General features: G+C 36.4%; 1 protein-coding gene and 1 non-coding gene across 3 annotated transcripts; both read left to right on the forward strand.

Moving 5' to 3' along the window:
- Window positions 1–9,121: 9,121 nt before the first annotated feature.
- On the forward strand, window positions 9,122–36,277 carry LOC129889067 (probable phosphoinositide phosphatase SAC9). 2 transcript variants are annotated; one of them, XM_055964183.1, is made up of 15 exons: window positions 9,122–9,301; window positions 9,687–9,771; window positions 9,887–9,958; window positions 14,153–14,751; window positions 16,996–17,128; window positions 17,829–19,045; window positions 19,803–19,910; window positions 20,068–20,238; window positions 20,656–20,898; window positions 21,380–21,793; window positions 28,868–29,671; window positions 31,913–32,110; window positions 33,197–33,643; window positions 33,744–33,974; window positions 35,801–36,277. In XM_055964183.1, exons 3-15 carry the CDS (start codon window positions 9,946–9,948, stop codon window positions 36,080–36,082), a joined length of 4,860 nt encoding a protein of 1,619 aa, XP_055820158.1. In that variant the 5' UTR covers window positions 9,122–9,301; window positions 9,687–9,771; window positions 9,887–9,945; the 3' UTR covers window positions 36,083–36,277. The 2 variants fall into 2 exon arrangements, with proteins under 2 accessions (XP_055820158.1, XP_055820159.1); XM_055964184.1 differs by lacking the exons at window positions 9,122–9,301; window positions 9,687–9,771; window positions 9,887–9,958 and having other exon boundaries at window positions 14,558–14,751; window positions 17,006–17,128.
- Window positions 36,278–44,899: 8,622 nt separating this feature from the next.
- Window positions 44,900–45,006, forward strand: LOC129890898 (small nucleolar RNA R71). Its single transcript, XR_008767085.1, has one exon. It is a non-coding gene; the product is annotated as a small nucleolar RNA R71 (small nucleolar RNA).
- Window positions 45,007–72,089: the final 27,083 nt, after the last annotated feature.

Below are 72,089 nucleotides of genomic sequence, written 5' to 3' on the forward strand. Positions count from 1 at the left end.
AAGTTCCTTGTGAAAACCCCCCATAAATGAGCTTAAGAAATCACTAAAAACGGAACACAAATGATCAAGATATAATCTTCCAAAATTCCACACAATTTCAATCTAAAAATGGCTATATGCAGCAGCTAAATTGATAATTTACCTCACATAAAGCTTCCCCTCAAGATTCCAAGCTCACCAACGGATTCCCCACATAATTCTCTTGAACTTAGACCTTTAAATCACCAATTTAAGCTTGTATTGAAGGAGAAAATGAGGTTTGAAATTAGGAGTGATGCTGAATTTCATCCTTGGTCTTTTATTAAAAGACCAGGACCTTGGCCTTAGCAAATGCGGCCTGGTCTCGATACATCTTCGCGGTGCCTGGATGATTAGAGTACCTGGAATCGTGGGCCTCGCGAAGGATCAACTGAATAAAGTCTCCTCTAGGAACACAAAGGCAACCATCAAACCGTAGTATTCTATCTGAATTTATAGAAGCTTGGCCACCCTCACCTCGCAATACCAACTCCCGAAGCTCTACCAATGCTCCATCTTTAAACTGTCGACCACAAATCTGATCCAACAGAGATGACTAAGCTCCCACAAAATCCATAATTGGTCCCAAATCTGAGATGTCCAACCTGACCATCCTATTAGCCAAAGATTGGATCTCGAAGGCTAGGGGTCTCTCCATGGTAGGTAATTAAGCTAGCCTACTTATATTTCCCTCCTTTTGGCTCAAGGTGCCCGCTTCTACATTCGCCTTGCCCGGGTGGTAGAGGATAGAGATGTCATAATATGCTAATAGCTCAATCCAGCACCGCTGTCTAGAATTAAGGTTCCTCTAACTCATAATGTACTGTAGGCTGCGGTGATCTGCATATATCTCACTGGCCTACCTTGATATCCCTAGGTGCCCGGACCCAAATAATCTCTACTTCTAGATGAATGACCATTGAATTAACCTAGGCAACAAAACCTCTTGGTGCCACCCTGTTTAGCATGTATGATACTCTCGATTATCCTGGCATAATCAATAATACTTTAAAAGAAACCACCCAATAACACAAGAGAGGTTGTAGACTCTTGAAGATAACCGACGAATCCCTTTACCGACTTATGGATCCATTCAAACTCAGTAGGTATACTCGATATAGAATAACGAGGAACCTCATAGAAGCGAGCCTCGTACTCTGATACTAATAGGAAGCCCTGCTTTAATCTGTCAAACTCATCTCTACACTGGTTATGAAGACTATATGGCACAAACCTCTCGAGGACACATCAGTAAGAGGTGAAACACACTCTATGTACGTCCAAAATATCCAAATTGCACAACCTGTCCTAGTACTCGATCAAGAAGTCAAAAGCCTCCTCATCAGTTATACCATCAAACTTGGGAGGTAAATATCTGATGAATCTCTCAAAACTCTTCTACTCTGATGCATACATAGCAACATTAGCACAAAAATAGGTGAATCCACAGATCTTGGAGGAATGAAAAGCGTTGCTGAATAGATACCCAAAAATCTGAAATCCAAACACTCAAGGTCTAACCAATCACTTCTCCACTTCTTCAACCCCGATGCTCCACATTCTTATACTCATAAATGGGCTCAGGTGGGGCCTCACTAGATCATATTTGAGCAGGAGTTGCCCTCTCAAGACCGGCCATTACCTTTAATGTGGAAAGAATAGAATAAAGGTTTACAACACTTGATATGAACAACTCACACAATAAGAATCAATGAAAGGCATTTATTCTATTAAGTATCTTGTAGCCTCTCAAAGATAAGTATGGACGTCTACATATCGATTTGTAAGACTACTATACACCGTGCTCTTATTAACTTATGAGATCGATAAACCTAGCGCTCTGATGTTAATTTGTCATGACTCAAAAACCGAGGTCATGAAAGGTATAACGGGGCTAAGATAAGTCCCTAGCTCACCCTAAATTATAACAAAAAGAAATATCATAGTAAGTGTCTAAAGGTCTCAAAATATCATAAGCTAGAAAGATAAAAGAGTATTATTCTCGAAATATGGAAACTCACTAAAAGTAGCCTTCAACGAAGTCTCAACTAGCCACGTGGAGGAGAACGAAGAGGAGCACTGATACCTACATGGTGATATCATGTAGGCAAAAGAGTATGCCTAAGTACTTTGAATGTACTAAGTATGTAGGCATGCAATACAATGTAAAATATTTACCATATTTATAAGGTAAAGTACATAAATGAGTATATGCATAAGTAATCAAGTAGATATCATTTAAATCATACATATGTGGATATATACATGCATGAGTAATCATGTAAATAGCATTTAAAACGTGTATTTATGGGAATTTGACTATAACTGACATTAAGACCATGTGAGCTATTACATGAAATCCAACATAACCCCCTTCGTTGGCCGAAGAGTCTACTTGCCTAGGGTGGAACTCTGTCAACTTTATATTGTAACTTTAACTTTAACTTTAAGGACTTTAGTGGATCCATTAGCCTAAGCCTACAAGGGCTCCTATGTTGGCACATAGTTAATGAGACAAGGGGTTGCTACTAGGATTCCCTTACCGAATCCCATCTCAATGACCCATTCGGTGCTACGTCAATCATACGAAATAGTTTAATACTTCAAAATAGTCATACCATATCACAGCACCAACAGCTACATGGCTGAGATGCAACAGGCTGCAGTCACTACTAGTAACAACATTATTGGAGATCCTTGCTTGGTTGATTACTTGTGCAGGGTCACAAAGCTTCAAACAAAAGGAGGCAACAGCCATGAATGTAGGGGACTCACACCTGCAGCAGCCCCCTTGCTTCCAAGCTTCTTGGAGTACCTCTTTCATCAAAAATACCAAGGCTGTTGAATGCTCCAGTTCCATATACTTCTCCTCCTTTCACCCTCCTTAGCTGATTATCAGGTTCTTGATGGGTTACATAGTTCCTTTGGATTTACTTGTTACGACAAGAATAAAAAGGGCAAAGATGAAAAGAATTTTCCCATCCCATGCGAGATAGAAGTTTCGTATACTTGTTCTTCTTCAATGTAGCTATGTCTGATTCGTAGCATATTTGAATAGGACTAGTGTAGGTTACTTTCTTGTTTTCTCATGGAAGGGGAGAGTCTCCCTCATTTATGCTTTTTTAGTCGATTTGTACCGGGAGGAGTCCTCTCATAGGTTAATGCTTTCTAATTATAGTTAGCCCTTTTTGTATCGGGGATGAGTTAGCCGACCTTAGTAGGTTAGCCGACTTATCAACCAACATAGGATCGGAGGTAAGGTTTTATGTTCCCCTCCTTGTACTTTTACTTTTGTTATCTATTTTAAGGCTTGGGGGTGCTGCTCAACCCCTGACTGTGCACGAGAGGTGGGAGCCTCGTGTAGGGTCTGTTCCCTTAAAAAAAAACATCATATTCACTAGAATAGCTCATTAAAACTTTTGATAATTCAAATATTCAAGAATTGTCCTTATTGCATAAAGAATCCATTATTCATATCATTTCATTATTCTTTTATTTCATAAGACTCCCTTTTGATCATAGACATTGCTTTCATAAACATTCATTTGGAGCCAAAGCTTTCAAGTCAAACTTCATGAAAAACATAGTAAAACTAGATGGGTTCAAATCACTTCAAATTTCAAACATGAATATAAATAAAATTATACATAAATACTTTGAAATCCATCAATTAAAAATCATGCTTTAAACAACCCACCATGAATTTCAAGAACCTTTAAAGAGCTAAATAGAGAAAATACTTGCAAACCATTAATTCATATAGATGAAATCATTTTGTATCAAAATAGACTAATAATCATTAGTTTAATCATGATTCGTGCTATTAAGTAGAAATAAGAATTACCCATAAGAAAATCTTATTTGAAATCAAGGGATTTAGTTGAAAGAATTTTGGACTCCATTGGTGAAAAAACCCATAGATAAACACCCATATACCTTAAAGTAAAGCTTAAAGAAAATAAACATAATTTATCATATAATAAAAATACTTTAGGCATGAGAGTGAAAGAAATACTCTCATTGAAGTCTTACATACCTAGAATCCGAAGCTTTACTCAGAATCGAAGGACTTAATGAACACTCGTGAATGCTAGCCTTTTCTCCTCGTTGGAGTGTTTTGTGTACTGCCCAAAGTATATGAATCATCGGAATAGTATTTCTACACTACTAAGAATTAAAACAATATTTTGAGAATGATAAAGAAGTGTATAGAGAGAAGAGTTGCTTGAGAAAGTTTGATGAACAAAATGATGAAATAAGGTAGGTATTTATAGGTGTGAAGGAGAGACCTAACAATAATTAAAATAATTATAAAAAAAATCTAAAAAATTAATGGAGGATTGTGATGTCATGGGTGATGTCAAATGGAGGACTATTGATGTCATAGGTGATGTCAAGTGGATCTAAATCTTCCATGGTTGGTGAGATAAATCTTCTTTTTACGGAATTCGAAGCTACTTTTGAACAAGATAACTTTCTAATTAGGATTTGGTGTCTTCATACGAATTGTAGATCTAGATGTCTTATTTTATTCATTAAAGAATCAACTGAATTGGATCATCCTACAGTGAGATATGATTTTTCTTCTAAAAACACTCTATTTTGTCACAACACCAGGTCTTACAAAGATTAATTTATTTGACCTACTTAGCTTTCGAATCTTAAGCTATGGTCCTTCACTCTGCAATAGCCCGATGACTCTTCTATTCACAAGTAGGCTTGGCGCATTCACAAAAGTTGTAGATAATGATGTTAAGGTTATTTCGTCACACACTAGGTCTTACAAAGATTAATTTATTTGACCTACTTAGCTTTCGAATCTTAAGCTATGGTCCTTCACTCTACAATGGCCCGGCGACTCTTCTATTCACAAGTAGGCTTGGTACATTCACAATAATTTAGTACATCCTATGAAAATTTATGCCAAAAATACAGAAGCAACATCATTTTCATCGAGAATTGGAACACCATATACAATATTTTTAGGGGGTGTTACAGTCTCGCAGACCATATACCTCATCACAATATCAATGTATCAAATACCTCACCACCCAGCTTATGGCCAAGGTCTTATGATACTAATGTCTCATTTGCTTTCCACCTAACTCGTGGTCAAGAATATAAAAAGGTGTCACATTTTCTTTCTAGAAAAGATTTTTCACAGTTCTCAACTTCCAGTGATCAATGATATAATAAATGCGGATGAATTTATTCATAACACATAAAGCAAGGAGGCAATATTCAACTCGACATGTAATACAAGGTTCAAAGTTCTCAAAACTTAACTTAAACACGATATTCACCCTCAATAGACAGTAATGGGAAGGAAATACCTCAAATTAAATGTTCACCCTTTTTCAAAATGTCTTAGTACTCAGGTATGCTCAAAACCCCCACCTCAACCCCTCAGGCGGGCATTACAAGTCAAATAGTCTCCTCACATCTCTCTCACAGGAAAATTATGAATCACACTCTCAAAGCAGATAAGATAGCAAATAAGGCCCCTACACAGGTTACACAACACAAATAAGCCCCCACATGGGCATCTCAAAGTAATTAACAGCCCCAAATTATACTACAACCCTCATCCCAAAGTCTAAAACATAGAATCGACTAATTACCCCAACTCAGCCCCAAGAACGATAGCCAAACCTACCTCAATTGCCGAAATCGCACTCGAACACTTCTGCCATATGAACGTCCCTCAAATTCAATGTCCAAATTGACAATCCACTATCAAGAATGAAACATACATGTCACAAGGATTCTAATGACACCCATATTGATAGATTTCGGAATCGGAGGTAAAATAATCCAAAAAATTGATTAACTTCGAAAGGGTCAAATTTGAAATTTTATTACAAAATCATGTTCTACTAGTAATAACGAACTCATGGTTGAAAAACCCATAAAAATAGAGTAAAAATCAAATTAGAAATCACCATTTTCCTTAAAATTCGGCTTAGGAAAGAAACCAAGAAATGAGGTTTAAAACTAAAGATTAGGAGTAGAAATCACCATATAATTAATGAAAATGGAAGGTTTTAGGTCAAAATTCACTTACCCAATACTTTTCCTCAAAAATCTCTTCTCAAATCGCCTCCCCAAGCTCCAGAAACTCAAAAGTGAAGGAAATGAGGTTTTTTCGAATTAACACTGTTCAGGCACGAATTGTGCATCACGATCGCGAGCCACTAACTATCGCGATTGCGAAGAACTAAAGGATTACCCATCGCGATCGAGGACCCTCCCTCGCGATCATGAGGCACAAAGAACCAACACTTCGCGATCGCAAGACCTTAGGTCGCGATCGCGAAGACCAATTCAGGTTGCACCAGAAAACTGAATCTGCAGATTTGCCAAGTTCAAAAATGCTCTCGGTTGGACCTTTGAATATTATTTGAGATCCGATAAAAATAAACCGGATATGCTACTATACTGAATTCGACATTCCAGACTCAATGAAATCGTCGGATTTTTGAAAAAAATTATTGTGACCTAAAATCTCAAAATGATGATTAAGGACCCATGCTCTAAGTCAATGTTCAACTAGACCAAACTCAACGTTCCGGACTCAATGAAACTGACAAAATTTTCATCTAATGCTCAGATCTCAAAATGTTGACCAAGGTCAAACCAACTCAGTTAAAACCACCCGTTTCAACTTAAAACCTCAAATTCATGTATCAACCCCAAATATGATTCTGACGACTCCTCTAGATCAATTTCCACCTTTCGAGACTGATGGAATAGATGGAAATTCATTCCGATACTCGAAACTCTAATTGGTATCAAAACTCACTTTTAGAACAGCTTAAGCCTTAAACTCAAAAACTTGCACAATTCACACTTTATTAAGACTTAACCAACTCCAACTACACAAATTGGTCAAATAACACTTGGAGACACTAACAAGAGGGGTAAAATGATAATTTCTCAAGAATTTCCAAAAATAACCCTTAAGGTGATTACAGTTATGTTATGAGTTGAAGAGATTTTCGATTTGAATCTGATATATTTACTAAGATAATGATTCTGAACCTAATCTTAGTGATTATATTTTTAAAAAAAATCAATCATGTATGTCGATTTGTTCTTGGATATGAAGATATACTGATAGGCTGTTGAGTTTTTGAATTTCTACATCTATTTTTTTTTCTAGGAAATCAAAGAATTAATCGACCGTGTTTGTCGATTTTATGGAAAAAAATCATATGCAAAAAATTATAATTTCTAAATTACACTTGCCAATTTAAAACACAATTCAATATGTAGCTACAATCCAACATTAAATGTTGCCAAATAAATTACAAAATAATTATAGCATAATAAACATATTAAATATCATCAAAACAACAATTTTAATTTAAAAGATCCATCAAGAAGATCTATTGGTCTATTAATTGAGAAATTTTATGGCTCGAATCTTTAGTATTCTCTTATTTATTAACTATGTCTACTATTTAGGCAGAATATCATCACCCATTCTTACTAAGAAACCACAAAATATACAACTTAAAGTTTTAAATTGTTTTCAATGTGAATTTTCAACAACAATCCTAACAATTAAGGGATCTGTTCAACACACTTTTCATCATCAGAGCTCTCTTCATCATCTGAGGTGGGAGGAGAACGTGACACACCATGCACACCACTTGCAATCAGGTTATTCACCTGTGCCTTGAGTGAGTTTAGGATATTGTACATGCTTTTATTTTCAGCAAATCATCTTGCTTCGTCATTTGCTAACATGTGTAAGATTATTTATTCTGCTACGACATAACAACGATCTAAACACCATCAACTGCCTTGGCGCGTGAAGACCCAACACCTTCCAAGCTTGACTGAATGCAATGACCATTGTTCGTTGGGCGTAGACCATAGATTCTCCCCTTTTACACTCTGTTTGGATGGTGGTTTTCCATGGTTTTATAATGTATGGTACTGTATGATATGATATGATTTGTATTGTATAGTATAATACTATGTTTAGATAGATTGTATGATTTGTTGTTGTTTAATGATAATTTTGTTGTTTGGTTGACTGTATGATACTATATCGTAACTGATAAATTTATGAAAATACCCTTAATTATTATAAATATTAATAATCATTGAAGAGAGAATTTCAATTTGAAATCCCTAGAAGTTTCAAAAATTGTAGGAGAATGAGTAATATGACGATGAAAGAAGTAGATATATTAGGATAACGTTTAACAAAGAATAAAGGGTAAATTAGAATTATTTAAAATTAAATAAGGATATAATTGGAAAAAAAAAGTAAACAATGAAATACCACCAAATTGGTGATTTCAATAAGTGAGGGTTTTCATGGTTACAAAACCATGAAACCAAACCATACCATATCATGTAATTAAAGAAACAATCAAAACAAATGTGATTCTTTTACTAACCATACTATACCATACCACGGAAAACCACCATCCAAACAAGCTGTTATCTTCTTCCACGACATGTTCAATCCAAATCCGAATAGCAACATTCGATTGAAGGCTGGATTTGCTCACACTTCACTAGCTAAGCTAAGCCGATTTTATTCAGTCAAGTACTATTTATAATTAATTTACATAATTAACAATAAAAGTTAGTATATGCATTAGATTCATATTATTATTATTTTTTTTTTCAAATTTTATATAAGCTTGTTCAACCCTTTACTCAATCCGTTGATCTGAATCCAACTCATTCTTTTTATTTTTATGTGAATTGAGATCTCATCTTGAATCAGCTCACGCCTCAATATTGTGACATGCAATCAAATCTAATCATTTTTTTTACATTATATTTAGTAAAAGGGCAGTCCGGTGCACTAAAGCTCCCGCTATGCGCAGGGTCTGGGGAAGGCCCCGACCACAAGGGTCTATTGTACGCAGCCTTATCTTGCATTTCTGCCAGAGGCTGTTTCCAGACTTGAACCCGTGACCTCCTGGTCACATGACAGCAACTTTATAGAACAAAATTATTTTATAAATTTAATGAAATCATTTTATGACGATGCAAAGCACGGAAATAAACTACTACAAATAAAAATGGCGTGACGTTTATACCCTTGATTTTGATATCAAGTAAAACTACTTTTCTTTGCAATGGGAAACGACCAAAAGGCAACATATATACACGGGTTGGGTTCTCTTCCAAACGCATCTCTTTTGCTTCATCACATCGTCGTCGGTCGATCGCCGGCTACAGCTGCCTGACCGGAGTAAACGCAGAAGTTGTACCATGTGGTAATAGAATAGTACTCCAATTCATATTTTCCCCGGTGAGTTACATTTCACTCTTCTATTCCGCATTATCCAACTCAAAATTATTCTGATCTGATTTTCATATTCAATTTGAAGTTCAAAATTACATTTGGATCTTTGCTTGACCGGAGACTTTTCTTTTTTCGAAGATATAATATTGGTCACATTGGTAGTGACTTACATGGTAAAATCTGTTATTTTGGGAGGGTAGATAGTAAAACTTTTACCAAATTTGCAGGTTTTCGAGGGTTTATTAAAGATTTTGATAAGATTAGGATTTCTGGTGGTATTGTTTGTGAATAAGCCATGTTGTTTCTGTAGTTCAATTTCATTCAGCGATGTAATACTGCGTCTGGGAACATATGGAATAGAACTTTTAGACTTGGGATATTTATTTTGCAGATTTGAAAGCAGTAACCCTATTCAGAATTTGTGCCTAATTATTTTGTTTGAGGATGTTGATGAAGTGAAGATATTGTAAATTCAGGTGAGTTAGATGAACTCTGCCTTTTATATAGCACGCATGGGAAAGAAATGAGGCAAACATTTCCTTATCCTCTTTGGTAATCTTCTGACATTTTTCTTTCCATGTGTCTTGTCAGATTTGAAATTATAATTCTCAAAGGTTTTATGAGTGCCTGAGCTTTTTAATTATCAAGACATGGATTCACCTGGTAAGATTTGAAAAGTTATAATTCTTAAAGAAGATTCTTGATTTTGCTTTTACTGTTTGTTTTCTCTCTACATGCACATATTTTAAGTTATAGACTTAGAGTGATGGCTAGTTTTTTCGTGGATGCAAAAATTGGGTTTTGGGATATTAAACCATTACCTGTTTTCTCAGTCAGTTGCTCAGAAATTCTTTGCTAAAAAATGGTAACTCTATTTAGAATTTACCTGCAGTGCGATTTTCTATTTGTTTGTTGTGGTAAATATTGGAAATTGCGTTCTTATGTGAATTTTATGTGAGAATTCTGAATAATTGAGGAAAAGGCTACATTACTTAGTTCAACTTTTGGTACGATGAATTGTGTTCTCTACTAGGAGGCTATTTCTAGAGTACAACCCCTTTTTTGCATAAGATATGCTTAGTGATCTTTCACCAAGCTCCTTTTTTCTTGGGAACTCACTTTTGGGAAATTAGCTAGTTTTTAAAGAACATCTTTTCTGATTAGATTTGTTCCATTTCCGATGAGTTTCACTCTTTCACTATGGAGGGGAGAGCATATTTCTTATCTGGAGATAAGTCTTTTAAATTAATTAACATTAGCGAAGAAAGGGTAAGATGGTTTTACTTACTTTACGAGGGCAATAGAAGGCTCATTAGCAAAATCAAAATTGGCAAAAACAACTTGTGGTGGGCATGCAATGTTTTGAAAGAGGCGTCACCGGAAAAGGGGAATCTTTGCCGGAGATGCGGTAGGAAAATAGAGGCTTTACAGAGTTTAGTAGAATTTTAACAGTTATGGCTGGTTGGTTTGTTCGTTCGAATTGGGGCATTGGTGGGTGATATGAAATTATTGGTGATCATTTGAGAAGTTATTGACGATGGAGGATGGTATGAAAGTGCAGACAATCCTGGGATTCCTGTGGAGACCACAACAACCAACGACAGGATTGGAACTCTAGAATTAAGAAAGAACATATTTTGAAGCAGCCATTCTAGAGATCTGGCCTTCAATGCAGATGAATGGTGTCTTAGCAGTTCAAAACAAAATTAAAATCAACTAGAGGCCAAAGCAAATATTGCCCATTTTCTTGCCAAATGCCAAATTGGGAAAGTTAACGATCCTTTCAACATATCTCCCAATCAAGAAGTTTCTCACAAATGGTTTCTTACCCGATGGAAGGTGAAGCCCATTGCGCATAATCAATTCCTTTTCAAAATGACTTCTCTTCAAGAAGAAGTTAGGGGTAGTTTGGTGTGCGGGATAAGTTGGGCTATCTCAGGATTAAGTATGGGATAAAATTTATACTGCGTTAAATTGATTGTATAAATTTATATCTGTCAACCAAATACAATATAAATTTTATCCCAATCATGGGATATCCCACCTTATCCCATCCAACTTGGGATTATTTTATTCCATCTCCCAAGAAGGATAAATTAGTCTTGAGATTATGATCCCATAACTATAATCCCAGGATAATTTAGCCCGCATACCAAACGAGTAATTAGAGTTAAGGTTGGAGATTGGTATTGGAATGGGAGGAGAATATCTTTGGAATGGTGGTTGTTGGTTACATAGTTGGCAATGACGGAACATAATCTGCAAATAGATGGATAAAAACATTTAGAATTCCACTCCATGCTTATGCTTAGTTGGGAAGCTCCTTTAGAGTTATTAATGATTTGTGTGGTGGCATCTTTGATACAAATAACAACAACATACCTAGTGTAATCACACAAGTTAAGTTTTGGAAGGGTAGAATAGGATGTACACAAATCTTACCCCTACCTTTGTGGGGTTGGGAGATTGTTTTCGATGGACCCTCGCTCAAAAGAAATGCTTTCGAAGCAGGATTCTAAGAAAAACATGACATCAAAATAGGACGATACAAGGAAAATGAAGCAATAGGTAGTAATACACATTGAAAAATAAGAGACTGGGCGACTACTAAATAATATTACTAATAAGGAGAACAGAGGAGGAGGGTCATTCCTTGCTTCTCCCACATAAAGTGCACAACACTCCGCTACTTACTAATCTTTTATCCTAATCCTCAACCTCCAAACCTATCTATCTAGGGTCATGTCTTCAGTAAACTGAAGCTGTGGTATGTCTTGTCTAATCACCTCCTTCAGTTCTTTTTTGGCCTACCTCTACCTCTCCCAGCTCTTGCTACAACCAACCTCTCCCATCATCTTATTGGCACATTTGCGCATCTTCTCTTCACATACCCGAACTATCTTAGCCTCACTTTGCTCATTTTGTCTTTCACTGGAAATGCTTCCTTTACTAGAGCAGGTAATGGAAATGTTGCCACAGAGGTCACTTCCACCTTACCTTGTATAACTATGTTCCTAATCATATCTCTCCTAGTATGCCCACACATCCAGCTGAGCATCCTCATCTTGCTGCTTTCATCTTTTGAATGTGAGTGTTCTTGACTGACCATCACTCTATCCATATTACAATGCTGGCCTAACTACCAACCACTGTGTAGAATTTATCTTTAAGGCTCGGCGACTCATTCTTATCGCATAGTACCCCGGAGACGAGCCTCCATTTCACCCTCTCTGCTCCAAATATGATGTGCGACATCATCGTCAATCTCCCCGTCACCCACCCTGCTCCAATACGATTATGGGGGAAGACATCGGTAAATTATGAAGTGCTTTTGCTTAGAATATTTACTTTGAGTGCACACATCTCATTTTTGAAGGATAGATGGCTAGGCAACTATACTCTTCAAGACGACTTTCCAAATCTGTTCAATATTGCCCCAAACCCCAACTCTTTCATTGCTAAATACAGGGAAGGGGGTACTGGGACTTCAAATTTAGGAGAAACATGTATGATTGGTAAATACATGAATTGCTAAGCCTTTGTGCTAGACTGCAACAAAGTAAGTAAATTCTCAGCGGTGGATAGACTTAAATGGGAGAATTATGGTGGGAGGCAACTGGCGAGATCTATCGGCAGCGAATTCCCCATACAAATAGAGGCACCTATTCGAAAACAAAAGTGGATGGACCTTCCTCAAGAAAAAAGCCAATCACAATCAAGGATGGATACCAGCTAAGGTGTTCTAGCAATTCTTTGATAAATAACTGGCTATGGAAACTCATTTGGAGATCCAAATTTTCACCAAAGGTTATTTGTTTCACCTGGACAGCGTTATAGGAGACATGCTTCACACAAGATAATCTGATGAAAAGGATTTTCTAGCTACCTAACATATGTTACATGTGCCAAAAGGAAGCTGAAAGTACCTGCTATTTGCTTCTGCATTGTGAGGTGGCCTTGGATATATGGTATTTTCCCCCCCCGCATTTTTGGTCTCAAATGGGTAACTCCTTACACAACGAAGGATGCTTATAAGAGCTGGAGTTTATGGAGAGTTGATAAAGCCATGAAGAAAATTGGGAAATGGTTTCTGCTTGTCTGTTTTGGTGCATTTGGACTGAGAGAAACAAGGGATATTTTGATGAAACTCCATTAGAGCTCTTTAAAGGTGAGTTGTATTGCTAATTTATTTTGCTGGTCTAAGATGTTCCCTATTAACAACATTGACAAACTTTTGCCTTATTAAAAGTATGGACAACGTTCGGATTTCATTAGCTCTCTAGTCTCTAGATCTAAGCTTAGTCAGTTGTGTATAGGAACCAGCTATATTTTTGGTAAGCTCAAATGTCAAATCTTGTATCATGTACTTTTTGCATCTCCTTGATGCCTTTTACTGAAATCACTCCATTAAAAAAAGTACTTGCTTTTCTATATGAGCATGCAAGTCTTCTTTGTTCACCAGTATATATGATCATGTGAACTTTTACTGGGATAATCAGTTCCATTCATCTTGATTTGACTGGGATTTCACTAGGTATGTTTTTTTTTTTATTTGCTACTTGGAAGTGCCTGTTGGAGGTTGAATCCAATGGGAGCTCTGAATCTGAAAGAACAAATTGTGGATGTCTCTGTTCTTGTTTGGGTCTGTTTGCTGGACACAGCTAGTATTAGTTACCATGCTGGTGACGCTAAATCTCTCTCTTTTTTTTTTTCATTTTCGCTTGCTAGAAAAGAGTGAAACTGTATTGGCTGGACAACTTTTTCTCTTCGTTAAAGTTTTTTGTTTGTGGAATTGAATGTAGTGCATTATCCTACTTTTCTGGGCTGTTCACTCATTTTGTTTTTTACTCACTTCAGCTGGACATCTGCGGGATACATCTGTTGTTGTTGTTACTCTGGAATGTAGTGAAGTATACATTATTGTTAGTTTGTCTTCAAGGACGGATACACAGGTGATCTATGTTGACCCCACAACTGGGAGTCTTTGCTATAATGCAAAGACAGGATATGATATTTTCAATTCTCAAAATGAAGCCTTAGATTATGTGACGAATGGTTCAAAATTGCTGTGCAAGAGTATAATCTATGCCAGAGCTGTGCTAGGCTATGCTTCTCTTGGGAGCTATGGTTTACTTCTTGTTGCAACAAAGTTGTCGGCCAGCATTCCAAATTTGCCTGGGGGTGGATGTGTATATACTGTAACAGAGACCCAATGGATCAAGATTTCACTTCAAAACCCTCAGCCACTGGGCAAAGGTGAAACTAAGAATGTTCAAGAAGTGATGGAGCTTGATATTGATGGCAAGCATTATTTTTGTGAATCACGGGATATTACTAGACCTTTTCCAAGTCGTATGCCCTTGCTGAATCCTGATGATGAATTTGTGTGGAATAAATGGTTTTCAATGCCCTTCAAAAAGATTGGACTTCCAGAGCATTGTGTTGTTCTTCTGCAGGTTTTGCTTCATACTTGGTAACTTTAGATATTTTACTTTTTTTGTGTGACATTTGACACTTGCTATGAGTTCCACTTGTATGCATATGATGCAAGGAAAAAGAAGAAAGAAAAACAAAGCAAGGCCATATGATCTGTGAAGCTATAAGAACCTCATGTTTTCACTTTTTGTACAGTTGGTGTAAACCTTGTGATGTAAAAAGTGTAGTTGACATGGTGGATTTTCTCATCTCCTTCCACCTATGAAGGAAGTGTTTTTGATATGCACACCTTTTTTGTCCTTCTTTTGAACTGGTAAAGTAGTAGTAGTATTGAAAACAGAAATCTGGCACTAAGTTGGTGCCAAGGATTTTTTCCTTTTTTAGGATCATTCCGTACAGAACAAGAAAGAGAAGATTCCACCTATACAAAAGCCTATTCCTGTAGTGAGTCTATAAAGTCGAGCATACTATTTTTTCATCTTTAACATCCTGTAGGTTACACCAAAAAGCCAAAAACCATAAGCAGGTGCACTTAATCTTCTGTACAGCCTCTATTTTCCCTACAAAACATCTGTACATATTACCCAACACATGCTAACATAGCATTCCAAATTTTCCTCACTGATTTACTCATCCCCTAGTGCCCCAGCTGGCTAGAAGTATTTTTACTGCATAGGGCATGGCAAAAGAGACTGAAAACATTAAAATGTTGCGACCAGATCTGTCTTGCAACTGTACAGTGCAAAAATAGATTGCAGCCACTGTGCCGCATACTTCTTCTCTTAAGGTTGCCTTGGGTAAGGTATGCATCGTGCAAAGCTGTCCACATAAAACAACTAACTTCATAAGGAGCCATCAACTTCCATAATTGCCAGAATTTTAAAGTAAGAGTTACTGAGAAAACTCCATTTACCTTCCTAATCCATATGGAAGTACCTGGTATCTATTCTTCTAGGAACACCTTCTCAAGAACATCTAAAAGCAAGGCCATCCTAGGAATTTCCCAAACAAAACAGTTTCTACGAAAATCAAGATACCAGTTGTTATTATTCCAGCAATCTGAAACCAAAGCACCAGTATTCAAAGTGAAATTGTAATGTTTGCATCTCGTTGCTACTATTAAGGAAAAGGTATTTTTCCTCCAGATTCACCTGAGTTTTAAAAAATAGGATATGCTGCAATTGGCTTATCAGTAAGTTATATGCTCTGTGCCAGCCTTCTGAGAAGTTGAAGACATAAAATTATGAAACCGTGGGTCAAACAGTGTTATCAAAAGCAAAAAACATGAAAAAACTCCTAGGGTTTGTTGGGGCTTTAAGCGCAAAGTCAAATAAAACATGGGCTTTAATGAAAAACGGTGCAAGGGGAAAAACACAGATATATATGTTTAGTTCAAGACTAATAGTTATAAGCATGAGTGAAAAGTATATGACCATAAAAATTGAATTTTTTTTTTACGATAAAGAGAGATATCAATTGTTTAGTGTCGCCTCTTTAGAAGCGGTTCACTGGAAAGAAAAAGTATGCGTTAGAACCTTGATGACTATATTGAAGCGCACATTAAGCTAGACGAAACACTCAACTCGTTTTGAGCCTTGCTTCAGGGCTTAAGCGCGCCTTTGACAACACCGGTGTCAAATTTGTTCTTTTTTGCTTGAATAGAAGTATCATCTGATCCGCTCATGGATAGACTCCTCATGGTAATGATGTTAGTCCTTTGTACAATGGTCGCTGTTACAAATGGAATATGATGACTTCTTGTTTTTTGATCTTTTATCCTAGTTGTTTTGAGTTTTTATTTGAGAAGTCTTATCAATCGCCTTCCCTCTTCTTCTGCATTTTGACTTAAAATGCTAGTAAAATGGTGACATGATCATTCCACATCATATTTTAACATGTGGTCTTCTTTTAGGACTTCCATTTTTTTTCACAAACTCTAGAAAAAATTAAGAAAGAACCATTAGATTGTTGGTTAAATTGGAGGTTGAACTTCATTACTACTCTGGTTTGATGATTTGATTGGTTAATGTAACTCTGTTTTCTTGCTCCAGTGTATTCAAATACCTTTGTTCTTCTATTCCTATCCATGCTGTCTGTATTTGAATCAAAAACTGAAGTTGTAACTATCTGTCATCTCCCGTCATCTGTACCTCTGGGTGCAAATTCTTTGTTTTTTGATAAATAGGGTGAAAACTCTTACTGTTATGAACCATTATGTTGAATGTGATAATATGAATTCTCATTGGGCCGATGATAATCCATAGGGCTTTGCAGAATCCCGAAGTTTTGGAAGCTTAGGTCAGCAAGAAGGGGTTGTTGCCCTCACTGCTCGACGTAGTAGGCTCCATCCTGGGACTCGGTATCTAGCAAGAGGCTTGAATTCTTGCTATAGTACAGGTAGCATAAAATTACCCTGTACATCTTGACGTTGATTTTTTCTTTTTCCTTTTGTTGGCCTTTGGGAACAGACCAGGTTATGTCACTTGTCGAGAACGGAGACCAGGTTATTATTTACTGTGGTTCTTTGTGGATTTTGTTCTTATGGATATGGTTAAGAATATTCCTTTATAATAGCTCTGCATTTGTTCATTTATTCTCCCATTACCGTTTGTTTGACATAGTTCTGCAGGACTCTGCATGCTTTGGTTAGCGATAGTACATTATGTTTCAAACCTATCTCTGGCGCAAAGTAGTTGTCTCTTTTATTTCTTGAGCATTCTGTGCTCATTCTATTATTGTTTGAATCGTCCAGGTATTCTTAAGTGTGTACTTTTTGTTCTCTGCATAGAATGGTGGTATCAGTTCTATACCTACTTTAGTTTCAATTTTCCAGCACAGTAGGTTCTGATATCTGTCCGACATGTATAGTGTGTTTATATGTATATAAAATTGATAATTTAAATAATTAATAAAACCTTACAATGTTTAGATAGTTTAATTTGTGAGATGTGCTGGACATCTTTTGCAAGAAAAAGAATCTGTGGGATATGTTTATCTTAGACATCTGTCAATTTGTAATCTATTCCGAGTCTTAAATGAGGCTTCTAATTGTAATTATGATCCCTTTATATTAGATTCACTACTGTTTGATGTACAGGCAATGAAGTTGAATGTGAGCAACTTGTATGGGTTCCCAAAAGGGCTGTTCAAAGTGTTCCTTTCAATACTTACATCTGGAGAAGAGGCACTATTCCTATGTGGTGGGGTGCGGAGTTGAAGTTGACTGCTGCAGAAGCAGAAATCTATGTCGCGAATCGTGATCCTTATAAAGGAAGTTCTCAGTATTATCAAAGGTTAACTAAAAGATATGATGCACGAAACCTAGATATAGCTGCTAGTGGGAACCAGCGAAAGAGTGCTTTTGTTCCAATTATATGTGTCAACTTGCTTAGGAATGGTGAAGGCAAATCAGAATCGACTTTGGTTCAGCATTTTGAGGAATCTTTGAATTATATTAGATCAATTGGAAAACTACCTTATACTCGGGTGCATTTAATAAACTATGATTGGCATGCCAGTGTAAAGTTGAAAGGAGAACAACAAACAATTGAAGGACTTTGGTACCTTCTAAAAGCACCCACAGTTGCTATTAGCATCACCGAAGGGGATTATCTGCCTTCTCTTCAGCGCATCAAAGATTGCAAAGGTGAAGTAATTTATAGCGATGACATTGATGGAGCATTCTGCTTAAGATCACATCAAAATGGAGTGATACGTTTCAATTGCGCTGATTCTTTAGATAGGACCAATGCTGCTAGTTTCTTTGGTGCTCTCCAGGTTTTTATGGAGCAGTGCAGACGGCTAGGTGTATCACTTGACAGTGATTTGGCATATGGATATCAGTCATATAACAACAATGGGGGATACACAGCTCCATTACCCCCTGGCTGGGAGAAACGGACTGACGCTGTAACTGGGAAAACATATTTTATTGATCACAATACTAGGACAACTACTTGGAATCATCCCTGTCCAGATAAACCATGGAAGAGATTTGATATGACATTCGATGAGTTCAAGAGATCCACAATCTTATCACCTGTCTCTCAATTAGCAGATTTATTTTTGCTTGCTGGTGATATCCATGCAACATTGTATACTGGCTCCAAAGCTATGCACAGCCAAATTCTTAGCATATTTAATGAAGAAGCAGGCAAATTTAAACAGTTTTCTGCTGCACAGAATATGAAAATTACCCTTCAGAGAAGATATAAGAACGCTGTTGTAGATAGTTCTCGTCAGAAGCAACTAGAGATTTTTCTTGGATTAAGGCTTTTCAAGCATTTTCCATCAATTCCAATCCAGCCATTATATGTATGTTTTATATTGTTCTCCTACACTCTTGTTTCATGTGACTCTACTTTCTTTCATTTTCTTTCTTTTGCTTTAAATATTGTTTTCTTGAACTGTCAATTTTTTAGCTCCTTTTTGACATTCTTCTAAGCTCATTTCTTTACACCCATCGAATGCATCCTAGTTGACCTGATCATCATATAAGCTAGGAGGAGGCTTTTTTTTACTTAAATCTTTGATAATTGTTAGCAATCTGGGTCTTTCTAATATATACATTACAATAATGGTTATCCTTCCCAACAGTCTTCTTGATCCATAAGCCTGAACCTCAACTTGTTCAAATCACGTTGAACTTCTATAATTTCCTCAAAAGTGTCGGCTTTATTTGGATATTGTTGGGAATGGGAAAGGAAGAGGAGAAGGTGGAAAGGAAGACAAGTAACTCAACCTATTGCTTTGATGAGATCTGTCTGGTTCAGTGGGAGGAGATGATCCCATTTGAAGAAACATTTGCTGAAGCTTTTCCTTGTAAAGAGGAAGTTGTTTTCCAGTTTAATTATCTCTAAACTGAATGATAAAAGCGGCATAAGCCTAAAAATCCGCATATCCTGAGGCCCCACTTGTGGGATTACATGGGGTATATTGTTTTTGTTGTAATCAGAGATATTTTCGTCAATTGTTTTGTAGTTGAGGTTATATATTTGGAATGAGCTAACTTTATTCTGTGAAAGTCATTTGAAACTTATTCTGTTACTGTTGTTTATGCTGATCTTGACAGGTCGCTTCCCGTCCCACTGGATGCTTTCTAAAGCCAATTGTGAACATGTTTCCAATTTCCGATGGTGGAGCAAGTCTTCTTAGTTTTAAAAGAAAAACAATGACATGGGTACCTGCACAACACTTTAGACATTTTTAAGCTGCATTTTATTTGATAAAAGAATCTTCTACAGTATAAATTCCCCTGCTGTTTCATCTACAGTAGGTTCATTTATATCCCGCAGCATTGTGCACCTTGTCTCAGTTGTGTACACATCTTCTTACAGGTTACCCCACAGGCTACTGATGTAGTTGAACTTTTTATTTACCTTGGCGAGCCTTGTCATGTTTGTCAACTACTTCTCACTGTTGCACATGGTTCTGATGATTCAACGTTCCCATCAACAGTTGATGTCAGGACAGGGCGTTATCTGGATGGACTTAAACTTGTTCTGGAGGTCTGTTCCATTTTTATTGTGAAATTATTTTGCCTGCACCTGGTTGTTACTTGCTTCTTTGCTATTCAAAAAATTCAAATCTATGCGATGCTTATGCAATTTGCTTAATAGGCATTTTCTCTCTCAACTGTGATGAGTGTTTTGTGCCTTGCCTTTTAGATTCTGATAATGGCTAAAGGTGTCTAGGATAGGCCGAGAGGAATTTGCGCCTTCCATCTGTTACTGGGAAAACAACATGCACATATGCCTCCTTTTTCCTGATGGAGGATATTATTTTTCTTTGCATTCCTACAGGCTACGATCCTACCAAATGTCTGAAAATGAACACCTTTCATAGAAAAGTTAAAAAACTTTTCATGTGCCTATGTCTGGGGTTACAGTCAAAAGTTCACAATTTTTACATGAATTTTTTCACAGGGAGCTTCTATACCGCAGTGTGCAAATGGGACAAATATTTTGATTCCATTGTCAGGACCAATTAGTGCAGAGGACATGGCTATTACTGGTGCAGGTGCACGCCTGCATGCCCAAGATGCATCCACCCTTCCATTATTGTATGATTTTGAGGAACTTGAAGGAGAAGTGGATTTTCTTACTCGTGTTGTTGCACTCACGTTTTATCCTGCTGCTGATGGTGGAGGACCTATAACTCTTGGTGAGGTACAAAGAAACAAGATAATTTTACTTTTAGGCATCCTTTCTTTCTGAACAAATTTTATAGGTTTTTTTCACCCTTGAACAGTCTTGTGTGAAAGTTTTGACTACATTTATCTGCACATGACTAAGAAGACATCGTCCAAGTCTGATGACTAACCTAAGTTATAAACATATTGTTAAAATGGTATTTTGGTCAATCAATTTTTTAGTTTTATGGCTTCCCACTTTTATAATTGTATAGATAACCAGTACGAAAAGGGAATCTTTGCTGCCTGATTGAAAAAAAAGTAATGTTCATCTAATTCTCAAAACAATTGGGAAACACATTACAGAAAGAATGTTATCCAGCTAGATAAAACCATCATTATTTTATTATCATGCGGTCTAAGTAATATGGCTTTACTCAGTTATGGAGCCATGCTGTTGCATGATATTTTCTTCAATCTCTTTAGAACATTTTTCTCTGTTGTAAAAACACATGCAGATTGAGATACTTGGAGTGTGTCTTCCATGGAGGTTCATATTGAAACATGAAGGCTCTGGCACTGGATTTTTTAAACAAGCAGAAACCCATCACGATGTTACTAACCCTTTTCTGGCTGAGCCTGGGGAAAATCCTTTCTCTTCTTCTTTAACCACTGGTACACAAGCAAACTCATCTGCTGACTTATGGGTAGACCTTTTGACGGGCGAAAGCAGAATTTCAGAGTCTAACAGGCAGCCGGCGACTGAAACTGTCTTTCATGGAGGAGATGACCAGCTTGACTTCTTGGATGATGCTTTTGTGCAACAACCAAAAGAAGCTAACGTTTTTTCCAACAGCACGTCTAAAGGGCCTACTGACAATAACACTCAATGCTATTTGGATTGTTTCAAACTCCTTGAGGGACCCCAAATGGTACGTGTCTTTTGGATTTTTATATTACTTTTAGCACTGTTACTTTTCTGCTTCTGATTACGGGTGGCAAAATCAGCCAAACCCGTTTGACCTGCCCAAGTTTTAATGGGTTGGACATGGGTTATATTACAAATGCGCTCAATTTGGGAACAATCCATCTTAACCAATGACAAAAGCTAGCCAAAACTCAACCCATGAGCAACCCAAACTTTACCCATCACTATCCAACCTTCAACCCCAATAATTTGATTCTTTTGTAACCAACGTTCACTCAAATGAAAAAGTTTCAATCTTGAAAATTAGATATCCTAACTATATTGTGAAGTGCTGAAAAAAAAGTGTTGGCATTACAAAACTTGGAGCTTTTAGTCATTGTAATTTGTAATTAGTAGCATGTAATTGCATTTGGGCTCATATTAACTAATTAACTCCTGAAATATTAGGCTCCTTCAATCCCATCATTATTTCATAATTTTAGGTTTTCACCTATGCAATAAAGCATTTCAAGTGTAAATTCAAAATCAGATCAAACTTATACGTCTTTACAAGCTAAATAATTTACTTCTTCTAAAGTTACAACAACAACATACCAAGTGAAATCCCACAAGTGGGGTCTGTGAGGGTAGTGTGTACGCAAGCCTTACCACTACCTTGTGGAGGTAGGTAGGCTGTTTTCAAAAGATCCTCGGTTCAAGTGCAACAATTTCAAATATAAAGAAAAGGAAATAGTGATGAGACAATTAATGGGAGAAGCAGTGCAGAACCTACAAGAAAAGAATATGAATAACAACAAAATATTGCAGTAGCTGAAGCATAATAAACAGATGAAGATAGATATCAAAAAGTATAAATTACAAAAACAGGGCACCCTCGAAAGCAAGGAAACACTCCACTACCTACTAACCTTCTTCCCTAATATACGACCTCCACACCCTCCTATCTAAGGTCATGCCCTTGGTAATCTGAAACGGTGCCATGTACTGTCTAATCACTTCTCCCCAATGCTTTTTTGGCCTACCTCTACCTATCCTCATGCCTACTACATCCAACCTCTCGCACTTCCTCACTGGGGTGTTTGCGCATCTCTGCTTCATTTGTCCAAACCATCGCAATCTCGCTTCTCTTATCTTGTCCACCACAGTGGCCACTCCTACCTTATCCCGTAGTACTTCATTCCTAATTTTATCCCTCCTAGTATGTCCACACATCCATCTCAACATCCTCATTTCCGCAACATGCATATTCTTTAACTTCTTCTAAAGTTAAAGAAGTGAAAATCATTGTTCAATTTTTTTAATTAGACAGAGTGTGTAGTAGTACTGAATATAGTACACCTAAGGGATTTGTTATATAATACTCCACTTAACTGTAGCAGGGATTTGTTGTGTAGTACACTTAGTGGATTTGTGATTGTACAAGTAGTTAAATTTATAAAATTTTGCAATATGTAGGATTTGTGATTGTACAAGTAGTTAAATTTATAAAATTTTGCAATATGTAGTGTTTCTGAAGACTTGTTTGTGGATATTTTGAAAAGAAAATTTATTGATATCACTTAAAAGAAAAAATAAAAGTTGATTCAAATTGGGTGGGTGGAGTTATAACCCATCATTTAGCCCGTCCTTTTTTTTGAAACTCGTACAACTAAAATCCTCAGAATTAATGCTGGAGACCTCCAAAAAACTGTTAGGAATCTAGATTACTAACAAAGATCCTAAAAAATCTACGAACTCTTCTGCTTCTTTTATACAAAATTCCTTACACCAAAAATTAAAGGTGGCAATGCATCTATCTTTAATTTTCTGGATGCTGTGTATCCTATCTTCAAAACATCTTGCATTTCTCTCTTTCCAAATTGTCCACCAAATACAAGATGGAATTAATCTCTACCATTTATTTTGAATCTTCCTGTCCCCTCTCCTGATCCAGCAACTTAAGAGATCTGCTGTGTGCTCTGGCATTGTCCATTTAAGTTCTGTTAGTTGAAAAAACAGAGTTCTTCATGATTTGGAGGTGAATTTGGAATGAAGGAAGAGATGGTTGTTGGTCTCTCTTTTCTCACAAAAGAGAAAACACCTGGAAGCAGGCTTTGGGCAGGGTTGGGCATTGACCCATCTATTTGTTCAACCCATCTAGACTCAGCCAACTTCAGCCCAAACGGCCCATTTGCCATCCCTACTTACGTCTGATAGACTACTGAGCTATGATTCTACACTGGTAATTGCTTAGAATACAAGAAGTGGAGATATTAGATGAACTAACTACTCTAGGAATTGGCTATAAATGCAAAGACTCTGATCTTAGCCAATCTAAATCATGAAAACACCTTGTCATAGTCATAAATGCTTAGTGTTACTTAGTTTGTTGAATTGTGATGACATCCTTTGTCTAAATCGAAAAGAAGTCCAAACTAATGTTCTTTCTGGCGAAATAAATCATTACGTGATTGTATAGAAAAATTAAGAAAATATATGAGCCAATTGTTATGACCCGCCACTTGATCTTGAAAAAGGTGGAAGAACCTAGAGTCTTGGAGAGGTTAGTGGAAGACTCTAGATTCTTGTAGAAGCTTGTAGAGAAATCTTGAAAGACTTGGAATTCTCTAGAATGTGTAGAGAGTTCTAGAGTAGGGGCTTCTTTGTTAATATGGAGGGACTTGTATAGTAAATTTTATTTACACTTAGGCCCCTTAGGAGTAGTATAAATAGAGGGGACATTCATTTGTAGCAAACCATCAAGCAATCAAACATTCTTCCAAAAGCAATACAAAAGCCTTCTTCATAAAAGCTCTCTTGTCTTTCTTACAATCTAGCGTTCCCTTAGCGGTCTAGTCTTAAAGGCTTACTTGAGCTTGCAAGATCGTCAAAAGATTTGTGAGTAAGTTGTCAAGTGCCGCACAGAGGTCTTAGTTGAAGTCTAAGTCCGTGACAACGTGGTATCAGAGCGAGGTTCTACTAAGGGATATGACAAGTGAGGGAGACATCAACGCCACTACCGCCACCAACGTCAAGCAAGATGTTGGAAGGAAGCACCGCAAGGGAAAGAAGAACTCTAAGAGAAATGAGGAGGTGCCGCTTGAGCCTACACCAAGCGAGGCCCTTACATCCTACTCACCCTCGGCCACTGAGGTGAGTGACGATGAGCGAGGCGAGGAACCCGTGGACGTCACGCCCGGCATGGAGTGGATCGCAAGGGTGGATGCTGCCCGACAGGCCGTAGAGATATTGGGCAAGCGCTTGAATAAGTTCGACGGCAAGTTCAAGTCTCTAGAGGAGTTCACCCTTGAGGAGAACGACAACATTCGGAAAGAGTTAGAGGTGCGCAAGGCTGCCGAGTACGGGATGAAGGAGGTGATCACTTCCTTGGAGTGTCGGCTTGTGGACGCGCTAAGCACGATGGAGACCATGAAGGCCGAGATGGAAGCACTCAAAGGAGACATAGATGCTAGGAGATGCATGACGACCAGTGCGGACCGGGAGGCCAAGATTGAGGCTCCCAAGCCACCAATGTTCAAAGGTGCCCGTGATGCACAAGAGGTGGAGAATATCTTTAGAAAACATTAGAAATAAAAAAGAATTCAAAATAGTAAAAATAAAAAATAAATTAAAACAAAAAAAATAAAAATCGAAATAAAAGAAAGAAATCAAAAAGTAACCAACTTGTAATTACAGCAATTCACAGCCTCTCCTTGTGAATTGGAGAGTGTAATTACCCCTTGCCAATTACACCATTACCTACTGACCAAATAATTACATGGCCAACCAAACGTGTCAGATAGTGTAATTACATCGAATTATACCAAATTCAATTATCAAGGTGGCTTTCCAAACAAGTTTTTAGTGTAATTATGGTTTGATTTTCTTTCATATTAGGCCATATACTCAGTTATTTAAACCCCAATGGCTTGAGGTAATAATCAAGTTGTGTTATCTGTTCTTTCTCTTTTTTTTTTCCACGTGGTATCAGAACCTTCTTGATAGAATCTACCGTTTGCACAACATAACAGTGCCTCGGGAAGAAGAAATTAGTCACTATGCAACTTCTTCCCATGACCACAACACTATTTGTGCTAACATTCTTTTCTGTTGGTGGTGTACAAAGCCAACAACACCACAAGGTAGATCAGCCTCCGGTGAGCAAACCTTGAAATAAACTCCGGTAGAAGACATGTCACGTGCGGTTTCCAACGAAGTTTCCAACAAATGCTACACTTGATAACAATAAGAGTAAATTAAGCTACATACTATATTTGCACAAATTCTAGAATATACACAAGGATTCTAATAATATGTTTTTCACTTGCTTGTGTCCCGATGGAACAAGAGCTATTGAATTGTAGTGGGAAAAACTGAAGAACCTGTCTTTTAACCTTTATAATGGAGAAAATGACAAAACACTAGAGTAAATACTGATATTACATAATCTATTAATTTATGCCTATGTTGGTCAAACTCTTCAATAATATCGATGGTGCGCGTCGGATTCTCTAAAAGTGGTGTATCTTTGGAGGATCCAACACAAGTGTAGCGACATTTTTAGAGAGTCTGAACGACATAAATTAATACATTCTCCGTTTCAATTTATATGATAGAGATAGATTCGACATGTAGTTTAAGGTAGAAATGAAGGTTTTGAAACTCGTGGTCTTAAATATGCCATTACATTTGTCTGGTCGACTGGTCGTAAAGATATCATAATTATTTGTGTAAAAGCAGCTCGTTAACAATAATATGAAAAGCTTAAAGTTAAATTGTTTTCAAATATAGAAGTGTGTCATTCTTTTTGAAATTTTCTTAAAAGGAAATACCGTCATATAAATTGAAACAAAGGGTGTACAATTAAAAAGAGCAGTTAAGTGACTAGTGTGTCATTCTTTTCGAAATGTTCTTAAAAGGAAATACCGTCATATAAATTGAAACAAAGGGTGTACAATTAAAAAGAGCATTTAAGTGACTATTTTAACGTGAACTATATTTAGTCCCAAAAATGGGCTTTTACCAATAATTTAGAAAATTATGGAACTTGACCTGAACATACTATAATTGACACAACAACAAAAATTTGAAATTAGGACCAAAATGCCAAAAGAAGATAAAAGTTTAACTAAAAGAAAATATAAGACAACTTGAGAAAGGGTTGGAAGAACCCGCTCACTATTTATATCAAGAGTATAGATTTGCAAGATGAGTGTCGGATTGTCCCGCAACTACAATGTGATGAAAAGTCAAAACCATGAAGCTCTAAACAACAAAATCATTGGATTTCTAAAGGTCCCAACTGTCTGTAAGGTACGTGTTTTTTGTTAAAGAAAGAGTAAAGTGTTAAAAACATGCTTAAACTATCCCCTTTTTCTTGAACTTGTAAACTATCCCCTTTTTTGAGTTTCATACATAAACTATCACTCATTAGATTACCTTGCCACATGGTATTCCACATAGACAAAAAATTCTACCTTAGCAAAAGGATAACTTCAAATTCAAATAATTAATCTCATATCACGTGCTTACCATTTAAACTTTTTTCCTTTTTTCAGTTTTGAAAAGTTTCATTTTGTTAGATTCGGTATGCAAGTAGAAAATATTTTCTTAAAAGCATTTGTATATATCTAACCCAAAACCAAAAAAATGTAAAATTCTTTTCGGAGGTGGGGTAGGAATATTTTTTAAAAAAATTTAAAAAATCTTTAATTTTTTTATGGGAGGGGACGGGGAGGTAGGGGATGGGTGGTTCGAGGGGGGAGGGGTAAGAATTTTTTTTAGAACTTCTATTAAAGAAATTTAAAAAATTGAATATTTTTTGGTGTGTTTGTGTGTGTGTTTTGGGGGGGGGGGTGTTACCTGGGGGAGTAAGTGGTGGAATGTTTTTTCCATGTAGCAAAATTTTTAAAATAAAAGAGTAGTACATACACCATCAAGAGAGTGTAGTAAAAGAGAGATGTGTGTTTCTCAAACTAATGAGTGATAGTTTAGGTATGACACTCACACTCTCAATAGTTTAGATGTATGAAACTCACACTCCCAATAATTTAGGTATGAAACTCAAAAAAAGGAGATAGTTAGGTGCCTTCTTGACACTTCACTCTTAAAGAAGGGTTTAACTCAACCCCTAAAGTTAGCTCATGAGAGTAGGATTACCCAAGATTATATAAGGAAACCAAATGCCCATTCCACAATTGACGTGAGAACTCTACACTCCTCTGCACGCCTAGGACTAGACATCTAGAGTGAGTACAATATAAGATGAGGCCCAATATCAGGTAACCAATGAATTGGGATGGGCCTGACTCTGGTAATAAAGAAATGGACCTTGAACTTAACTTTATTCCAAAAGCTAGCTCATGAGAGGAGGGTCACCCCAGACCATATAAAGAGGCCACCTCATCCCTTTAATAACAGATGTGGGACTCAACACCCCCTCGCATACCCAAGATTGGATATCTAGAGCGTGTACAATATTATATAGGGACCCAACATGGGGAAACCTAGAATTGAGATGGATCCTGCCTTGGTACCATAGATACCATGATAATGAAATAGAGCTTCAGCCTAACTCAACCCTCAAAACTAGCTCTATTGTAAGTATTGCCACCATCTAAGGAATCCAATTTTCCTCGTCCTCATGGATGTGAGACTCAACAATTCCTCCCTTATGGGGCATGGACAATAGAAGATGAGGGCCCAACATCAAGAAAACAATAAATTGGGATGGGGACCATACTAAAAAATAAACCTTGGTAATAATTTAACCTCAAAAGGTAGCTCATGAGGGAAGGATTACACAAGACTATACAAGGAGACCAAATACTCATCCCACAGCTGATGTGGGAACTCAACATGTTTCATCATTCCCCTGTAAGTGCTTCTCAAAAGATGATTATCATGATCATCCGTCCTATGTTATTAATAATTTGTGTATGAAATTCCAGTTTGTTAATAGTCCCTTTGGGGCTGTTACACTTGTAGAAGTAGCACTTCCATTTTATGTGCATGTTTATATGTGATACTCAGACTCTGATCCAGCTGGAGAAGATTTGTGATCTATTTACACCCGTATTGTTATCATTTGACTATGCAGGAGAGAAAGATAAGCTACATGGCAGCTATGAGACTTGAAATTGAACGCTTTCGCCTGAACCTCTCTGCTGCTGAAAGGGATAGGGCATTGTTGTCAATTGGCGTTGACCCTGCTAGTATAAATCCAAACCTACTTGGCAATTCCCGTGTGGGAGGATTCTGTAGGGTAGCAAATGTCCTTGCTTTGCTTGGACAGGCTTCTCTTGAGGATAAAATTACTGCTTCCATTGGTCTTGAGATTGCCGATGATACCACTGTAGATTTCTGGAATATAGCAGGAATTGGGGAGAGATGTTTTGGTGGGGCATGTCAAGTTCATTATGAAGATGGGCCTGTATTGAATGTGCCTTCTGTATCATCAACTTCAGCTGCTGCACAGACCTCTTTTGTGTGTTCTGAATGTGAGAGAAAGGTTTGTAAATTTTGTTGTGCAGGGAAAGGAGCTCTTTTACTTGCTATGTTGAACTCTAAGGAGGTTCCTAGCTACAATGGTGTGAGCAGCCAGGGGGGAGCAATCTATGCAAACTCTGTTGATTTATCCTCAAATCATTCCATGACACTTGATGCTGTCATTTGCAAAGCCTGCTGCATTGATGCTGTGCTTGAGGCTTTAATCTTGGACTACATCAGGGTTTTGGTTGGCCAGAGGAGAAAAGCACGTGCAGATAGCGCTGCTCAAAAAGCTGTAGACCATGTGATTAGATTTACTTTGGGGAATTGTCAATCCACACGAACTGCGTATGCGGAATTGTTTAATGGAGAGGAATCACTTGCTGAATTTCCTTTTGCAAGCTTTTTGCACCCGGTAATATTTTTTGGACCTATCCTAATCCCAATTATATTAGCATTATTAGCACATATATTCTTAGAGTACCTTTTCTTGTTTTAGTTTTTCTAAAACTTTATGTAAGAGGAGTGATTTAATCTTTTCCATGTTTTCACAAATCTGTGGAAATCAAATGTGAGTGACACAACATCTCATTGTTGATGTAAAACTGGATTCTCTTGAACGCAAAAGGCTACTACTTAATTTGCCTAATTACTAATTTCTGTTGAAAGAATTATTTTCTCCTTCTAGCATCATCTGAAACTGACTATGCAGTAACTAAGGTGAACCTTGATTTGATTGAAAGCCTAGGTTTTAGCTCAAACGTTGTGCCATTCTTGTCGACCGTACTTTTTTAAAGTTTAAGAAATCAATTCTCTATCTCTGTCCTGATGAGAGAACCAGATTCTCTTGCCTGAAATTTGACATAGGAAGAATGGAGGTCTCTAAGCTATTTTTCAGCTTGTTCTGAGATGGAAACAAGAGTTGATAGTATTAGATGGATGAACGGAAAGAAAAATTTAGGTAGCCGGTAATGTGGCCTAAGACTGCTAGGTGGATCTGGATAGATGATAACAAGTAAAAGTGGAAGGGGGGGAGGGAAGAGATTGTTTTCAAGTTCCATGGAGAAGCCTATTGGATTAGATCCTTAAGGTTAACAAGTAATAACTAAATCTTCAACAGAAACTGTACAAATCACATCATGGTTCTTTACTCGGCTTTATAAAATGTATTGTATGCAAAAAACTTTCTTGTTCCTATTGGGGTCAATGATATGAAAGAATAAGATGAGTCCTTAGATTTCAAAATCTAGCTTATAGTTAGTTGGAGATTTATGTGATGAAGGTTCACCAAGACACCATCTAAGCTTCTTTCAAGTTGGGAAATATCAACTTAACCAACAACTTTTCTGTTGATTCAGGCTGTATTTATGTTGCAAACAATGCCAATAAAATCCCCGTTTGGACAATATTTAGCTGAAGTTGAAAAAAGAGTATGTTAAGTTGAAGTTGAAAAATAGTACATGAAAGTTGAAATAATGAGCTATAACTATTATTTCACTTGAAATACTTACCAATCAAGTTTTTCAACTTCAAATTCTCTATTTCAAGTTGACATTGAAACAGTAGTCAAAATTATAGAACATTGTTTCGCAGATAATGTTTGTCCAAATGCATGCTTATCATTTGTTTTTAAACAATAGTATTTCATTCTTAAACTTTAACTGAAATATTATTTGCAAATCAATATTTGTTCTAGTAGTTGGTCCATTATTTCACTTGAATAAAAAGTTTGAAGTTGAAAAATTGGTTTGAGGAATAGTTCAAATGAAATAATGGTTTTCACCCACAAAACTTTAATTTTTTCCAAGTGGAAGCCATGCCTAGACACAACTTCAATTTCCAGATGCTCTTTTCAACTTAAATTTCAAATACTTTTTCTTAACTTGAAGCAAAAATTGTCCGAACTCCAAGTTACATGATCATCATTTTTTATCTGGTTCTTGAAAAGTAGAAAAAAACTTTGGTAATGTATTTATATCCTGAAAATTTACCTCTAGAAACACAATCCTATTATGGTCTGATTTGGGTCCCTCCGTTGATCCTTTGCCTCCCACACCTTTTCCTCAAAATGAGTAGGAAGATAGAATTTTAAGAGGTTAGCTATTATGATTTGTTCCATTTAAAATTTTCTTTTGAGGGATTAAGTAGAAAGATCATGGCAAAAGTAGGCAAGTGATGAAAAATACTGGAATTATGAAATGACAAGGCCATAGATGACAGGTTGTGTTTTCATTAAATATTTTGATTAATTCTCTCCTGATTCTACTTTCAAGTGAGCTCTATCTTTCACACCCTATCTTGATGTAGTGGAAATATTTTCTTTAACATATTTTTTATTTTGAATGATATAAGAACTTGAAACATAGTTTTGAATGATATAAGAACTTGAAACATAGGTCTTTACCAAATTCAACTATAGACCTTTATCAAGTTGTTGACAAAAAACATTTGGTTCCTGAAATATGTTTGATCTATTACAAACAAATATATACGATCGAATACAAGTTCAGGAATGAAATGTGATTTCATTTTTACTTCCAATGAAGTATGAAGTTTAACTTTTGGACATATCCTTCTCTTTGGTCTTGGCATATGATATTGAAACATTTGATGGGCTTAAAAAAACGGAAATCTGATCCTTCTCCTTCTTGTTTAGGTTGAAACAGCAGCAGGATCTGCACCATTCATGTCGTTGCTTGCTCCATTGAATTCTGGAGCACAAGATTCATTTTGGAGAGCTCCTCCCAGTGCTTCCTCTGTTGAATTTGTCATTGTCCTTGGCGATTTATCTGATGTTTGTGGTGTTGTTCTTCTAGTTAGTCCATGTGGCTATTCGATGGCAGACGCTCCTATTGTAAGTTCACTCCTCGCTTGACAAGATTTTTAGCTCTAGCTGATTTTTAGTCATATTCAAATATGGAAAAGCCAAGACAGTTTGGACCTGATTAAAAATCTCATGCTGTCGTGCAATTTCTTATAGTTTATTATCTAACGTTATCTCATAGATTGACTTCCAAAAGCAATTATAGTTCTTTTTTCTTTTCCTTTTGCTCGGAAGAGAAATGGTATGTATGTTTTAACTTGTTTAACAAAAATTGCATGTTATATTGTATGACCCTTTTGGTTATTCATTACATGATTTGCCTATCCTTGTGATCAGAGAGCTTTTTTTTTTGGTGAGACATAAGAATCAAACTGTTTATCCAATCTTACCTTGCACCTCAAAGAAGGAAGTGTAAAATGTTGAAATGAGAAAAAAAGGCCTCAAATGTTCAGTCTTCTAGGATTATACAAATTGAACTGGATCGAATGGAAAAATGGTTTCCTTTCTCTCTGGTGGAGAGGGATGTTCTATGAAATTCTGAAAGTTCTCTCTTCCTTCCTACTCCACCTCCCCCAAGGTGGCACGTATCTTTTCTCTTTGGAGATCCCATAGCCAAGGGATTATAGTAGTATGATAGTTTTCCCTATGTTCCCATTATATTGTTTGGGAGAATTGAGTTTCAGATGTGGAAATTTTGCAGTTCCCTATGAAGGACGGATTGTAATAAGATATTTCTCATTCTGTTTCCTGTGACTGCTTTGTTTTTCCCTGAGAAGAGCAATGTTAAATGTTTTGTTTAGGAGTTCGTAATTGTGCAATATGTTTAATCAACTACTATCTGTTAAGCTCGTCGTTTTAATTACTTACAACATACCTATAAGCTTAAATGGCCCTAGATTGACCATAGATATGAAACTTGTGTGTATGGCAGAATCCTAGGGACTTGCTCCTTGTTCATGTGATTTCTCTAGGATTACCAACTTGCTTATGGCAGAGATACCTAGCAATTTGTTTGTTGTTCATGCAATTTCTCTTCCCATTGTATAGTTGATGTGGTTTCTCATTCCTTACACCACTGTATTAATGCTTTAACGGAAATTTATTCTGTCTGTGCAGGTTCAGATTTGGGCAAGCAGTAAAATACACAAGGAAGAAAGATCATGTGTGGGGAAATGGGATATGAGATCTATGATCACCTCTTCCTCTGAGCTTTGTGGACAAGAGAAGTCTTCTGAAGTGCCTAGACATGTAAAATTTTCTTTGCGTAATCCTGTTCGATGCCGCATTATTTGGATAACATTGCGTCTACAAAAAGTTGGCTCAAGTTCTGTAAATTTTGAGAAAGACTTTAGTCATTTGTCCATAGAGGAGAACCCATTTGCGGAGCCTGTGAGGCGTGCTTCATTTGGAGGACCAGTTGAAAGTGACCCATGTCTTCATGCTAAAAGAATCTTGGTGGTTGGAAGCCCATTGAGGAAAGATGTAGGGGCAACGAGTCAAGGCTCTGACCAGATAAATACAAGCAATTTGTTGGATAAAGGTCCCCCACTAAACAGATTTAAGGTGAAGCAAACTTTCACCTCTAGAAATTGTTGCCATTTAAATTTTGTCATACTCCTGAATAATAATGAAAAATTATAATTCTAATCCATTCCCTTTCCAGGTTCCAATTGAGGTTGAGAGGCCAACTGACAACGGCCTTGTTTTAGAACAGTTTCTACCCCCAGTTTCACCTATGCTGGCAGGTTTTCGTCTTGATGGTTTTAGTGCAATAAAACCTCGAGTCACCCATTCACCACCTTCACGGGTGAATCCATGGGATGTTTCTTCTTGTATATTGGAGGACAGATTCATATGTCCAGCTGTACTGTATATTCAAGTGTCTGCTTTCCAGGTATGAGGATACTATTGATGTGATTTACATTTCATCAACTGATATTTTTCTATATCAACTAACTGTTCGACATCCTTCTTGCGAACTGATTACTTTTTTGATCTTGTAAAGCTACTGCTCGTCCCTAGTTCAGTACTAGACACAAATGCATTTTAGATGAATCTCATCACTTGTGCAAAATGTCACTTTGCTAATGACCTGCAGCATGTGATTAAATTTGATATGATTAGCTTAACCTAAGAATTCTTTAAAGTTCCATCTTAAGTAAACTAAAACTACTCTAGTATGTCTTGCCAGCATGTAATATATATGTTAGTTTCTGTTTCAAATGGCTATAGTTCTTCCATTCCTATTTATATTGTTTGCATGCTGACAAACATGTGCACCGATGCGAGATGTTCTGTGTTCAAGTTAATCTAGCTCACAGAGACATGCATGAATTGTATTATTAGAAAGACTCCTGTAATCACCTTACAGACATTTTTCAAAGGTTCAGTCAATGGCGTACCTATAATTTTGAACAAGCGGGTTCGAATAAATACCACAGTAGCCAAGAATAGAGGCAGCATCAGACATATCAGCCGAGAATTTCTTTTAACTCTGTTTTTCTTCTTTCTTATCGCGCCCTCACGATGCAATCATCATCTCTAAATCACATTCGTTATTTTTTGACAATGGACAAATTTTCCATATTAATATTTTGAAATTTATTCAAATTTATTTTTAGAATAATTTATCTTATTTATTTTACTGAAACTTTCAAACAATTTGAAGATCTTTTAAATTTTGACCAAAGTTCTATCTAAATAGTTTAGAGGAGCTTATATGCTAAGCCAAAAAATTCAGTATTGAACAAATAAACGAGTTCGATACAAGCCAAATCAAATTAAGCTAAAATATAATAAATCAATCCAACAAATATGCTTACATGTTTTACTAAAAGTTATGGAAGAGAAACAAAATTCACTTTGTATAAATTGAGATAGATTCCTAGCGACTTGCTTCTTGTTCATGTGATTTCTCTTTCATCATGTAATTGATGTGGTTTGACATTCCTCTTGCTTTGCCATTCATTTTGTGGGTCCTCCCCTGTGTTCAGTGAGCTAATACCGTTGAACCTTGGATGAAATAGGTAGATATATAGAGTTAAATATACCACGCCAGCAATAAAACTGTATCCCTCTGCTTGCATAGGGATAGACATAAGTCGTTAGAATTCATGTGCTAGTGATGGATGGCTAGAGCTGACCCAAATTTTACATCCTCTAGATCAAAGTGAGAAATTTGTGACAATGCTTCAAACAGAGAGGATGATCTGAACATATGTAGACATTTATATGTTAGTCACCAAAGAACTATTACATTGTGTATAATATGTTTCTCTTCGAACTGGAATTTGCTTCATGGAGAAAAAAAGCATCTAGACATCCTCGGTGAACATGCCAATAACTAGAAATTGAAGATCATGCCAATAACTAGAAATTCAAGCTAACATTGTGTTGGTTTATGACCACCAAAATCACATCTTTAGCTGAATGATATGGACTTTCTTTCCTTTTGTATGTGTAGTAAGAGTTCTTTGGCTAAGTAATTTATGCCAACACTAGATAAGTCATCCCCAAGACAGGCTGGAGCCCCAAACAATCCTTCCTATAATCTGACTTCCCAAAGGGAATGCTTTTTACTCCGCACGCGAGATTGATATGGTTTTTAATGTATGAACAAGTTTGTTGAGCTGTAAAAAAACACTAGTCTGGTTATTTCTAGAAACTGTTATCTGGTTTTCTGCAGTTACGGTAGAAAATTCACATGATGATTATCTACAGGAACCACACAATATGGTCACTGTTGCAGAATACAGGCTGCCAGAAGTGAAGGCGGGGACAGCAATGTACTTCGATTTTCCTAGACAAGTTAGTACTCGTCGAATCTCATTTCGACTTCTTGGAGATGTTGGCGCATTCACTGATGATCCATCAGAGCAGGATGACTCGGATGCTAGGGTCCAGATTGTGGCAGCAGGACTCTCTTTGGCTAATAGAATCAAGTTGTATTATTATGCTGATCCCTATGAGCTCGGAAAATGGGCGAGTCTTTCAGCTGTTTGATTAAGATAATCCCCACTGGTTACATGATTAATTTTGTATTTTAGGAGTCTATTCTTGTTGCTTTCAGGTGCTGCTTCAAAACATTATTGATTCATTTCATGTTAATTTGTATAGGAGAGAGTTAGAGTTATGCTGTTAAATTCTGTATAATTTGTTGTGGCGGAAGAGAACATTTTGCAAGAGTTGGATGTATAATTTCGAGCTTGTATTAAGAAGATATAATGGAGTCTGCGATACTAACGAAACTTATATATTACTATAGATTTAGATCGTAGAAGTGTGGATCCCAAAGTTGAAAGAGCTAAAAAATCTTAACACCCTTCCAATATCCTAAAAAAACCAAATTTGTTTGGAGCGATGTAATTTTTACCTTTTCATATGGGAACCGAGAAAAGCTTCCTCTGATGCCAGGACTTTTAATATGAGAATGCAGCCTTGATCACTATCAGTGTGGAGGATTGGATATGGTGGTGATGTGTCTTTCCACAAATGGAGAACGGTACTTGTATTACTTAATTGACCGGCAAGAAATAGCTTAGGTAAGAATCGGTAGACTTGTATTTATAGTAATCTCTTCCATTATTGGTTGTCACAACTCAACTCGCCGTGAGTGGCATCCACAATATGCACGCAATTAAAACGACTAGACGTGATAGTTTCAACAATTAAAACGAGTTTCATAACCAAAAATCATTATCAAAAACATTTGTGGAAAATACTCCCTTTAGAACCTGAAAGTTGTGTACCAAAATTCTAAATAGTTTAGAATAAGAGGATGCAACCCCTAAAGCAAAAGGAACCAAATTCTAAAGAGTCTTGAGTTTGAATAGATGGACTAGAAATAAAGCGGAATCCATGACAGTCCGAAAGAAGTACTTCACCCTTGGATTCAGATAATGTTGGTCTCATAATTGAGGTCACGTAGCAGCTGCCTGAATATGCCCTGCACTCAACAAAGAAACGCAACTGCAGTATCCTTAGCTTGATGATCCAGCTTGCCGCACCTAAAACATACATTCGAACCCACCAAGCATTTTTCCCTATGGTTTCTCCCGCACTTCTGGCATGGAGGAATGGCTTGGCCACTCGGAGCACCTCCTTGAACCTTAGGGTTAGGCACCCTATCTCTATTGAACTTTGGAGCCTGATTATTTGAAGAATTTTGGCCCGAATACCCTTGGTGAAATTGAAGACGATCACCATTTCCGGACCTAGATTGTGAAAAGTTACCACCATCGGTCCTTGCCCTCTTAGACTCTCTTGCCTTCTCCTTAAGCTTCTCATTCTCAATTTATTCGGCGTAGGTCATGAGCCTTGAGATATCCATCTCCCCAATTAACATGGCAGTTTTGCACTCCTTGGAAACCAAGTTCGAAACACCCGGCACAAACATATCATTTGGGCTCTTGAGTCGGATACCATGAATGGAGCATACTTTGACAATTGTGTGAACTTGAGGGCATACACCCTCACACTCATGTTACCTTGCCGCAAGTTGATGAATTCTTGGATCTTAGCCTTCCTTAGCTCAAGGGGTAAAAAGGGTCAAGAAACACTCCTTTGAAATCATCCCAAGCAATAGGATCTGCTAGAACCCTTGTTGCCGCTGTACCCATATTTGGGTTCACGAGAGCAACTACCTCACGGTTGGCTTGAGCCGCCATCTCTTGAGTGAGTACTTGATATGCGGCTCAAAATTCCTCATGAGAAACTTGCTCATTCAAGGGATCATTTGGAGCTTGTTGCTCCTCCTCAACATTCCATTGGATGGGGTTTCTTTTGTGGAGGCATCGTTGTGAAATTGCAAAGAGAAAGTGTTAGAGGGAAAGCCTTAGATTTCAACTTTATTGTATGATAAGATCATGAAAGAAGTGGAATTTCCTAAGATGCCTCATAGCCTACTACTCATAGATGTGGCGCGCTTCATACCGATAAACAAGACCCTATTTGACGTGGCATATTAGACTCCCTACGACACTCTAAATTTTATGCTCTGATACCAAGTTTGTCACGACCCAAGCTAGGCCCTAGGCATGACACGATATTTGGAATCTCGAGGGACTCCAACAAAGCCTCTTAAAATTCATCACATACATAAGGTAACTTAAAAAATTAATGAAACATGAACGGAAGATAAGTCTCAATAAGAGAAATGCTTAAAGCAATATGACAGAATATTCGAGACTACAACTCAATAGACATCTAACATGCCTCTACTTTAGTATAGATAGGGGCATAAGACATGTTCCTAGCTCACCCATAAAACAAAGATATGGCAAGACTAAAAGAACATAAGCTCATATTTGTTACGCCCTCGAGAGATGAGGACTCACCAATAAAGTGGTAGCAATCTATGTAACTCTAGACTCAAGCGGGAGGAGCATGATTGTTAGACCCTACATTAAGAAACATTGTAGGCAAAAGTATTCCTTAGTACTTGGTATGCACAAAGTATGTGAGAAGCATTCATGAACAATAATAATAGGACATAAGCAATATGAACGTGGAATGCATGACCAATAACTTTGAAAGCATGAGTAAAACTCAAAAGCATTTAAAACATTGTAATCATGTGGTCAAGGCATCATAAAATCTAGATAAGAGATCATATCATAGTATATACCTTGTTGTGGGATAGGACCTTAACTGACACTTAAGATCATGCGAGCTATAACATGGAATCCAATGTAACTCCTACATCGATAAGGGAGAGGCTACTTGCCAAGGTAGACTTCATGAGAACCATTCTTAACATCATGAGCAATACATGGATCCACTAGATAATACATAAAGGCAACCTATGGTGGCAACATAATTAGGGACTATAGGTTGCTACTAGGTCATAATCATAATTTCATAAGTTCAAAATTCACAATTTAAAATCATATCTCAATGCATGGGTCAATGTGAAATAAATTAAAAATCATGTATAGTAGTAAATTCATGCATGATAACGAATAATAACATTGATTTAATTCAAATAACTAGTACCCATGGAGAATTGAAATAAAACCCTCATAGATTGGGTGAAATTGAACTTGTAGAGTTGGGATCTTTTGGGGCCCAATGGATGAATAAAATTCATTAATGAACTCTCACATACCTTGATAAATAGAACCTTAGTGCAAAGATTATGGAGACTTGAACTTGATATTCCTTGAACCCTAACTTTTCTTGAAGATGAAACCCTTGGAAGAATGTTTTAGAGAGAATATTATTGTAATAGAGGGATGAGGAGTGAATACGGGGAATACAAAGGGTTTGGATGACTATATTCTCTAGGAATTAGGCTCAAAACATTGTAGTCTAGGAATTAATAGAGTCGGGATTGACCAATATACCCTTAAAAATAACTTTCGAGGAACAAATGGGCGAGATGGGTTGTGCTCGCCGACCCAGTCGGTGAGTCGCTGACTCTAGCCTCAGCTTGCCAACCTCAGAGGTTCTTGGTAGAAAATCTCTGATATATTTGGCGATGTCGATGTAGCTCACCTTCCTAGATGGAGGGTCGCCGTCTTGATCCTCCTCTTGGCCCATTTTCCTCCAGACCTTCCAACTTCTCTAAACAAAAGAGTGAGGTCTCCAGCTCTCCAATCAAATTTAGGCGAGTCTCCAAATTGACTTGTACCTCACCAAACATGCCTGAACCCTGAACCTTCCTCCCAAGTCAACTTGGAAAGCTCATGGGGTAAATGGCGAGTCATCCAACCCACTTAGTGAGTCGCCAAGTGCCATTAGCGAGCTCCAGCCCCTAATGTTTTCACTATTCCCCTTTTAAACTCAAAGTTCCAAGTTTTTAATTTTTGGGACCTTAAAAAACTACATAAACATAAAAAATAAAAATAAAAAAAAATCTTAACTAGACTACAAATCACAGGTTGACTTTCGTGTAGCACCTGAGTTAACATCGCGGCATGACTCAGCTTTCATATCATTCATTGTTAAGATCCATCACATATTGTTCTTGATATACCTCATTTCCGAAGTAGTGCTTCACCCTTTGTCCATTCACCAAAAACGCGAACTATTTATCGGTGCTCCATTGTTTAATATCTCCATATTTGGTCATGCAAACCACTCAAATGGTCCACTCCACTTCGACATCAGTTTACCTGCGAACAACCTCAATCTAGAATTAAACAACAATACCATTTGACCTGGCTCAAACACACGTGCTATAATATGCTTATCATACCAGTGCTTTGTTTTCTACTTATGTAGCTTTGCATTCTCATTAGCATGGAGCCTGAACTCCTCTAGTTTGAGCAGCTGGTTAATTCTCATCTTTCCGGCTAACTCTAGATCAAGGTTCAACTTCTTTATCGCTAGTAAGCATGATGTTCTAGCTTAACTGGAAGATTGAATGCTTTACCAAACACCATGTGATAGGGAGAAGTCCCTATTGTTGTCTTATATGTTGTATTGTAAGTTCAGGCATTCTTATTAGCATGAAGCCTGAACTCCTCTAGTTCGAGCAGTTGGTTAATTCTCATCCTTCTGGCTAACTCTAGATCAAGGTTCAACTTCTTTATCGCCTAGTAAGCTTGATGTTCTAGCTCAACTAGAAGATTGAATGCTTTACCAAACACCATGTGATAAGGAGAAGTCCCTATTGTTGTCTTATATGTTGTACTGTAAGCCTATAAAGCATCATTTTATTTCATTGCCCAATCCTTTCTCTGCGTATTCACTATTTTTTGTAAAATCTGCTTCACCTCACAATTAGACACCTCTACTTGTCCACTGGTTTGTGGTTGGTACACTATAGCCACCTTGTGTCAGACCCCATACTTAGCCAAAAGATTCTTCATCAACTGATTGATGAAATACTTCCCTCCATCACTGATTATTACTCATGGAGTCCTAAATCGAGTGAAGATGTGCTTTTTTAAGAACTTAATCACCACTTTGGAATCATTGGTAGTAAGAGACACTACTTCAATTCACTTTGATACATAGTCTACCGCCATGAGGATATATTGGTCTCCATTGGATGGTGGGAAAGATCCCATTAAATCAATCCCCCAGATGTCAAATACTTCAACCTCCAGGATGTTGTGCAGTGTCATCTCATGCCTTCTGGATATAGTTCCCAACCTTTGGCATTGATCACAACTTCTTACATAACCTACATCATCTTTGAACATAGTAGACCAAAAAAAAACTAATTGGATCACTTTATGAGTTATGCGCTAACCCCTATGATGACCACCATATTCAAAAGAATGGTTGTCCATCACTTGTCTCACCTTAGACTCTGGAACACATCTCCTTATCATTCTATCTGGTACCTACTTGAATAAATAAGGCTCATCCCATATGTAAAAACGAGCATCATAATTTAACCTTTTCTTTTGCTGGGTAGTTGCGCCGGGTGGAACTACTCTGCTCACCAAGTAGTTGACAATATCTGCATACCAAGGTAATTCATTCACCTCTAGAGCTAGCAACTATTCATCAGGAAACTCTTCTCGAATATGCTTTTGTTTACCAATATGCGATGAAATCTCCAACCTAGATAGGTGATCACAATATGATTTTCACAGCCCTTTCAATTCTTAATCTCAACATCAAACTCTTGAAGCAATAAAATCCACATAATCAGCCGCGAATTTGCATCCTTCTTATTAAAAAGGTACCTGATATGTTCATGGTCAGTAGAAAAAACTTTAGTCCCTACCATGTAAGATATGAACTTATCGAAGGAATAGACTAAGGCTACCATTTCTTTCTCTGTCACTGTGTAGTTGGCTTGAGATGCATCCAGTATCTTGCTCGCATAATACATAGAGTGAAATGCTTTTTCCTTCCTCTGACCTAGGTCTGCACGTACCTCCATATTACTTGCATCACACATCAATTTGAAAGGCAGCTCCTAACTTGGAGAAGTCAGGATTGGAGCTGCTATCAAATTTTTCTTTAAGGCCTTAAAAGCTCTAATGCATTGCTCATCAAAGTCAAATTTCACCCCCTTCTCTAGTAGACTGCACATATGCCTTGCAGTCTTAGAGAAATCCATAAAGAATCTTCTCTAAAACCTGGAATGACCAAGGAAACTTCTCACCCCTTTTACAGAGACTAGAGAGGGAAACTTCTCAATCACCTCTACCTTTGCACCATCAACTTTGAGCCCTTGCTTAGAAACCTTGTGGACCAACTCAATCCCCTCCTTCACCAGAAAATGACATTTTTCTCAATTCAGAATGAGATTAGTCTCCTCACATCTTGCAAGCACCCTGTCCAAATTCTCTAAACACCTTTCAAAAGACTCTCCAAAAATCGAGAAGTATTCCATGAAGATGTCAACAACGTCTTCGATGATGTATGAAAAATAGATATCATGCATCTTTGGATTGTGGCTGGAGCATTACACAGTCCAAAAGGCATATGCTTGAAGGCATATGTCCTATAAGGACAAGTGAATTTAGTCTTATCCTGATCCTCTAGAGCAATCACAATTTGATTATATCCCAAGTACCTATTCAAAAAATAGTAATACTCCTACCCTGCCAACCTGTCCAGCATTTTATCGATAATTGGAACTAGGTAGTGGTCCTTTCTAGTAGCCTCATTCAATTTCTTGTAATCCATACATATGCGCCACCCTGTGCCTATCCTTGTTTGAATCAACTCATTTTTTCATTGGTGATCACTGTCATGTCTCCCTTTTTAGGCACTCACTAAGTCGGGCTGATCCACTTGCTATTAGAGATGAGACACATAATACCTGTATCAAGACACTTAATGACCTCTTTCCTCACCACATCCTGCATAATCGGATAAACCTGTGCTAAGGTTGTGCACTCGTCTTCGGACCTTCCTTCATAATGATTATGTACATGCAAAAGTCTAGGATAATGCCACGTAAGTCAGACATTTGCTAGCCTATAGTCTTCTTTCTCCTTTTCAATACCTCCAGAGATGCTTCAACCTGCACTTCAGACAAAGTTGCAGAAAGGATTATTGGTAAAGTTTTATTAGCACCTAAGAAAACATATCTGAGATGAGAAGGGAGAGCTTTAAGCTCCAATTTAGGCGCTTTTTCAATTGAGGGCTTGGGAGGAGGTCCAAAGACTTTATTCAATGGTTCAACATGCTTCCTCAACATACTCACATTGGGAACATCTAGAATACTTGCCAATTCCTAGGCTTCAACATCCCTTACTATATACTATCCTATTAGCACTCTCTCTAGAAAGTCCTTTGCTGCGACTGAGCTGCTATGTCTTTATCAATAATTGTAATTACTGAAATCTCCTCATAGATCCAGGGAAACTTCATTTACTTAAAAACAACAAAGACCTCTACCTTGTCATAGGGTCGCATTGTCAATCTACTGACGACTATGTTAATCAATGCCTCTCTAGTTGCTAAGAAAGGATATCCTAGAATGAATGGAACTTCTAGGTCAGGCTCAAAATCCAAAAATGACAAAGTCCAAGGGGAAGATGAGAGTTCCCACTTGGAATAAGACATCCTTAATAATACCATCAGGCCTAGCTACTGAATGGTCTGCTAGTTAAAACATTAAAATAGTACACTTTGGCTTTCCGAAGTCAAGTTTCCAAAATATGGATGTAGGCATCAAGTTGATACTTGTGCCCAAATCACATAACCCTCTTGTATTGATGCACTTACCAATTGTGATTTGCACTTTGAAACTCCCAGGGTCTTTCAACTTGGTAGGTAGCTTATTTTAAATTCTTGAACTACACTCCCTAGTGAGTTCCACTATTTCATATTCAGCCAACCTGCTCTTGTTAGCCACAATATCTTTCACATATTTAACATACTTAGGAATTTCCTGCAAAACATCAATCAAAGGCCAATTAACCTGTATCTTCTTATGAAGTTTAATAAATCTACCAAAGAATTCATCATCCTTTACTTTTTAAACTTTTATGGAAATGAGGGAGGTGGTTTTACTTTTGGTTCATCATTAACTCTTGGTGCACTTAGCCCAACTTCATCAACCATCTTCCCTTTATCTTCTAGCATTTTTGTTTTAGGAGCTAAGTCCTCAAGGGTCGACCACTGTGGGTACTTACTGCATTCACCTGTTTTGAGTTTGGGTCAGTGTTACCCAACAAACCCCCTTTTGGGTGAGAGTTTTGTACACTTGCAAACTGCCCAAACTACTTCTCTAAATTTTGGGTATCCAACTAATTATTGGGTACATCCTTGGCTAACTTGTCTTGGTCAATCATGATTTATTTCAGCATCTCTTCCATACTCATATTTCCTTGCTTATTGGCCTGACCCTGCTATTGATACTGCTATCCACCACTCTATGGTCCGTACTTCTTCTGCCCTAATTTTAGGCCTGGTTACCTCCCCAAGAGAAGTTAGGATAGTTTCTCCAACTTGGAGTGTTTGCATAATTCTGGTGCATTCTACCTCTTTGAGCATTCCCAACAAAGTTGATAGACTCCGTATTAGCTCCACAATATTCAGCCGAATGCTCACCACTTCCACACACCTCACACCACGTCGGGTGTTGTTGCACTACATTTACTGGAGCATGTTGCCCCAATGATAAGTTAGTGAAGTGGGTGTTCATCATATTTTGCATGGCTGTAATCTGTGCAGTTAATGCTGTGACTACATCCACCTCAAGCATCCTAGTTATTTTCTGCACCACAGACCTGCTGCTGTTTCCATTCCACTGAAGATTTCCCTACGATATGCGATTCAGCAAAGCATACAATTCAACATATGTCTTCTCTAAAGCCTGTCCACCTGCAGCAGAATCAAGAAAAATCTTTGTATTGAGTTCCAAGCCTTTGATTGAAGGTACAGACTAACACTTCGTTAGTCTGGTGGTGATGACGACAATTAATCAACAATAACTTAAACCTATCCCAAGCTTGGTATAGATTTTATCCACCTCTCTGTTTAAAACTTAATATCTCACTCCTCAGTGTTGCTATCTTTCTCGAGGGGAAAAATCTTATCAAAAATTTCTTTGCTAGATCATCCCGTGTAGTGATGGAATTTGTTGGTTCAGACTTCAACCACCGTTTTGCCTCCCCCAATAGGGAAAAGGGAAACAAGGTAAGCCTCATATAATCCAAAGAAACCCTAGTAGGCGTGTAGGTATCACTAATCTCTAGAAAATTTTGGATGTTTACTTGAGGATCCTCGTGTGGTAAACTAGTGAACTATCCATTAGTGTGCAAAAGTTGCACCATGTTTTTGTTTTGCTCAAATCTACCTCCAGTTATTGGTTTCTTGATATTGGAAGTAACATTAGTTGTGAGAGGGATTTCCACATCGCACACTGTCATAGGTTCCACTTCCTCCATGGAGTCTTGTTCATGCTTAACCTAAGGTATGGGATATTGCAGAGCCATTTGTATCCTTTATTGATGTAAAAATCTTTCTGGCTCTGCCAATAGCTCTACAATTTCTCCATCTCTTTTTGGCGTAGTGAAAAAAAGCTATCTGCAAGAAACGAAAGCTAAGATCAAGTTGTCAATACTTTGCAAATATAAAAAACTCAAAAATTAAATAATTACCAATTTCAAAGTCTCTGGAAACAGCGCCAAAACCTTTTTGCTCCCAATAGCACATGCAAGTGTACGTAGTCAACTAAGTAATACAGTTACTCTTTCAAGCTGGATTATCGAACCCAAAGAACTTTAATTTGACAATTAATCACTTTCTGATGTAATTAAACTAAATGCACTTGTCTGAGAAAGTTGTAAAAGTGGGATTTAAACTAAAGATTTTAAAACAATTAAAATTAACTAACTTGCTAACAAATGATTTAGTTAAAAATAAGGTTTTCACAATTTGAGAGAGAATCCAGGGTTGCAGCACAAATTGAGTTGTAGCATAATATGTCTTACTTTAGCATTCGACATGTTATCAAGTAACTGATTCACAAGGTTAAATTTACGATCATGGTCTCTCGACCTCTAATCAGCTACTACTATTGACAATCTAGATACATCGTTGAGCGAGGATAAGCATGAACCAAAAATAGAGAATTAAGCTATCATCTTGCCTATTAACCAAACAAGGCTTATAAGTATATTTCTATCCTATATTCAAAATATTCCATGTTTGTTTCCTAGAATGAACGCGTTCCTCACATTCCTTGTTCTATCCCTCTATTCATCTCTCCAGTTCAAGAAAGAACAATAAGTGTATCATAATATTGATCAGACATTAAAATAAAGAAAATTAGAATGCAAGAATAACTCATATAATAACCCGTCTTCTACCAAAGATAATCAATATATACCATCACTTGTGGCCACAACCCTAGAACAAGAGAAATTAGCCACTCATTGTTCGAATCACCATACCAAAATATCTAATGAACATCCAAGATTTAAAAAAAATAAAAGAGTATAAGAAAAACCCTAAATTTCATCACAAGAGTTGCCCAAGTCTCTCTTTCCTCAATAAAAGATAGAATAATAAATAATTAATACACTTGGGCTATTTATAGAATCTGAAAAATTAAAGCGAGCAAAATTCAACTGCCAGGTCCACGTTGCGAACCTGTTCCCTTGCCTAAGGTTTTAAAAACTTGCTTCTTCTCTTCGATGAGCAGTTAATGTGGACTCTACTGCCTAACAACATTCCCGAAGCCAAATTTTATTTCCTAGGTCCGCGACACGGACCTGTGTCGATAATTCCTTTTCCACACTGCCTTAGCTTTTTTCACTCATCTTTCATATTCTTCTTAAGCTTGGTTTCCATTCTTTTCCTTTTTAGCTTCTTTTTCTCAGTTCCATCCTATAAAATATCTAATCACATTTGTTAGCAAAATTACATAAATAAGCCTGGAACACTAACAATAACAAGGGATTTGCTCTAAAACTTAGCCACAATCAAGGTTAATAGGCATATAAATACGCCTAAGATCAGACTCCAACCAAGCATCTTAGCATATCATACATGAACATGCATAAGGTAATTAAGAACATATCAAGAGTTATCATGAATGTAGAATAAAAGTCTCAAACGGGAAATCTCATCATAAAGGAAAGCAAGGTAAGATCTCTAAAGTGGGACAACATAAGCTCCATAACAATCTAACATACCTCTGCTAGTCTAGATGTGGAGTAGGACAAGCTCCTAGCTCACCAACATAAGAAGTAAAAGTCATGGACATAAAAGAATATCATAAATGTCATGTCCTCGAAGATTGAAGACTCACCAATAATAGAAGATAAGCTCAATCTCTAGTCATGAGCGGAGTGCATAGAGTGATCATCATACCCTACATTATGATACAATGTACGGAAAAAGTATGCGTTAGTATATGAAAGACCCTAAGTATGTAAGAAACATGCATAAGCAATGTTTATAGGATATAATCAATATGAACATGTGATGTATGACCAATATCTTGACAACATGAGTAAAACTTGAAAACATTTGAAGATCATAATCATGTGGTCAATGCATAATAAAAAATCATCATAAGCTTATAGACATATCATATACATATGTGGTATACTAATCTTAACCAACATGTAAGACCATGTGAGCCATAACATGGAATATGATGTAACTCCCACACTAAGAAGAGAGAGGCTACTTGCCAAGGTAGGCTTTGTATTATAAACATAACATGAGCTACATGTGGATCCACTAGCTAGGCCATAAAAGAACCTACGATGGCACATAGTTTTGGAACTAAAAATTGCTATTAGGGTTCTCTCGTGGATCCCCTCCCAAAGTTCGCTTGGTGCTAAGTTAATTCCAATGGAATACATAAAACATATTCATTAGGAAAGGTAAATCAACCAATCCAATTATCATGAATATACATCATAATAATAGCTCATTGAAAATCATGATCATAACTTTACATTGTGGATACTTAGCTTTCTAACTATCCAAATCATCATATCTTGCATATTGTGAGAAAACCTTTCACAATTCATGGTTTTGTACTTGAAAACATACTTGAATCATAATACATAACTTTCATAAATCATTCTTGAGAAGTCATATACTTCATGATCATAAATCCATAGTTCATACTTGAAATTAATAACATAATTCATGGGTCCTTGTAAAATATATTAAAAATATGTAATCGAATTGAAATCATGCATGAATTGATCATTGGATTTAAGTAGAAGCATAATTAAATTAATTCAATGCAATTTGATCAAAACCCTAAAAATTTATAGAATTAAAATTGATAGAAAAGAGAGAAAATTTTGGGACTCCATAAATGAAAAGGATCCATAAATTAATTTCCAACATACTTTGATCAATTGAATCCTTAGATGGAATTGAAACTTGGAGACTTGGACTTATAAATCCTTGGAGCCCTTTTTTGAGGAAGAAGATGAACGTGGGAGAAGAATTCTAGAGAGATGATTTATGTTTAGGGTGAATGAGAAAGAATAAGGTATTTAGGAGAGTTTGGGATAGTTAATAGACTAGGAATTATACCCAAAAACTGTCCAAATACAATATTAATAATAGGAAAACACCAAATGGCCCTGAAACATAACTGACAAATGAACCCTTCAAGGGACCCTTAACGGGTATTCAACAACACAACATACCATACAAGTGTCCATGGAGAGGAGCATGAACTGACCCTTTTAGGGTTGATCTATATGGGCACCTCTACGGGTTGTGAAGAGGCTCGTGAACCTGGTGGGCAAAAAGGCCTTGAGAGTTGGCTCTCAACGGGCATCTCTACAACCTGTTAAAATCCTTACCGGTCGTAGGCCCCTGTCTGGAAATTCTTACATGAACCTTTCTATGGTCCGTGTTCCTTCCTATGGGTTGTAAAAATGGACTTGAATGGGTCCTTAAGGGGCTGGATTCACGAGACATTTCCACAACCCGTGGTCCTTTCCATTACCCATAAACCCTCTTGTAGACCCTTTTTTTTCCCAGTGCATTCCTACGATGCCTCCCACGGCCAGTGGAAAGTCTCATAGTCCGTTAAAGGGCCTCGTAAAACCCATCGAGTGCCAAGATTTCTAAAATCTTCTTTTAAACTCCTTTTTTTGACTTTTCAACTTTTGGGGTCTTATAATATCTCTCCTTTGGAAATATTTATCCTTGAATAGGAATCAAACTAGCATGAATAGAGTACAAAAGAGATATAGCAGCCCAACAAGAATACAATATATATCTAAAAATGCATAAAACATGGAATATTCAAACCCAAGTTAAAACATGACTTTAAAACTTATTTTCTGAACATGCATAACTATGAAAACATGAGAATGACTAAAACACATGAATTTGAAGGAGTGAATCATGAAGGAACTTAGTACTTTAACTTAGAATTAAAGAAAAGAGATGAGGATATCGTGGCATCATACCGGACTCGCCTCCCATGTAGTACATTCAACCTTTTGGTTCCTTCATAACACCTTAACGAAGGCTACTTCCTTATTCCTCAACCTTCTAATTTGCCCATTTAGAATTTCAACCAGAAATCTCCTCATAGGATAATCTCTCCTTCACACCCAGGCTTTCCAAAGGCATAATAGAGATAGGATCACCCACACACTTCTTCAACAATGACACATGAAACACCGTATGCATGCATCGATGCCAATTCTGAGGGCAAATCTAACTCATATGCCGCCTTATCAATCAACTTAAAATCATATATATGCATATATATCAAGTACTAAGATTCCCCTTCTTGCCAAAAAGCATTATATCCTTCATAAGTGAGATTTTCAAGTAAACCCAATCATCTATCTCAAATCAAATTCCCTTCCCCTCATATCCGAATAGAACTTTTTCCAACTCTGAGTAGTCTTTAATCTTTCTATAATGAGTTTAACCTTATCTATGATCTCATTCACCAACTCAAGTCCTATCTAGACAACTTTATCAAATTCAAACCAGCCAATAGAAGACCTACACCTCCTACCATATAAGTCTTCAAATGAAGCCATTTGGATGCTAGAAAGTGTAATTATTGTTATAAGCAAACTTGATCAATAGCAAATGATCTACCCTTGAAGTCAATGAAACAAGCTCTCAACATACCTTCCAAGGTCTGAATGGTATGCTTGGCTTGACCATCAGTCTGAGGGTGAAAATTTGTGCTAAGCTTAACTTGAGTAACAAGAAGAACCTTTTGGAATGACCTCCAAAACTGAGATGTGAATTGAGTACCGCAGTCCAAAATGATAAATAATAGAACATCATGAAGCTTAACCAACTCACAAATATAAAGTCTAGCATAGTCCTCGCCTGAATAGGAAGTCTAAACGAGAATAAAATGCGCCAATTTAGTCATTCAGTCAACAACCACCCAAATCGAATTATGTTGATTACGGGTATGAGGCAAACCTGTAATGAAGTCCATATTCAAGTCTTTTCACTTTCAAGTAGGAATATCAATGTCTTTAGCTAAACCTATCAGTTTTTGATGCTCAACCTTCACTTGTTGGAAATTCGGACATTTGGCCACAAACTCTGCAATATCCTTCTTCATGCCACTCCAATAATACACCTCTCTCAATTCTCGATACATCTTTGTGGAACCCGAATGAATAAAATACAACAAACTATGAGCTTCAGATAAGATTATTTCTCTCAAGCCCTTAACATTGGGAACACACAAACAACCTTTATATCTAAGTACACCATCTCTCCCTTAGGAGAAAGCCTCAATAGATTTTTGGCAGCCACTTTCTTTCACTCAACCAAAGTTGGATCATTATCTTGTTTTACCTTAACATTCACCACAAAAGATGATTTGGAACCATTTTGCACAACTACACACCATCCTCTGAATCAACCAAGCAAACATAATAATGAGCTAGCTAATGGACATCATGAACTAACTCCTTTTCATCCTCAACATGGAAAACCCTATTCATAGAAAATTAACCAAGAGCATAGTCAACCACATTCGCTTTACTTGGATGGTACAACACACTCATATCATAGTCTTTCAACAACTCAAGATATATCCCTTGTAGAAGGTTCAAATCTTTTTGATTGAATACATATTGCAAACTCATATGGTGGATGAATACATCAACCTGGACACCATATAAATAGTGTTTCCAAATCTTCAAAGCAAACACAATCGCCGCTAACTCTAAGTCATGAGTCAATTAGTTATTTTCACGCACCTTGAGTTTTCTAGAATCATAAGCTATCACTTTACCATTTTGCATCAAAACACAACCAAGACCAACCTGTGAAGCATCACAATATACCACAAAACCATCAGATCCTTCCAGTAAAGTCAGCACCAAAGCAGAATAGGTTTATCTTTCAACTTTGGGAACCTTTTCTCACATGCATCGAATCATTAGACTTTTACCTTCTTTTTGGTCAAAGTAGTCAAGGGAGATGCAATGGAGGAGAATCCTTCCACAAATCTTCTATAATAACTGGCTAAACCTAAGAAACTTTAAATATTGGAAAAAGATCATGGTATTGGCTAGTTCTTAATCGCTTCAGTTTTTTAGGATCCACCAAAATACCTTCACCGGAGACAATATGACCAAGGAAAGTAATCGACCTTAACCAAAACTCACACTTGCTAAGCTTACCAAAAAATTGACAGTTCTTGAGAATTTGTTAGAACATCTTCAAATGATCGGCATGTTTATCCTCACTCTGAGAATAGATTAAAATATCATCAATGAACACAATGACAAACATATCCAAATTTTGCTTGAACACCGTGTTTATAAAATCCATAAAAGATACAGGTGCATTTGTTAGCCTAAAAAACATAACCAAAAATTCAAAGTGACCATATCGAGTCCAATAGGCCATCTCTGGAATGTCATATTTTCGTACTCGGAGTTGATGATAACTTGGTCAAAGATATATCTTTAAGAAATAACTTGCACCTTGAAGTTGATCGAACTAGTCATAAATCCTTGGGATGGGATACTTATTCTTAATTGTCTACCTTATTTAATTCCTGATAATCAATAAATATGCGAAGATAACCATCTTTCTTCCTAACAAAGAGAACCGAGCACCCCATGGAGAGATACTCGGTCTAATGAAACCCTTACCCAACAAATCCTTCAACTAATCCTTTAACTCCTTAAGTTCCACTGAGGTCATATGGTAAGGAGGAATAGAGATAGACTGGGTATCAGGGAGAAGATCAATACCGAAGTCTATCTCCATTTTGGGAGGGATACTTGGGAGATCATCGGAAAATACTTTTGAAAATGCATTTGTAAACAAAAAATTTTTGAGGAGAGAAAAATAAATAATCAAGACCGGAAAATTGGAGTAACAAAGTGTAATATTTAATTTTAAAATGTAGTGCGTGTTACAATCTCTATGATAATCCTCTGATTCTTCAAATAATATAAAATATGTTGAACTTGAATTTGATGTTGAGTCAAGAGTTTTAATAGCTTGATCTTGAATCTTCATCTTCCAATTTAGATTTAAATTATTCTTCACGAACACATGTATGGTTATGACAAATAATAATTATGAACAAGTTACTTGATATTGAACGCCTTGATATTTGCCTTTGTTCTTGATCTTGAACTTGAACTTGAATTTGATTACTTGAACTTTGTAGCTTTGTAGAGAATTTGCTGCCTTTGATCTACAAGCTCTGTTCTTGCTTCTTGTTCTTCAAAATCCCCCTCTGAGAATAATGAGGACCCTTATTTATAATTATAGGGAGTGGTATGCTTGTGTGATTTGATTGGTCGGCTTGAACTGGCCAATCAGATGCCTTTGGTGAAAAGCTTCAATTTGATTGGTCATAACATGTCACATATACACGTGATATTATTCTAGTGGCTCATTTAATTTGACTTGGATTGCCACATAACTTTGACATGTGGCATGATTTTAGTGGCTTATTTAATTTTATTTGGATTGTCACCTAACTTTGACACATGACATAATTCTAGTGTCTTATTTAATTTGACTTGGATCCACATAACTTTGACAGGTGATATGATTTTAGTGGCCTATTTAATTTGACTTGGATTACCACTTAAATTTGGCACATGGCATAATTATAGTGGCTTATTTAATTTGACTTGCCATGATACGTCACTTGACACGTGACATCAAAATGGGCCTCTAGAATGAGATGATATTAGACTTAACAAAGTGGGCTCATCTTTATAGCCCAAATCAATGGATTTAAATTTTTAATTAAATCCATATTTATTGGACTTAAATAATTGACCCAATTTTATTAATTCATAATATTTATTTGGACTAATATATGTTGAATTTAATATAAATTGAATCATTTTATCAATTTATATTTAATAAATTTTAAATGATTATAAATGCCCCCCGCTTCAGGTCTTGTCAAAATATTTTATTTTTTGAAGACTAAGCTTGAAGTATTAACTTAATATTTTAATTGAGATCAATATTAAATTATACATGTAAACCTCGCACGCCATAATTGGATAAAAATCAAAAATTGAAGGACCTATATAGGCATGACAAATAAAGTTATAATAATAATAATAATAATAATAATAATAATAATAATAATAATAATAATAATAATAATAATAATAATAATGATATTCTTTAAGTTTGATATCATAATCCACTTAGAGGGATAATTAATATCGGTCAATGACTATAATTAATAGTCCAATTTTAATCCATCATCATTAATAATTCAAGTCCTTTTAGGAGTATAATTGTTTAAGTGTTTCACCTAGTAACAAATACTCCACATCTACCTTAGGGGTCTCTATAAATAGAGATATGCTCTTCGTATTTTGCATCAATTGCAGTGTTGCAAGCTATAACGAGGGAGCACAATACAAGGTAATTCCTTCTATTTTTTTGCTGAAACAGAAGTACAGATGCACAATACACGTGATTATACAAAAGGAAAAGATAATCAATGACCAAAGAAATTTGTCCAATTTTCTAGTATATTGCTCTTCGTACAATTGTTGGTTGTAGTGTTTTCATCACTTTTTTAGAGTTTAGGCATACTGTGGTAGAAAATCATATCTTATTGTAGATACATAGAAATCATGAATGGTTTGATTTTCTAGAAACTAGACTTCTCTATCTACAACATATCCATAATTGAGAATTTAATACCTTCATGACCGTTCTATATAATTTTTTAAAGTTAGCTCTAGATTCTGCCATGCTGAAAGTTTCAGATTTGCGTGATTTTACTAAAACTCTTGTATCTTAATGTAGGAACTACGAAATCATAAGCCGCTTGATTATTCTGAATTTAGACACAAATTTCTATAACATAATCAAAATTCAAAATTTAATACCTTCGTAATTGTTCCAGATATTATTACAAAGTCAGCTTTAGAATTTGGCACATCAACAATTCCAGATTTGCGTGAAGGCACCAAAAGAAATTTTATCTGAATGTAGAGGTATCGAAATTACCATTCTCTTATTCTACATAAACTAGACAAGAACGAATACGACATATCCAAAATTTAGATTTAAATTCCTTCAATATCGTTCTAGATAATTTTTTGAAGTTTAACTTTAAATTTTGTCATGCTGAAAACTTTAGATTTTTGTTGCCTCACAAAATATTTTATATCTTGATGTAGGAACATCATTACCGAAAAGGGTTGGAATTTCTAGAAACTAGACTTCAAGTGCATCACTATCACTAAGAAAATCTTGTCTCAAGTCTAGCCTGGCTAGTCTAGTGTGGCTTCCTCGTCTTGACAAGTAATAATTTTTTTTATCTACTTGTGTTTTCTTTGTGTTATCTACTTGCATATTTGGAGATTTAAAGATTTCAATTTGCATATTTGGATGATTTGAAAACTTTAACTTGCATACTTAGAAGATTTAAAGACTTTAATTTGCAAACTTGGTATGATTTAAAGACTTCAAGCATACTGTTGAAGAAGCTCATTTTTGTTGACTTTGTAGCCATGCATTATTTTATTTTATTTTTTTAAAAAAATTTCCAGCATGCATGCTTATTTTGTCTTATATGAATTGCCAACTAAAATAAATAGTTTTTAATTCATATGCACTTATTTTATTTACAGCCAAGTTTCTCTTATTTTTTATCTAGGCTGTAGGTCTATTTTTTTTTAAAATTTTGCAAGTGAAAAAACAATGCTTCTTATCCAGCGAATCTTTATATCATTTGAACCAAAGGTGTTGTATTGTTAGAAATAATTTCACATTATTCTTGGCAAAGATTTTATACCATTTGACTCGAAGGTGCCGCATTGTTCGAGCCAAAGTCTTTACACTGTCTAAGACAAATACTTTACATAATTTGTGGCAAAGACTTTACACCGTCTGAGTTAAAGGATCACATAGTTCAAGCCCAAGACTTTACATCGTCTAAGGAAAGGACTTTACATGATTTGTGGCAAAGACTTTTCATCGTCTGAGTCAAAGACATCCCATAGTCTATGCCAAAGACTTTACAACATCTAAGGCAAATACTTTACATGATTTGTGCCAAAGACTTTATACCGTCTGAGTCAAAGGCATCACATAGTTCAGGCCAAAGACTTTACACCGTCTAAGAAAAAGACTTTACATGATTTATGGCAAATACTTTACATCATCTGAGTCAAAGGCATCCCATAGTCCAAGCCAAAGACTTTACACCATCTAAGGCAAAGACTTTACATGATCTGTGACAACGACTTTACACCGCATGAGTCAAAAGAATCCCATGGTCCAAGCCAAAGACTTTACACCATCTAAGGCAAAGACTTTACATGATTTGTGGCAAAGACTTTATACTGCCTGAGTTAAAGGCATCCCATAGTCCAAGCCAAAGGCTTTATTCTGTCTAAGGCAAAGACTTTACGCGATTTGTAAAGACTTTCCACCATCCAGATTAGGCATAGTTCTTTGTCAAAGAATATAATCATTCATTATTGAGATTCATGACCATGATTATTGAATTACTAATTTAAGAGCTAATAAAACATTTTTTGGCATATTGAATCATGGTTTATTTTAGATATTTGACTTCTTCTTCAGAGTTGTGATACCTTGTGATATCATATCACAAAGATAGTGAGGTGGAGACCAAATTGCTTGTAAGTACGCCATCAGCTGGCCAATATGCTGCTCCATGGCCATCTTTGGGGGAACTTTCTAGTTTAGATGATTGGACTCTTGAATATAATAGCCGTCCTCCTAAGACGTGGGTACTTTGTACTCCTAATAGTCATATAAAAAATATTGCAGCTTCTTTACCATTTTGGGGCGACAAATCATTAATGGAGAGACTCGATGGGATGACATTTTCACACTTGATGGTGACTTTGAAGGATGCAAAAATATATGATGATGTGTATGGTTCACTTTTTACTTATGATCATAACACTAACATCTTGCAACCTTCTGCGAAGCTTGGTATCCTGTTACAAATACACTGCTTACCTCAATCAGAAAATTATCTATATCACTTTGGGATTTACACGTGATTGGTGGTCTACCCATAACAAGAAGTCTTTACGAGAAAGTCGTGTCAAATGTTGCAGAACTTTTAGGAACATTTGATAAGGGAAAAAGATTTCTCCCTTACTCTTGTGAGCATTTATTTGATGCCTTTCATTGGATCCGAGTAGAGAATAATCATTACCCGAATGTTTCTGTGGAAAATGGGTATAGATTTGGTATAAGAAAGATACAAAATATGGACAATCCCCACCAAGAAGAGAAAAGAAGTCGCCCATCTCAAGCCATCGCATAACCCAAATGGCGTAATTGGTGAATCTGTTAATTGGTCTCCTGTTGAAGAAACTTTGTTTCAAAAGTTGGAAGTTAGGAGTCATAAGAAAAATGAAACATACTTGGCAGCCTTTTTATCTTGCTGGTTGTGCGTATTTGTGCTTCCTACGAAGGAGGATGGATTTATTCGTCTGGGTGTCTTCAAAATCTCCTGTCATTTAGCATGTGGACGAAAGGTTAGCCTTACAGTTCCAGTCTTAGCCAACATTTACAAAGGTCTAAACACAATTTCAAGATGCTCACAACTTGATCTCGTCCAAACTTGTTTTTCAATACATTACGTATATGGTTGGTTGGCCTATTACTTCAAAACTCATTACCCATTAGCAGGTTGACCGGCTGATCCTCTTATGGCTTCCTTTTCTGGTGAAGGTGCTGCCAGGTATTTTGAAAGAGAGGATGCAAAGAAGCATATACATGGAGTGGAAACCATTGCCTGGGATGTAACGTTGATCAAAAGTCCTAATGCTCACTACTACTGCGATGACGACACTGAAAAGAAATTTCAATCAAATTTCTTTATGATCCTTCGTTCAAACTATCTTACTTTAAGGGACGAAAATATCTTTATTGTGGAGCCTTATAGTCCCCATAGATTCAGTCATCAATTTGTCTTTTTCAAGATATTCCTGGTTGATTAGATTGAGATTTTTGCGAAGCTTCATTAGCCGAGGGTTTAAGGCTTGCACGGATTTGTGTGCTGAAAAAATCTAGGGTAAGAGAATAGTTCCTCCTAGTGGGTCCAACTTAAAGAAATTCTTTTCGATCAATTATAAGTCTTGGTGGGAAAAAGTTCATGGAAATTTTCTTGAAAATTATATACAGTCCTTGGTGATTGCTATTGGTCTGGATACTAATGTTCTTCAAAAGCAAGAAGATGAGGTATTAATTGTGAGTCAACCTCTTATTTGAAATCTAAAATTGTTGTTCCAGACAAGATCAAGGGCTCTTTCCTTGAAGAAGTTCAAAAAGAATAGTATTCAACTCAAATTCAATGGACCTCTCACAAATGGCCATCTGAAGATGAAAGTAGTAGCACCTGTAGTGATCGTTGTTGGAAGCAATTGAAACTACCTTCTGACCCGCCAAACAATGCTAGTTCACATCCGACAGAGATTTCCGATAACAATGTTAGTTCTTCAAGGACTTTGACAGCTATTAAAGAGGTAATGTTTTTTTATTCCATGATACCACATGATTCCACTAACTATGATATTTCTTCTTTTATTTATTTATTTATATATATATGCATGCAAATGATGTTAGCATGTTGGAGACTTCTTACCAAAGCAAGCCACAAGACAGTAATAAATCTATAGAGGGGCCGATTTCAAGAAAATTAATTTTGGCACCCAAATCAAAGAGAGAGGATACTTCTATCCCATATGAAATGACTATATCATATGTTGAATATCCTCTCCCTAAGAACTCGGTAATGTCCATGCCCATTTTTGATGGAAAGCAAGTCATCTCAAAACTTCGAATGAATTTTATCGCGGGAGCTTAGAATAAGATTCATTCTAAACTTGCCGATCTCACTGCAGAACGTGTTTCTTCTCTTAAGGATGAGGTCCAAGTAATTCTTAAGGATGTAGATGAAATGGGGGTGGATATTTCTCCTTTGAAAAACTTATTGGAGTCTCTCTTTGAACTTGCCACCTTTTATGACCAAGTATGATCATTCCTTGCTAATAAAACCCTGAAAATTGAAGAATCCGAGCCGTATCTAAATGCCAAGAAATATCTTGATCTTTTCTTGAATGAAAAGAATGAGAAATTCGAAGAATTTTCTAACGTCTGTCAATCCCTTAAAGAGGCGAGGAAAAAGATGAAGGAGTTAAAATCCCTCCGAGATACTGCCAAGAAAGAAGTCGAAGATGTCGAATCTAAAGTCTCAGCAGCTGAACAAGAGTACAACAAATGTGTTGATGTTTCCCTAGCTACTGCGAATGCCTCGAATGATGTGGAAGAGAAGAAGAGAGTTTTAGAGATTTCTCTTCAAGACTTAGCTAATTATAAGCTACGTTTAGACTAGCTTATTATAGACTATTATATATATATATATATATATATATATATTTATTTATTTTCTCCTTTTTTAAATATTTTTTATCATTCTGACTGATTTGTTGTCACTCTTTCAGAAATCCTTTTGATTGCATTATATTGCACATTTCTTTAAGTATTTCTTTTATGTTTCTGTTTCAAGAGTTTTTTTACTGATATTGATGTATTGACGTAATTGTATTAAGCTTGGACTTTCCCTAAACATCATTGTTTATCACCTTGTGTGTCTCGATAGTACGAGAGATATATCATTGTATGAGAGCACCAAAGTGATGAGAGACTTAATTCATCAAAAACCAAACTTCTTCATCTAAAACATATCCAAAATTTGTAGCTCAAGTCCCTCAGGATCGTTCTAAACAAACTTTAAAAATGAATTTCACATGATCTTACTAAAAATAACCATATCTCAACGTAGAAAAGCCGAAATGATAATATTTTTGATCCATTGAAAAGAAGATTCATAGAACTACAAGATGTATAATAATCACAACTAATAGCTTTATGGATTTGTATGAATATTTCTTTGAAGTCAGCTCAAATTCTATTTTGATTCGCCCTCTCTAATTCACACGTTATATATGACAATCTACAAGAAAATTGTGATGCTCAAATAATAGCGTGCCCCATTTCTTTTGAACTTATGAGACTAAACTTAGGATTTAACTCTAAGCACCACGAACCATGGTGAAGAGGGTCAAGAGAGACTATGAGTTTTTTGGATACTCATGCGACTGAACTCAGAATGTAATTCCAAGTGCCTACGTACCTCAGTGAAGAGGATCAAGTCATAACGTAGTTCTGAAAGAGTAGTTTTTTTGATTTTTTTTGTGTCCTAACTTTTGCCTAGGCCGCCTCTTTTGAGATTTTTAACCTAGCAAACATTTTTTTTGATACCGTGCACAGTTTATACTCTTGTGGGCTAGGAGTAACATGTAGTTTATGCTCATACCTTAAGGAGCGTGTTTCTTTTCTTCAATGATAGTATCTTTTTATGAACTTTCCATTAATGGGTCCAATGCACAATCCTTCTGAGTCAACCAGTTTGTAAGAGCCACTTGAGTATACTTCTTGTACCACATATGGTCTATCCCATTTAGCGGAGAACTTGCTTCCAGACCGACGAGAAGTAATAATGGGCCTTCTTAAAACAAGAACTTGATGACCCACTTGAAAGCATCTAAGACAAACCTTCTTATTAAAAGACCAAGCTAGACGAGCTTGATAACATTCCAAACTTTGTTGGGCCTCTAGTCTTTTTTCATCAAGAGCCTCCAATTCTTCACGGCGTAACCGAGCATTTTCTTCATTAGTGAGTCTTTCTTGAATGGCAAGGCGCAATGATGGGATATGACGCTCAAGTGGAAGGACTGCTTCAACTCCATAAATAAGAGAATAAGAATTCACTTGTGTTGGCGTGCGATATGTAGTCCTATATGCCCAAAGAGCCTCTTTTATTCTTTCATGTCAATCTCTCCTAGACTTGGAAACAACTTTCTTCAACAAGTTGCAGAGTGTCTTGTTAAATGCTTCAGCGAGACCATTAGCATCCACATAATACATAGAGGAATTACGTTGCTTGAAGACAAAAAGATCACATATCTTTTTTATTAACTTGTTATCAAATGTCTTGCCATTATCTGTCAATATGTATCGAGGAATACCTAAATGGTAGATAATATTGACTCGAATGAAGTTAGCGACATTCTCTTTCTTCACTTCTCTAAGAGAAACATCTTTTGCCCATTTTGAGAAGTAGTCTGTTGCAGCTAAGTTGTACAAATGTCCACTAGAGGACTTAGGCAATGTCCCAACAACATCCAAACCCCAAGCTTTAAATGGCCATGAGGCAATAGTTGGGTGCAATATTTCTGGGGGTTGATGTATAAAATTCTCATGGAATTGACAACCTTTACATCTTTGGACATAATTCAGACAATCTTTAACCATGGTTTGCTAGTAATATCCCATCCTTTTTATGTGAAAATAAAGTTTTGGCCCAGATTGATGCACTCCACATACTCCAGAATGTGCTTCTTGCATAGCTTGAGTATATTTATCTGCCCCCAAACATCGTAAGAAAATTCCATCGAACGACCGCCTACAAAGTGTATTTTTATAATAAAGAAAATGAGGGGCTCGTCATCGTATTTCTATCTTTCTTCAAAGATTTTCTGGCAATATTCCATAACATAAATAATCTATTATTGGTTGTCGCCAATCTTCAATTTCAGCCTATGAAATGGCGATAACTTGTCAAAATTCTTCTTCATGATCATCTGGAGGCGGAGTTATCCATCTTTGGCAAACCACAACTTCCATTTCATCAGGCGATACTAATATAGAGGCTAAAACTGCCAATGATCAGCCTTCTTATTTTCCTTTCTATGGATATGTTGAATAGTCACCTATCCAAGACATCCTATAATCTTTTGAGCATAATTGTAGTATGGGAGTAACTTAGGCTTCTTTACTTCATAATTACCCAAGACTTGATTGATCACCAACTTGGAATCCCCAAAAACTTATAGTTGCAATTGTTTCATATCAACGGCTATTTCAAGCCCAAGTAAGAGTGCTTGATATTCAGCAATATTATTGGAGCAGTGTTGTGTTAGAGTGAAGGAGTACAAAAACAAATTCTCCATGGGAAATGAAAAATACCACTCCAGCACCGGCTCTGTCACGATGTGCAGCACCATCAAAATATATCTTCCAAGATGGCTGAATTTCCACTAGCATTGCATCTTCATCAGGTAATTCATTAGATAACTCCCAATCATCCAGAATTGGATTATTGACCAAGAAATATGCTAGCACTTGTCCTTTTACTTCCTTATGAGATATATACAAAATTTCAAATTTTTGAAATTAGAGGTACCACATTGCTAGTTGATCACTTAAGACAGGCTTGGACATGACAAACTTGATAGGATTCACTTTAGAGACAAGATGTACAATGTGAGCTTGGAAGTAATGAATGCTTCATCTTCTAAATCGAGAATACGAGTGCCATACATAACTTCTCAATAGGTGAATACTTGATCTCATTTTGTTTCATCATCCTACTCAAGTAATACATGACATTTTCTTTCCCTTCATTATTTTCTTGTGCGAGAAGTGCTCCTACTGAACTTTCTTGTGTTGCAATGTATAAAATCAATGGTTTCCCAGGTATAAGAGCTACAAGTACTGGAGGCTTCATCAGATAAGACTTTATGTTCTCGAAAGCATTGGTACAAGCTTGGTCCCATTCAAAAGGAACATATTTCTTCATAAGGCAATTTTATGGTTGACCTCCCAGCCAGATTTGAGATAAACCTCCTAAGGTATGCTAATTTTCCCTATACACTTTTTAGCTAATGAATATTTACATCTTTGAAATGACATCTATCTTATCTTGGTCAATCTCGATTCTCGATATCGAACAATAAAACCGAGAAACTTTCCTGAAGTAACTCCAAAGGGATATTTTAAAGGGTTCATTTTGAGTTGGTATCTTTGAAGTCATTCGAACACCATTCTCAAATCTTGCAAGTGGTCATCACTCTTCCTTGATTTCACCACTAAGTCATCAATATAGCACTCAATATTTTTATGAAGCATGTCATCAAAAATATTCTGCATGGCTCGCTGATAAGTAGCCCCAACATTTTTAAACCAAAAGGCATTACTTTGTAGCAATATATACCTTTAGGAGTGCGAAATGCAGTAAGTTCTTCATCCCTTGGTGCCATGCGAATTTGATTGTATCCAGATGAACCATCCATGAAAGACATTGTCTCTTATCCAGTCTTGGCATGAATCATAAGCTCAAGGATTGGAAGAGGAAATTGATCCTTAGGGCATTCATTATTAAGATCTCTAAAGTCAACACAAACTCGGATTTAGCCATTCTCTTTTCTTACAACTACAATGCTTGAAATCCACGTAGGATATTTGACTTCACGAATGAAACCTGCTTCAATGAGCTTGTTAACTTCAGTTTTGATTAAAGGAACCAGTTGAGGCCTAAAGCGACGTTGAGCTTGTTTAACAGGATGAGTGCCTCATTTCATAGTAAAGCAATGAACTGCAACTTTCGGGTCTAATCCTGGCATCTCTTTGTAACTCCAAGCAAATACATCCCTAAATTCCATAAGCAGCTCAATATATTTCTTTCTTCATCATCGTCCAGTGAAACACTTATATATGTAGGCCTTATATCATCATCAACCCCAAGATTTACTTCCTTCAATTCATCAAAAGTATTCCTTACCCCTTCCTTGAGTTTAGGTTGCGTATCTTCAGTATCCTCATCTTCTTGAGGATCACCATCATTAAAAGATATGTGATGGCATGCATGAATATCAACAAACCCATCCTCAATTTTTGCATATAGTGAAATATTTTCCTCTTCACAAATTATGATGTGATTTGATGATCCCAAACTTTCTTCATTTTCATCTCGCTCCCTAATGTGAACTATGGTATTAGTTCTTGCTCTCAGGATATTTCCACATGAAACTACAAGTTTTGTTTCTCGCCTCATTCTAGAAGGAATCAAACTGGGGCAATTCTTGGGTGAATTATGCTCTCGAGCACGTACCCATTCTTTCATTGTTCAATAATTCCCTTGGCACTTGTATTTCTTCTTCATTGGTCCCAACTGATCAAACACTAAAGTTGTTGGAGTTGATTCGATAAGCCGATCAAATACAAAAATATTAAGAGTCATGCCATTAAGTCGATCAAACACAGAAGGCCACTTGTCGAACATCATAGGTTCTTCCACAGGGGTAATGTAACCCAAGCCTTTGTGCGATTGCCTAAAAATATACCCTCTCTTTATCATCATCATTTGAGTTGGATTTGGGCCATGATTTGCCTTTTCAATAACTTCATTTGGAAACTTCCCTACTTTAAAAGCTTCATTGGGATTGTACCCTGCTTTTACTAACAACTTATATGCATTTGGGTCAAAACCTTCATTTGTACGCTTTTTAGGAAGTGATTCATATGAATCATGATTTGATGGTCTGCAAATCCTTCTATCATTTTTAAGGTGATTTGATTGCATCAATTTGCTTGATAGGAAATGTCAACTTGCTATTCTTCAACTCAGAGGGTGGGATCTTGACCTTGTTTGTCTTTGGGACATAGTGAGAAATAGGAATCTCTCTCTTACTTGAAGATGCCTCACTTGTGTTAGGTATTTTACTCATATATGAAAGTGTTTTATTCTTTTCAATCATGACCTTCACATTATCAGGTGCTACATCAATCTTTTTTGTGATATTAGCCTTTCTGATTGGTATCGCTTTATCAACTTTGACTTCTTTTGAGACATGATTCTTTAAGTAGAATTTTACATCAGCAAAGTGCGCTTCTGTCTCGGTGAAAGGTTCATCATCAACAATTACCTTTTTTTGAACCCCATCTTCAAAGTATTTGAAACATTGATGGTAGGTGGACGATACTACTTTGTTCTCATATATCCATGACCTTTCTAACAAGATATTATACGAGGTCTTTGAGTCAATAACATGCATCCATGTACTTAAATGCATATCTCCCATTATTATATCTAATTTAACAGCGCCAATGGCTCTCTTCCCTCTTAGTTAAATCCCTAAATCATTAGACGACTTTCAGACAGTTCATTTATCGGGATTCTAAGTTCCTTCAAAGTGCGAATAGGGAGAATATTGACCTAAATCCATTATCCATCATGATCCTATTTACTTTATGTCCACGCACAAAACCTACCATATATAATGGACGATTATGCAACACTTCACCCAATAAAAGATCATCATTAGTAAATGTAAACTTCTCATCACAAGTGTCCACTTCTTCAGAGTGAGACTTGATAGGGCCTTTATGTGATGGAAGTAATGATGGCGATGAGTCTTCTCCCGTTGTCTCTTCTTTATCAATATTTAAATACAAGGCCTTGGTGTCACAATGAGAAATATTTTCATGAAACCAACTTACGTTGCTTTTGATAGTAATTACCCCCAACTATTGACTTCTTCACATTCTTCTTTACCCTTTGAGTTTTAGGTAGTTTCTTCATCTTTTCTCTTGTCACTTGCTTACTTGGTTCTATTTTCAAGATCATTTTACAACATCTTCATCGTGTCTCTAAAATCCATCCTTCATCATCAGTATAAGCACCGCAAGATTGATTTTCCTTTAGAGGTTTATCTTTCCCTATTACTTCATTTATCAAAGGAACGAGCGATGATGTGTTAACATCTATTGGTTTGAAGTCACCAAATTTAATTATTTTTGGTGGTGATGTGCCTAGAACATCACCACCATTATGTATTTTGACAAAGTTGCAAAGAACTATGGGATCGAGTGAACCAAAAGTGAAAGCGACTTGATTTGAACTCTCCTTCTCGTCTTCAAGCAATATATTTCCTTCACGGGCCAAGTCCGTGATCTTTTTCTTAAATGTAAAACACTTTTCAATAGGATGCCCCATCAAATGATGATATTTGCAGTAATTTGGATCATTAGTCCTCCCAGCTTCATCTGGATGCTTCATTGCAGGTAGGTCAAAGAGTTTTAATGCTAGAAGCTCTTCAAATATTGCTGGAACATCTGAGTCCAAAATGGATACTTTTTTGCCTGCATTTCCTTCAAAGTCATCTTTCTACCAGCATTATTCTAAAAAGTCGTGGTCTTCACCCTTTTATTCTTGCTTAGATTTGTAGCCACTTTCAAAGCTTTGAAATTAACATTCATAGACTCCTTATTTACAAACTTAGGTGCCGATTTTCCTTCTTTCTTTACCTTCATTTTGTCTTTTCCCTTGTAAGGCTCATAAATAAGTGGTCCTTCAATTCCGCTTGCAGACATACTCAACTTCATATCATGAGCACGTATGGCTAGTTTCTGAAATGATTTGGGTTTAATACCTTATAGGATATAACAAAGTCCCCAACGCATTCCTTGAATACATATTTTTATTCTGGAAGTTTTACTAAGCCGATTCTTATAATTGAGGCTTGTATTTCTCCATCGGTTGATGAACTCGATAACATATTCATCTTTCCATTGACGTGTATTTGTGAGTTCAACCATGCTCACAGTACGCTTTGTGCTATAGAAACGATTGATAAATTCATGCTCAAGTTGTTCCTAACTATCAATAGAGCCAACCTAGAGATCCGTATACCAGTCAAAGCATTTCCTCGTAAGGAGCGCACAAATTATTTAACCAAATAATCTCCATATGTTCCAGCATTATTTCAAGTTTCAATAAAATAGGCAATGTATTTCTTTGGATTTCCCTTTTTGTCAAATTGTTGAAATTTTGGAGGTTGATAACCTGCAGGCATCTTTAAAACATTGATTCTTGAAGTGTATATCTTTGCATATGTAAATGATGACTTTGAAGATACATCATACTTATCTTTGATAGTTTCCATAATGAAGTTCTTTGGTTGATGAATGGAAATTCCTTCTTCAGAGGATACTTGCATCTCATCACCCACATTTATTTGCTTTGTAACTGAATCTCCCTTTTCTTGTATCATGGGACATTTTCCAGGTGCATGAATTGAGTCCCCTTCCATAACATTTTCAACTCTGTCTGTCAACTTGATGGTTCAATTATCCTGATCTTGCAAATATTTTGTTAGGCCTTCGATTGCCTTTGTCAAACTCGCGAGTTGTTCTTCAACAATTGAGGTGTTAGTCATCATCGCTTGGATGACCGTTATGGATGATGGATTAAATCATGAATTTTCCCTCAAACTGAAATTTGTTTGAAATAAGTTACGTGGAGTGATTGGGCAGATCTTGTGATCAAGACATCATCTTCATCTTGAATAGTGCAATTCTTTATGTTAAAAGAACTAAGTCGAGCCAATGTCTTTCAACAATATCAGCTATATTCTCTCCTTCTTCCAATTCATTCAAAAAGAATCTTACTCCTTTTGAAGATGGAAGATCAAAAATAGGAACTGATGTGGACGACACTTGAAGTGCTTGTTGTCCTAGCAAGTTTATTCTGTTCCTAGTTATAGGTCCCAACCTTCCCATAGTAGCATCCAGTATGTTCTCCATCTTAGAGGAAAACTTGAAATTAGTAGCCTTAGTAACAATAGTCTTGGAGTCAAACTTTTTAGATGCCATTTAAGTATTCTTGAAGTTTGATGATAGAAGTAAAGAGATGAGAGGTAGAGATTGTCCCGCTGGGCGTGCCAAAATTTATAAACAACAAATTTTTGAGGAGAGAAAAATAAATAATCAAGACCGAAAAATTGAAGTAACAAAGTGTAATATTTAATTTCAAAATATAGTGTGTGTTACAATCTCTATGATAATCCTCTGATTCTTCAAATAATATGAAATAAGTTGAACTTGAATTTGACGTTGAGTCAAAGTCTTGAATAGCTTGATCTTGAATCTTCATCTTCCAATTTGGATTTGAATTATTCGTCAAAAATACTTGTATGGTTATGACAAATAATAATTATGAAAAAGTTACTTGATCTTGAACGCCTTGATATTTGCCTTCGTTCTTGATCTTGAACTATAACTTGATTACTTGAATTTTGTAGCTTTGTAGAAAATTTGCTGCCTTTGATCCACGAGCTCTATTCTTCTTCTTCTTCAAAATCCTCCTCTCAGAATAATGAGGACCCCTATTTATAGTTATAGGGAGTGGTATGCTTGTTTGATTTGATTGGCCGGTTTGAACTAACCAATCAGATGCCTTTGGTGAAAAGCTTCAATTTGATTGGTTATAACATGTCACATATACACGTGACATTATTCTAGTGGCTCATTTAATTTGACTTGGATTGCCAAATAACTTTGACATGTAGCATAATTTTAGTGGCTTATTTAATTTGACTTGGATTGCCACCTAATTTTGGCACATGACATAATTCTAGCTGCTTATTTAATTTGACTTGGATTGCCACATAACTTTGACATGTGGTATGCTTTTAGTGACCTATTTAATTTGACTTGGATTGCCACCTAAATTTGGCACATGGCATAATTCTAGTTGCTTATTTAATTTGACTTGGCATGACACATCACTTGACAAGTGGCATCAAAATGGACCTCTAGGATGAGATGATATTGGGCTTAAGAAAGTGGGCTCATCTTTATAGCTCAAATTAATGGATTTGGATTTTTAATTAAATTCACATTTGTTGGATTTAAATAATTGACCCATTTTTATTAATCCATAATATTTATTTGGACTAATATATTTTGAATTTAATATAAATTGAATCATTTTATAAATTTATATTTAATAAATTTTAAATGATTACAACATTAACAACTGAAAATGACTTAAGAGTAGAAGCTTCAGAATTTTTATTCCTAACTTGGACTAAATAATAAATACAACGTCTGAAAATCATTTTCCGAGATTTAAAGATGAAATGACCTTTAAACACAGAATCACTACCTTTTCATTCTAGGACTGACTCATTAGGAAACTGAAACTTAACCACATGAGTTCTACAAGATATAGAAGCATAACATACATGAAGCTAAGGATAACATCAAAATCAGTCTTATAAAGCTCTACAAGGTCAACTGAGGATTTTATGAAAAATTGAAATTAGACAATTTTGATAGACTCTTTTAGCAAAAAATTATCAACAGGAGTATGGACCAAAAAATGCTCTAACAATATCTCGGGACTAACAATAAATTTTATAGAAAGATAAGGAGTAATAAATGATAGAGTGGCACCCAGATCTAACAATGCATAAATATCAAACTCAAAAACTTTCAACATAGCAGTCACAATAACAGACAAATCCTCTAACTCCTGACGAGTCTACAAATCATAAAACCTATTTTGGCGCTGACCACCACCCAAAGTAGTACCATGCTAAGCCGGTCGACCTATAATAGTTTGAGCCTGAGGTCGACCACCTCCACCTGTAGTGGCTATTGAAGAATAATTCTTCAATAGTGGCCTATCCTACCACAACCGAAACAAGCATCCGAACCCGCTAGACATTCTCCTTGATGCTTCTTCCCACACTTCTTGCATGAGGAATAGGTTGACAACTCGGAGCTGCTCCTTGAGGCTTATACCCTATATATTTGTTGAAAATTAGATTTGGAGTGTTTGAAGAATTTTTTTTGGAGAAATTTTGGCGAAATTGCAAATGACCATCGGACTTACCATATGAAAACTCACCACCATCAGTTCGAGCCCTTTTGAACTCCTTTCTAGACCTCCCTTTCCACTTTTCCTCCTCAATTTTCTTGGCATATTTCATGAGCCTTAAGATATACATCTCCTTAATTAGCATGGTGGTTTTATAATTTTTGATCACCAAGTCTGACACATTCGAGATGAACTTGTTCATATGAGCCCTTGGATCGGCAACCATGAAAGGAGCATATTTTAACAACTTAAAGAATTTCAAAGTATATTCTTTTGCACTTATACTTCCTTTCCTCAAATTGATGAATTCTTGCTCCTTCGCTTCCCTCAACTCCAATGGAAAGAAGCGTTCAAGGAAAGCACCCTTGAACTCTTTCCAATCTACGGGACCATCATCTCTTCCCCTTTTGCCCTTCCACTGTTCAAACCAAACTTGAACCACTCCCTTAATTGGGTACACCTCCAAGACCACCTTCTCCACTGGACCAATGCTCATTATGTCCACAATCTTGCTAATACCCTCAACAAGCTCTTGTAGATCCTCATCCACCTTAGAATCATGAAACTCAGGAGGGTTCATAGGGTGAAAACACGAACTCGGCTAGCCACCATACCTATATTTGGGTTCACAGGAGAAAAAACTTTCCTAAGCTTGAGCGGCTATGTCTTGGGAAAGAACTTGAATGCGGCTCAAAAATTCATATGAGAGACTTCATATGAAAGCACTTGTCGCTCCTCATTTACATTCCTTCTCACCTGAACTCTTCTTAGAGCCATGATTCTGTAATCGCAAAGAGAAAAAATTAGAATAAAAAGCCTTATAGTTCAACTCTATCACACAAAATAAGAATGATACAAGAATTAAAGTTTCCTAAACACCTCATAGCCCCCTATTCATAAATGTGGCATTTTTCAAACACATGAACAAGACTCTACTTGAAGAAGCATGTTAGACTCCCTATGATACCTTAAACCTTGTACTCTGATATCAAGTTTGTCATAACCCCAACTAGGCCCTAGGAGCAACAGGATGATTAGAATTCCGATGGACTCTAACCAAGCCTATTAGAATATCATACATGATCATACATAAGGTAATAAGTAACATAACAAGAGACATCATGAATGTAGAATAAAAGTCTCAAAGGAAAAATATCATCATAAATGAAAGCAAGGTAAGATCTCCGAAATGGGACAACATAGACTCCATAATAATCTAACATGCCTCTACTAGTCTAGATGTGGCGCAGGACAAGCTCCTAGCTCACTAACATAATAAATAAAGGTCATGGACATAAAATAATGTCATAAATATCACGTCATCGAAGAATGAGGACTCACTAATAATAGAAAATAAGCTCAATCTCTAGCCACGAGTAGAGTGCATAGAGTGATCGTCAGATCCTACATTATGATACAATATAGGAAAAAAGTATACATTAGTATATGAAATGCACTAAGTATGTGAGAAGAATGCATGAGCAATGAAAATCGGACATAATCAATATGAACATGTGTTACATGACCAATATCTTGAAAATATGAGTAAAACATGAAAATATTTGAAGATCATAATTATGTAGTCAATGCATAATAAAACATCATCATAAGCTTATAGAGATATCATATACATATGTGGTATACTAATCTTAACCAACACGTAAGATCATGTGAGCTATAACATGGAATATGATGTAACTACCACACTGAGAAGAGAGAGGCTACTTGCCATGGTAGACTCCGTATCATAAATATAACATGAGTTTTATGTGGATCCACTAGTTAGGCCATAAAGGCACCTACAATGGCATATAGTTTAGGAACTAAGGGTTGCTATTAGGGTTTTCTCGTGGATCCCCACTCAAATTTCATTCATTCCTATGTTGATCCCAATAGAATACATAAAACATAGTCATTAGGTAAGGTAAATCAACCAATCAAATCATCATGAAACTACATCATAAGAATAGCTTCTTAAAAACCATGATCATAACTTGAGCTTGTGGATACTTACCTTTTTAAGCATCAAAATGATCATATGTTGAATATTGTGAGAAAATCTTTCAAAAATTAAGGTTTTATATTTGGAAACATACTTGAATCATAATACATAAATTTCATAAATCATTCTTGAGAAATCATACACTTCATGATCATAAATCCACAGTTCATACTTGAAATTATTAGCATAATTCATGGGTCTTTTAAAAATACATTAATAACATGTAATTGAATTGAAATCATGCACGGATTGATTATTCGAATTAAGTAGAAGAATAATTGAATTGACCCAATGCAATTTGATCAAAATCCTAAAATTTGTAGAATTGAAATCGATAGAAAAGAGAGAAAACTTTGAGATTCCATGGATGGAAAGGATCCATGAATGAATTTCTAACATACTTTGATCAATTGAATCCCTTGATGAAACTTGGAGACTTGGACTGGGAAATCCTTGAAACCCTTGCTTGAGGTAAAAGGTGAACTTGGAAGAAGAATTCTAGAGAGATAATTTGTATTTAGGGTGAATGAGAGTGAATAAGGGATTTAGGAGGGTTTGGGGTAGTTAATAGACTAGAAATTATACCCGAAAACAATCCAAACACAATATTAAAATAATGAGAAAAGACCAAACTGAAGACCATGAAACATAACAGACGAACGACTCCTTCTTCTTTTTCCTCCCATTTTCCTATGCATTCCCACGATGCCTCCCATGGACCGTGGAGAGTATCATGGTCTATTAAAGGGCCTCGTGAAACCGATCTTGTGCCAATTTTTCTAAAATCTTCTTTTAAACTCCTTTTTCTAACTTTTCAACTTCTATGTCTTACACTACTAAGATAATTATTTAGTAATTCTTGATTCAATATATTTGTTTATCAATATTAATTATTCTTGTATTCTTATGCTTACTATTTTAATATTTGATCTTCATTAGAATAAACATATTGTCTTATTTTAAACTCAAGAGAGGAATAGAGGAATAGAAAAAGGAATACAAGGAGTATGATCCTTCTTTTTTGAAAACATTGATTGATTTGTGTCTAGGATAGGGATATATCTAGAACCATGCTTGGGTCAAATACGGAATGAAATCTTAATGCTCCA

The sequence above is a fragment of the Solanum dulcamara genome, chromosome 5, assembly GCF_947179165.1.
Source record: "Solanum dulcamara chromosome 5, daSolDulc1.2, whole genome shotgun sequence".
NCBI lineage: Eukaryota > Viridiplantae > Streptophyta > Magnoliopsida > Solanales > Solanaceae > Solanum > Solanum dulcamara.

Bases quoted from the DNA above. Each gene is read 5' to 3' on its own strand.
- LOC129889067 (XM_055964183.1), top strand. The intron at 21,794-28,867 runs GTACGTGTCTTT...TTGACTATGCAG, and splicing joins TCCTTGAGGGACCCCAAATG to GAGAGAAAGATAAGCTACAT. The intron at 33,975-35,800 runs GTATGAGGATAC...GATTATCTACAG, and splicing joins TTCAAGTGTCTGCTTTCCAG to GAACCACACAATATGGTCAC.